This window comes from Oncorhynchus gorbuscha, linkage group LG20, assembly GCF_021184085.1.
Source record: "Oncorhynchus gorbuscha isolate QuinsamMale2020 ecotype Even-year linkage group LG20, OgorEven_v1.0, whole genome shotgun sequence".
Taxonomy (NCBI): Eukaryota; Metazoa; Chordata; class Actinopteri; order Salmoniformes; family Salmonidae; genus Oncorhynchus; species Oncorhynchus gorbuscha.
Window position 1 is genome coordinate 32,041,812 of NC_060192.1, and position 68,020 is coordinate 32,109,831.

General features: G+C 43.3%; 1 protein-coding gene and 1 pseudogene across 1 annotated transcript; one reads left to right on the top strand and one right to left on the bottom strand.

Moving 5' to 3' along the window:
- Positions 1 to 15,372: 15,372 nt before the first annotated feature.
- LOC124007501 (alpha-2Db adrenergic receptor-like) lies at positions 15,373 to 17,516 on the bottom strand. Its single transcript, XM_046318128.1, has one exon. It carries the CDS (start codon positions 17,245 to 17,247, stop codon positions 15,892 to 15,894), a length of 1,356 nt encoding a protein of 451 aa, XP_046174084.1. The 5' UTR covers positions 17,248 to 17,516; the 3' UTR covers positions 15,373 to 15,891.
- A 23,987-nt stretch (positions 17,517 to 41,503) lies between these two features.
- On the top strand, positions 41,504 to 60,707 carry LOC124006892 (annotated as a pseudogene).
- Positions 60,708 to 68,020: the final 7,313 nt, after the last annotated feature.

Consider the following 68,020-nt stretch of genomic DNA (forward strand, 5'->3'; position numbering starts at 1 on the left):
AAAATGCAGACATTGAATATCCCTTTGAGCATGGTGAAGTTAATTATACTTTGAATGCTGTATCAATACACTCAGTCACTACATAGATACAGGTTGAGATGTCATCAAGGCAAAGGGTGGCTACATTGAAGAATCTCAAATATGTTTTGATTTGTTTAACACTTTTTTGGTTACTACATGATTCTTTGTGTGTCATTTCATAGTTTTGATAAATAAAAAGAACAAGCACATTATTTTACATTTACTACATTTTTGGCTATGTTTTGTTTAGGCCAAGAATGTTTTATTTTCTTATGTTAACACTGACCAAGGATAATATTTAGCTATTTGATTTATAATTTCAGAACCCCTTTATGCATATAAAAAATATATAATTAAATGAAACATTGAATTTGGCCTGACTGCATTAGCCCATAGAAATGAATTGAATAACAGATTCATGCATGGAAAAACAGTCAAAAAATCAAAGGAAGTTTGCTTCCAAGTGTCTGTCCTATCCACCTAATTTTCGAATGTTGCTGTGGGCACATCCAAAGCCAATAACTATAGCGATACGTAGGCTTGCCACGGAACTATAAAATGTTGGTGAGCTTCCACACTAGAGGAAAGTCATTTATCTTTCTGTAGTCCTACACCTGTCAATAAGCTGATGAATACATCGTACTGCACGCTGCCTGTTAAAGGCGCTGCATGTCAATACGGTGTCTGCATTGGCCAGAGCCACACATCTTGCACTTCATTGTAATCAGAGGGCTAATATTAACTCTATGCTGCCAGTCTCTTTTGGCTGAGAGTTGAGGAAAAGACTGACTGCATCCCTTCTTGTTTTTATAAGAAACATTCATGTGTTGGAAATTCTAAATGGTTTGCATAGTTAACTTACACACAGCACTGACAAACACACTTACCCCACCAGACATGACACCAGGGGTGTTTTCACAGTCCCCAGATTCAGAACAAATCCAAGGAAACGTACAGTATTATCCAGAGTCATGAGTGCATGGAACTCCCTTACATCTAATACAGCGCAAGTGTACAGCAAACCTGGTTCCAAAAAACAAATAAAGCAACACTTCACGCCACAACGCCTCTCCCCGTGTCAAATCAAAATGTATGTCACGTGCCGAATACAACAGAGAAATGCTTACTCAAGCCCTTAAACAACAATGCAGTTAAGAAAAATACAAAAAAATAAGAACTAAAGTAACAAATAATTAAAGAGCAGCAGTAAAATAAAAATTATCCAGGCTATATACAGGGGGTACCAGTACAGTACCGGCTAGTCGAGGTAATATATACATGTGGGTAGAGTTATTAGAGTGACTTGTGCATAGATAATAACAGAGAGTAGCAGCAGCCTAAAGGGGGGGGGGGCAATGCAAGTAGTCTGGGTAACCATTTGATTAGATGTTATTGAAGGAATTTTATTCCTCTGTTTTAATTCCCAATTAAAATTAAACACTCTGTCAATTCATAAGAATTTGTAAGACCCTTATTTTATAGGAATGGACAGAGCCTGGTCTTAAAGTCAAATAGCAGCCTTTATTCAAGAGAGTACTGAGTACTTACACATTTTACCACAGGTTATAAACTGAAAATGACGTCAGCGTTTTCTAAATGTTCCGTCTCTTCACTCATTATCGTAACAGAAGCCCGCACCTCGATATTGAGTCAGCAGGAGCAGCGACCACTCCTCTTCCCACTATGGAGGAGAGAGTCCATCATCACACATCCATCCTCCATCGCCCAGGATCAGCGATGGATCAGATGATGGAGAGGATGGATCGTTGGGAGAGGAATGGTTTCCCTACTACCCCACCGACCCTCCCACCAGCAACTCTACCATCTCCCCCATCTGGATCCGGTTCCAGCGCTCTGCACATGACGCCTCCGAGGAATTACGATGGAGCAGCGACAGGGTGCCAGGGATTCCTGCTGCAATTATACCTCTACCTGGCCACCGTTTGACCGGCCCCCTCGGAGGAGGAGAGAGTAGGGGTCCTCATCACCTGCCTGACCGGTAGAGCCCTGGAGTGGGCTAATGCCGTCTGGAACGGGCCCGACTCGGCGAAAGACAACTACCCAGAGTTCATCCGCCGTTTCAGGGCCGTGTTCGATCACCCTCCAGAGGGTCGTGCGGCGGGTGAGAGATTGTTCCATCTGAGACAGGGGACGAGGAGCGCGCAGGACTTCGCGCTGGAGTTCCGGACCTTGGCTGCGGGAGCAGGGTGGAACGACAGGGCCCTGATAGACCATTACAGGTGTAGCCTGAGAGAGGACGTCCGTAGGGAGCTGGCCTGTCGGGATACTACACTTGGCCTGGATGGACTGATAGACCTGTCGATCCGGTTGGACCATCTGCTAGCTGCTCGTGGATGTTCTGAAAGGGTCCTGTCAGTTCTACCTCCTGATCCTCCTGCCCCTATCCCGATGGAGCTAGGAGGTACCGCGTCAAGGGAGATCGGAGGAGGAAGCTCCTCCTGTACCAGTTGTGGCCGGAGAGGGCACACGTCTGGTCGGTGCTGGAGGAATTCATCTGGGAATCATGAGGGCAGGCAGAACACTCATCGTTCACCCAAGGTGAGTAAGCACCACACTCTCCCAGAGTTTCCTGTTGGTCACATGTTCCTATTAATTTGTTTCCTAAATTATTCTCCTTCTCTCCAGCATAAGGCACTGGTAGATTCAGGCGCAGCTGGAAACTTTATAGATTGCGGACTCGCTCAGAGGTTGAGGATTCCGTTAGTAAAAGTAAACCCCCCTTTTCCCGTGCACTCTTTAGATAGTCGACCATTAGGGTCAGGGCTGGTGAAGAAGGCCACAATTTCGTTGGAGATGATTACGCAGGGGAATCACAAGGAGCAAATTAGTTTGTTCCTTATCGATTCACCTGCGTTTCCAGTTGTTCTGGGGATTCCCTGGCTGGCTATTCATAATCCTACGATTTCGTGGAAACAGGGAACTCTACAGGGGTGGTCTGATGAGTGTTCAGGCAGGTGTGTAGGGGTTTCCATCGGTGCTACAACGGTGGAGAGTCCAGACCAGGTTTCCACCGTGCGCATTCCAGCTGAGTATGACGATTTGGCTATCGTTTTCAGTAAAAAGAAAGCGACCCAATTACCACCCCATAGGCAGGGGGATTGCGTGATAAATTTCCAGGTTAACGCTGCGCTCCCCAGGAGTCATGTGTATCCTTTGTCCCAGGAGGAGAAGGTGGCTATGGAAAATTATATCACCGAGGCTCTGGGACAGGGGTACATTCAGCCCTCCATGTCACCTGTCTCTTCGAGTTTCTTTTTTTGTGAAGAAAAAAGATGGTGGTTTGCGTCCATGTATTGATTATAGAGGTCTAAATTCCATCACAGTGAGTTTTAGTTACCCACTACCTCTCATTGCTACGGTAGTGGAATCATTTCACGGAGCGCAGTTCTTCACTAAACTGGATCTCAGGAGTGCTTATAATTTGGTGCGTATTCGGGAGGGAGATGAGTGGAAAACTGCATTTAGCACTACGTCGGGCCATTATGAGTACCTCGTTATGCCATACGGTTTAAAGAATGCTCCAGCTATATTTCAATCCTTTGTGGATGAAATACTCAGAGACCTGCACGGACAGGGTGTAGTGGTTTATATTGACGATATTTTGATCTACTCCGCTACACGCTCTGCGCATGTATCTCTTGTGCACAAGGTTCTTAGACGACTGCTGGAGCATGACCTGTATGTGAAGGCGGAGAAATGTGAGTTTTCCAAACAATCAGTTTCCTTCCTGGGTTATCGCATTTCCAGCTCTGGTTTGGTAATGGAGGGTGACCGCGTTAAGGCCGTGCGTAATTGGCCGACTACGACCACGGTAAAGGAGGTGCAGCGGTTCTTGGGATTTGCCAATTACTACCGGAGGTTTTTCCGGGGTTTTGGTCAGGTAGCTGCCCCTATTACCTCACTGCTGAAGGGGGGGCCGGTGCGTTTACAGTGGTCAGCAGAGGCGAACGGAGCTTTTCATAAGTTGAAGGCGATGTTTACTAAGGCGCCGGTGTTAGCACATCCGGACCCTTCTTTGGCGTTTATAGTAGAGGTGGACACATCCGAGGCTGGGGTTGGAGCGGTGCTCTCACAGCGTTCGGGTGTGCCACCGAAGCTCCGCCCCTGTGCCTTTTTTTCTAAGAAACTCGGGCCAGCGGAGCAGAATTATGATGTGGGGGATAGGGAGTTGTTGGCTATGGTTAAGGCCCTGAAGGTGTGGAGACACTGGCTTGAGGGGGCTAAGCACCCTTTCCTTATCTGGACTGACCATCGTAACCTGGAGTATATCCGATCAGCTAGGAGACTGAATCCTCGTCAGGCAAGGTGGGCCATGTTTTTCACCAGATTTCGTTTCACTGTCTCATATAGACCAGGTTCCCTCAACACTAAGGCTGACGCGCTGTCAAGACTCTATGACACTGAGGACAGGTCCATCGATCCTACTCCCATCATTCCGGCAGCTAAGCTGGTGGCACCGGTAGTATGGGATGTGGACGCGGACATCGAGCGGGCGCTAAGGGGGGAACCTACGCCTCCACAGTGTCCGGAGGGTCGTAGGTACGTGCCGCTGGCTGTTCGTGATCAATTGATTCGATGGGCTCATTGTCTACCCTCTTCGGGTCACCCAGGTGTTTATAGGACAGTGAGAGGTCTTGAGAGGAAGTACTGGTAGCCCACTTTGAGGAGGGATGTGCGATTCTATGTTTCCTCCTGTTCGGTGTGCGCCCAGAGTAAGGCTCCTAGACACCTGCCAAGAGGTAAATTACAACCTCTTCCCGTTCCACAACGGCCGTGGACCCATCTTTCGGTGGATTTTCTTACTGACCCCCCCCCCCCCTCTCAGGGTAACACTACTATCCTGGTCGTTGTGGATCGGTTCTCTAAGTCCTTCCGTCTTATCCCATTGCCCGGTCTCCCTACGGCCCTACAGACTGCGGAAGCTCTTTTCACCCATGTCCTCCGGCACTACGGGGTGCCCGAGGATATAGTTTCTGATCGGGGCCCCCAATTTATCACCCGTGTTTGGAGGGCATTTATGGAACGTCTGGGGGTCTCAGTCAGCCTTACCTCAGGGTATCACCCGGAGAGTAATGGTCAGGTGGAGAGAGTTAACCAGGAGGTGGGTAGGTTTCTGCGGTCGGACCGGCCAGGCGAGTGGGCGAGATATATTCCCTGGGCAGAAATAGCCCAGAATTCACTAAGCCTTCGCTAGCCTTCCACAAGCTTCCCACAATAAGTCAGGTGAATTTGGCCCATTCCTCCTGACTGAGCTTGTGTAACTGAGTCAGGTTTGTAGGCCTCCTTCCTCGCACACGCTTTTTCAGTTCCTCCCACAAATATTCTATGTGATTGAGGTCAGTGCTTTGTGATTAACCACTCCAATACCTTTACTTTGTTGTCCTTAAGCCATTTTGCCACAACTTTGGAGGTATGTTTGGGGTCATTGTCCATTTCGAAGTACCATTTGCGACCAAGCTTTAACTTCCTGACTGATCTTTTGAGATGTTGCTTCAATATATCCACATAATTTTCCTCCTTCAAGATGCCATCTAGTTTGTGAAGTGCAGCAGTTCCTCCTGCAGCAAAGCACCCCCACAACATGATGCTGCCACCCCCCGTGCTTCTCGGTTGGGATGGTGTTCTTCGGCTTGCAAGCCTCCCCTTTTTCCTGCAAACATAACGATGGTCATTATGGCCAAACAGTTCCATTTCGGTTTCATAATACTAGGGGGGGGGGGGGCAGTGGCTTCTTCCTTGCTGAGCGGCCCTTCAGGTTGTATCGATATAGGACTTGTTTTACTGTGGATATAGATATTGTTGTACCTGTTTCCTCCAGCATCTTCACAAGGTCCTTTGCTGTTGTTCTGGGATTGATTTGCACTTTTCGCACCAAAGTACGTTCATCAGATGAATGTGTTACCTTGTTAAAGGAATTAAATTCATATATGTTTATTACCCAATTCAATTAATACACTCAGCCCATTTCTAAGGATTTGTAAGAAACTTATTTGCATAAAATGGGTGGAGACCAGTCTCAAAATCAAGCACTAGCGTTTATTCTCGAGAGTACTGAATATGATACAATTTAAAACAGGTTATAAACTGAAAATGACATCATTAGGTTTCAAACTGTCCCGTCCCTCCTCCACTCCGGTACAATGGCAGTATAGTTCTCAAGCCTTCCTTCATCAACCCCCCACTAGTATAGATCATTTCTGACCAGGCCAAGGTCTTCCTGTGTAGATAAGCATTCTAGCCAGTCTGACGATAAGTTCATTCGTTTCTACCAAGGAACAGACAGTCATTGTTCTAATTCTTGATTATAATTACACACATTATATTCAGTACTAGGATTAAAATCAAATTCATACATCTATACAGTAACATAATAGTATTCTGATTAGTCAGTACTGATTGAAATGTATACATAAGTAGTCATTTTTTATTTTAAAAATCCCTTAACATACCTTCAGGCATTTGGAAATTGCTCCCAAGGATGAACCAGACTTGTGGAGGTCTACATTTTTTTTGTCAGAGGTCTTGGCTGATTTCTTTTGATTTTACCATGATGTCAAGCAAAGAGGCACTAAGTTTGAAGGTAGGCCTTGAAATACATCCACAGGTACACCTCCAATTGATTTAAATTATGTCAATTAGCCTATCAGAAGCATCTAAAGCCATGACATCATTTTCTGGAATTTTGCAAGCTGTTTAAAGGCACAGTCAACTTAGTGCATGTTAACTTCTGACCCACTGGAATTGTGATACAGTGAATTATAAGTGAAATAGTCTGTCTGTAAGCAATTGTTGGAAAAATTACTTGTGTCATGCACAAAGTTAATGTCCTAACCGACTTACCAGAACTATAGTTTGTTAACAAGAAATTTGTGGAGTGGTTGAAGAACAAGTTTTATTGACTCCAACCTAAGTGTATTTAAACTTCCGACTTCGCCTGTAAGTGTTCATTTTGTCCAGGTGTGAAAGGGCAGCATGGAGTGCAATAGAGATTGCATCATCTGTGGATCTGTTTGGACGGTATGCAAATTGGTGTGGGTCTTAAGTTTCTGCGATACTGGTGTTGATGTGGATCATGACCACCCTTTCAAAAGCACTTCATGGATACAGATGTGAGTGCTACGGATCGGTAGTTATTTAGGCAGGATACCTTAGTGTTCTTAGGCACAGGGACTATTGTGGTCTGCTTGAAACATGTTGGTATTACAGACTGAGACAGGGGGAGATTGAAAATGTCAGTGAAGACACTTGCCAGTTTGTCATCGCATCCTTGGAGTACTCATCCTGGTAATCCGTCTGGCCCTGCGGCCTTGTGAATGTTGACCTGTTTAAAGGTCTTACTCACATTGGCGGCATAGAGGTTAAGCAAGCTCGCGTTTATGTGAAGCAGTATGGTGTGATCTTTACTTGCCTTGTGAGTCGAGCTGTCCATCTAGAAGTTGCTAGTTATCTGGATACTGATTCCTGCATCAATGCCCTGCGCAGGTTCATCTGTCGAAGGGGCCCAGTAACAAGTATCAGAACAGACAATGGAACCAACTTTGTTGGAACACACAGAGAACTAGGAGAAGCTCTGAAAGAGCTGGTTCACAACAAGATTCAAAATGAATTACTGAAGGAAGGAGTGACATGGTCATTCAACCCTCCCTCTTGAGCCCACCATGGGGGGGGGGGGGTATGGGAGAGCTTGATCCGACTGGTGAAAAAGATCCTCTATTCAGTCCTTAAAGAGAAAGTACTGGATGATGAGGCTTTGCAGACAGCCTTGTGTGAAGTTGAGGCGATTATGAACGACAGACCAATCACAACTGTAACAAATGACCCTAATGATCTAGAACCCCTGACTCCGAACCATCTGCTTCATCTGAAAGCTAAGCCAGTCCTGCCACCAGGACTATTCCAGAGAAGCGACCTATACTCACGAAGGAGATGGAAGCAAGTACAATATATCACTGACCTCGTCTGGAAGAGATGGATCAGGAAGTATCTTCCACTTACGCAGGAGCGGAACAAGTGGAACAAAACTAAGAGAAACTTCAGTCCTGGTGACCTAGTGGTCATCGTCGATGACAGCGCCCCAAGGACCTCTTGGCTAATGGGGCATGTGGCGGAGGCGTTGCCAGGGGCCAAAGGTCTTGTCCGGAGCGACTAAGACCAATATCTTACAGAGACCTATCAATAAACTCTGTCTGCTCCTTGAGGCGATGGAGTGACACACACACACACACACAGTGCTCCATCTTAGAATCATGTGCACCTCTGATTCGTTGATGTCATATTCTTACATTCTTTGATGTCATACATTTTTGGACGTCAAACTCTTGACATTTTTGGAAGTTGAACACCTTTAAACTTCAACTGACCCACTTCTTCCAAGATGGCGTAGCAGTAAGTCGTCCTGTCGTATCGTGTCCCCTGTATATATCGTTTCTTTTTCGTTTTACATATTTTTCTTCGCATATCTTTAAAAACATTTTGCTAAACCTAAGCTTCCAAATACTCTCCTGCAACCCGCCTCACCCAATGTAGCTACTTTTTCCTAAAGTATTTATATTTACTTCGGAACCGGAACCCCTCAACTGAAGCTAGCCAGCTAACCACCAGCTATGCTAGCGGTCTTCAGCTAACCGGTCATCAGCTAACCTTTAGCTCGGAAAGCTCTCGCCAGTTCAAACAACGCGACGCTAACCAGAGCATAACGGATCTATTTATTTTTTATCCCCGGATTCCCACCGCAACCGGGACATTTTTCAGCTGGATCTTCACAACTAGCTATCGAGCTAAACCGCAACCCCGGATGATTACTCCTGGCTAGCGTTTCCACCGACTTAGCTTGAAGCTAGCCCGGCCAGAGCACCTGTGCTTACCTCCGTAGCATACTCCTGGGCTACAATACCCGGGCCGACGACCGGTCTATCGATGTCACCGCATGAAGAGGAATAAACAGACTCACCCCATCGCGACGTCCACCAAAGGCTAACTCTCTAGCCCTTGCTATCTCCTTGCTTGCTAACTGCTAGCTTGTCCGGCCTGCTAACTGCTAGCTTGTTTAGCCCAGGTCCGCTAACTGCTACCTTGTTTACCCCGGCCTGCTAACTGTTAGCTTGTTAGCACAGGCCTGCTAACCGTCTGCATCAGCGGTCCCATACACTCACTGGACCCATATGTACTTTCTATCGCTTTCCGATTTTTTAAATTTGTTTATACCTTCCGGAAACCTGCCTCACCCAATGTGATACGGAATCGCTATTATTTTTAATTTTTAGAACACACTCAAGAACCTCCAGAAGCTAACCAGTTAACTAGCTACTAGCTATTTAGTCATTGTTAGTTTTTTAACCTGGATAACACTCGCCAATCCAGCTTCCCTGCCCCATCCACCGCTGCCCCCTGGACACTGATCACTTGGCTACATAGCTGATGCACGCTGGACTGTCCATTAATCACGGTACTCCATTCTGCTTGTTTGTTTTGTCTGTCGGCCCCATTGCCTAGTCAACACCATTTTACCTGCTGTGCTAGCTGATTAGCTGTTGCTCACCTACTGTTTTAGCTAGCTTTCCCAATTCAACACCTGTGATTACTGTATGCCTCGCTGTATGTCTCTCTCAAATGTCAATATGCCTTGTATACTGTTGCTCAGGTTAGTTATCATTGTTTTAGTTCACAATGGAGCCCCTAGTCCCACTCCTCATACCCCTGATACCTCCTTTGTCCCACCTCCCACACATGCGGTGACCTCACCCATTACAACCAGCATGTCCAGAGATACAACCTCTCTCATCATCACCCAGTGCCTGGGCTTACCTCCGCTGTACCCGCACCCCACCATACCCCTGTCTGCGCATTATGCCCTGAATATATTCTACCATGCCCAGAAACCTGCTCCTCTTATTCTCTGTCCCCAACGCTCTAGGCGACCAGTTTTGATAGCCTTTAGCCGCACCCTCATACTACTCCTTCTCTGTTCCGTGGGTGATGTGGAGGTAAACCCAGGCCCTGCATGTCCCCAGGCACCCTCATTGGTTTCATGCATGTCAACATCAGAAGCCTCCTCCCTAAGTTTGTTTTACTCACTGCTTTAGCACACTCTGCTAACCCTGATGTCCTTGCCGTGTCTGAATCCTGGCTCAGGAAGGCCACCAAAAATTCAGAGATTTCCATACCCAACTATAACATCTTCCGTCAAGATAGAACTGCCAAAGGGGGAGGAGTTGCAGTCCACTGCAGAGATGGCCTGCAAAGTAATCTCATACTTTCCAGGTCCATACCCAAACAGTTCGAACTACTAATTTTGAAAATGACTCTTTCCAGAAATAAGTCTCTCACTGTTGTCACCTGCTACCGACCCCCCTCAGCTCCCAGCTGTGCCCCGGACACCATTTGTGAATTGATTGCCCCCCATCTAGCTTCAGAGTTTGTTCTGTTAGGTGACCTAAACTGGGATATGCTTAACACCACGGCAGTCCTACAATCTAAACTAGATGCCCTCAATCTCACACAAATCATCAAGGAACCCACCAGGTACAACCATAACTCTGTAAGCAAGGGCACCCTCATAGATGTCATCCTGACCAACTGGCCCTCCAAATACACCTCCGCTGTCTTCAACCAGGATCTCAGACATCACTGCCTCATTGCCTGTATCCGCTACGGAGCCGCAGTCAAACGACCACACTTCATCACTGTCAAACGCTCCCTAAAACACTTCTGTGAGCAGGCCTTTCTAATCGACCTGGCCCGGGTATGCTGGAAGGACATTGACCTCATCTCGTCAGTTGAGGATGCCTGGTCATTCTTTAAAAGTAACTTCCTCACCATTTTAGATAAGCATGCTCCGTTCAAAAAATGCAGAACTAAGAACAGATACAGCCCTTGGTTCACTCCAGACCTGACTGCCCTTGACCAGCACAAAAACATCCTGTGGCGGACTGCAATAGCATCCAATAGTCCCCGCGATATGCAACTGTTCAGGGAAGTCAGGAACCAATACACTCAAGGTAAGGCCAAGCTTCTTCAGGCAGAAGTTTGCATCCTGTAGCTCCAACTCCCAAAAGTTCTGGGACACTGTGAAGTCCATGGAGAACAAGAGCACCTCCTTCCAGCTGCCCACTGCACTGAGGCCAGGTAACACGGTCACCACCGATAAATCCATGATTATCGAAAACTTCAACAAGCATTTCTCAACGGCTGGCCATGCCTTCCGCCTAGCTACTCCTACCTCGGCCAACAGCTCCCCCCCGCAGCTCCTCGCCCAAGCCTCTCCAGGTTCCCCTTTACCCAAATACAGATAGCAGATGTTCTGAAAGAGCTGCAAAACCTGGAGCCGTATAAATCAGCTGGGCTTGACAATCTGGACCCTCTATTTCTGAAAGTATCCGCCGCCATTGTCGCAACCCCTATTACCAGCCTGTTCAACCTCTCTTTCATATCGTCTGAGATCCCCAAGGATTGGAAAGCTGCCGCAGTCATCCCCCTCTTCAAAGGGGGAGACACCCTGGACCCAAACTGTTACAGACCTATATCCATTCTGCCCTGCCTATCTAAGGTCTTCGAAAGCCAAGTCAACAAACAGGTCACTGACCATCTCGAATCCCACCGTACCTTCTCTGCTGTGCAATCTGGTTTCCGAGCCGGTCACAGGTGCACCTCAGCCACACTCAAGGTACTAAACGATATCATAACCGCCATCGATAAAAGACAGTACTGTGCAGCTGTCTTCATCGACCGTGCCAAGGCTTTCGACTCTGTCAATCACCATATTCTTATCGGCAGACTCAGTAGCCTCGGTTTTTCGGATGACTGCCTTGCCTGGTTCACCAATTACTTTGCAGACAGAGTTCAGTGTGTCAAATCGGAGGGCATGCTGTCCGGTCCTCTGGCAGTCTCTATGGGGGTGCCACAGGGTTCAATTCTCGGGCAGACTCTTTTCTCTGTATATATCAATGATGTTGCTCTTGCTGCGGGCGATTCCCTGATCCACCTCTACGCAGACGACACCATTCTAAATACTTTCGGCCCGTCATTGGACACTGTGCTATCTAACCTCCAAACGAGCTTCAATGCCATACAACACTCCTTCCGTGGCCTCCAACTGCTCTTAAACGCTAGTAAAACCAAATGCATGCTTTTCAACCGATCACTGCCTGCACCCGCATGCCCGACTAGCATCACCACCCTGGATGGTTCCGACCTTGAATATGTGGACATCTATAAGTACCTAGGTGTCTGGCTAGACTGCAAACTCTCCTTCCAGACTCATATCAAACATCTCCAATCGAAAATCAAATCAAGAGTCGGCTTCCTATTCCGCAACAAAGCCTCCTTCACTCACGCCGCCAAACTTACCCTAGTAAAACTGACTATCCTACCGATCCTCGACTTTGGCGATGTCATCTACTAAATTGCTTCCAACACTCTACTCAGCAAACTGGATGCAGTTTATCACAGTGCCATCCGTTTTGTCACTAAAGCACCTTATACCACCCACCACTGCGACTTGTATGCTCTTGTCGGCTGGCCCTCGCTACATATTCGTCGCCAGACCCACTGGCTTCAGGTCATCTACAAGGCAATGCTAGTTAAAGCTCCGCCTTATCTCAGTTCACTGGTCACGATGGCAACACCCATCCGTAGCACACGCTCCAGCAGGTGTATCTCACTGATCATCCCTAAAGCCAACACCTCATTCGGCCGCCTTTCGTTCCAGTACTCTGCTGCCTGTGACTGGAACGAATTGCAAAAATCGCTGAAGTTGGAGACTTTTATCTCCCTCACCAACTTCAAACATCAGCTATCTGAGCAGCTAACTGATCGCTGCAGCTGTACATAGTCTATTGGTAAATAGCCCACCCATTTTCACCTACCTCATCCCCACAGTTTTTATTTATTTACTTTTCTGCTCTTTTGCACACCAATATCTCTTCCTGTACATGACCATCTGATCATTTATCACTCCAGTGTTAATCTGCAAAATTGTAATTATTCGCCTACCTCCTCATGCCTTTTGCACACATTATATATAGACTCCCCTTTTTTTCTACTGTGTTATTGACTTGTTAATTGTTTACTCCATGTGTAACTCTGTGTTGTCTGTTCACACTGCTATGCTTTAGCTTGGCCAGGTCGCAGTTGCAAATGAGAACTTGTTCTCAACTAGCCTACCTGGTTAAATAAAGGTGAAATAAATACAAAAAACTCAGTCTAAGATCTATGGACTGTTTTCCTATATGGTACCTTGTATATTTGTATATAGCTATGAACTGTAATAGTGCTCTGGTATAGAATGTTTTGTGTATTGGCTCTACGTTTGAATATTAAGTAATTGTTGTGCATTCAGTGCAGTCAACAATTAGGGGCTGGTATGTTAGAGCCGATTTGGACATATTTGTATAAAAGACTGAACATACTGAGCTCCATGTACATTTCTGTAAATATATTAAATATTCACGTACATGATGAAATATTAGGTACGTACCTTTATGATTTATATTTACCTGATTGAGTTATATTAATTTGTTAGTGTAACTCAGTTTTTGGCCCCCCCTCTAGCCCATTCATTGTATTGTGGTAAGTGTGTTAGGATAAAGGCAGGAAGTTGGGCCTCCGGGGGAGGGAGTCCTTGCTAGATGCGGGAGCGGTATAGTTTTTTGACCATACATACATACATACAGGGTTGCCTACCCCTGCTTGTTGCGCACGGGGGACAGTTGGAAGAAAGAGGCTAGTGATGTGTAGCTGAAGTAAGAAGCTAAATATTAAGCTTAGCTGAATTATCATTAGCTGAATATTAAGCCATTCATTAGCTGAATATTAGGCCTTAGGCTAAACATTTACCAGTCAAAGTGCAAGAAAAAAAATTGATGAAATGGCCGATCTGTAGTGCGGTCTTCGGGCACACAAACCTCCACTATTGATTAGGCCTCTGTTTTTTAGACAAGACAATTATTATACATGGGTTACAACAGTGCAGTGAGGAATTTATTTGTAGTATCAAGTGAGTACACAAGTATTGTTCATAGGCTGTCAACTGCAGTGATATAGGCTCATTTGAATAACCGCTCAAACTTCCTGTTCTGTTTCAGGCTGAAACAACTGCATAGTCCTACAGCCTAGGCCTGATTATGCAACCATTTGGATCAGTCTGGGTCTATTCTTGACAGTCCTGAAGGTCCAGAAAGGTACATTAGCAGACCACTCATATGGGGTATTATGTCAGGATATAACCCAGTGTTAAGATTGGCCCACAGGAAAATGTGGGCTTCTCCCTTCCAACTCCCCGAACGTTCTTAATGATGTAGCCTATTTCACATTCAGAAAGCAATAGTAAGCATGCATAATTCATCCAATAGGCTAAAGAAAATAAGTTGAAATATGTGTCCAACAAGCTTTTGTAGTCTGGCTTTTCCTGGGACTCCACAAGAGTGTGCAAAGCTGTCATCAAGGCAAAGGGTGGCTACTTTGAAGAATCTCAAATATATATATTTTTTGATTTGCTTAACACTTTTTTTGGTTACTTCATGATTCCGTTTGTTATTACATTGTTGATGTCTTCACTATTATTGTACAATGTAGAAAATATTACGAATAAAGAAAAACCCTTGAATGAGTAGGTCTTTCCAAACGTTTGACCAGTACTGTATACTTCCATAACTGATACCAGGCTACCTTCAGATTAGTCTTGAGGCTTGTGGGCGTCCTAGAGCAAAACAACCGACATGAGTCTCATGTTTCCATAGAGGGGTCATATTAGTCTGTAGCTCAAATTGTCTGGAAGTTACAGACAGAAGTTGGCAGAAGAGGCTGTCAAATCAAAGTTATAAATATAATATAAATATAATATATAAACAATATAAAGTTGTTGTTTTTTTACGAAAATGAAAAACACATCAGTTTGTCTCTTTCACAAGAGTAATAACATGTTCAGCTACTTAAGACATTGTCTCTAGTACAGAGTTTCCAAACTTAGAGGCGCAACGTCGCAAGACTTCTGGGAACACTATAGCGAAACAGACCAATCCGACCAGGCCTGGGTTTGGGGTTTGAGAAGTCAATGAGAGAATTGAAAAATGATTACTTAGTAGTTCATTTTCTCAAAATCTAAAGGCACAACCTAGATTCGATTGTGTGATCGGGGATTTATTTTGGAGAAGCAGTTTCTGCCTATCTTCTTACTGTACTGTCTTTGTCTCTAGCATCTGCTGGGTCCAACAATTTGGATGTTCCGCTTCAGGAGAAATGGAACGAGAGCCTTTGACATGACTTCTGCTTTTGGACCTTAATACGGCGACACGCCATCTTAACTCATCCTCCACATTTACTGGATTGGTTGAACAACGCAGAAGAGAACCGCCGCTGACGGGTTGGTTGTTCTTCTCGTCAAGACCAGTATGTAGGGGATCTAATCGCAGATATCTTGTCTATGCCTGCTACATTAGGTTAGATGTCTCAGACAGTAACAAGTCATTAATTGCCTCTTTACATCAAAAGCCCTTTAATGTATTAATAACAGAACACTGCTAAATGTGATTAACAACATGGAGAAACATAACAGTGTTGTCTGACTCATGCTTCTCGAATATGTAGATTGGATACATAATTCTTTGTTTTTAAATAAATGATGCAGGTTTGCAACCTGATGCACTCAAGTCCACAGAAACACCATCTGACGGTTACAAACTCACTCATTTTGAAGTCAATTTTTTACATGACATTAAATTATTATTATTTAAAATCTTATCACAGTATTCTACAAACACTTTTTTTACACGTCTCATAAGTACAGATACTAAACGCAACAGAGCTTACCCACACTCACACACATATAGAGAGAGATACATTTTTTTTGTAAACCTATGTGTGTGATGTCTGGCATATGATCTTCTTGAAAGATCTCCGAAAATCGCGATTAAATATTGTATAAATGATAGGGTTCACTGAACTGTTACAGTAACCAATCCAGAAAAACAGATTAAAGAGAGCATCGGGAATTGGGCAACAATCTCTGCATATTGCGTGCAGACTGTAAGTAAAAAAGAATGGGAACCAGCAGAGTACAAACACCCCCATCACCACTGCAAGGACAAACGTAAAGCGCTTTTCACGCATCTGCGCCAGTTTGGTCTTTGACAGTGACATCTGTCTAATCTTTTGCTCCTGAGAGAGCTTCGCGTTGCGGTTTGAAGCCCATGACACGCGACAACTCTGTTTTGGGAAAGTGTTTGCCCCCTCCACTTTCACTCTCTTGGAGAAGAGACAGTTCTTGGGTTTGCTGTCGGCGACGCAGCTCTCCTCCAGGTCAATATCATCGAGCTCTCCTTTCCGCATGTGGCCACCTAAACTGGGGCTGCTGGGGCTCTCCACCTCAAACTTCCTCCTGGGCACGAAGCACGTCTCCGACTGCGAGGGCTGTCTCTCCGTCCCGTTCTTTGCTGCAAACACGGTTGATGCGCGCTGCTTGGCCACTTTATATATTTTACAATACACCAGAATCATGATTAGACCCGGGGCGAAAAATGATACCAGACAAGACGAGAGAATATACCATGTTTCGTTGTTGAGCAAGCACTCATGCTCGTCGTGTTTGGTCATAATTAACGGTGGAAAAGAGATGACTGCTGATATGACCCAGACCACGGTGATCATACACTTAATACGCCTGGGCGTCCTCTTCCGATTGTAGCTAACAGCTTTGGTTACAGACCAGTACCTGTCCAGACTTATGGCACATAGGTGCACTATGGAGGACGTGCAGAAGAGAACGTCAAGGGCCAAGTAGAAGGCGCACCAGGTGCTCCCAAAGTACCAGTAACCCATGATCTCGTTGGCGAGGGAGAAAGGGATGACCAAGGTGGCCACTAATATATCTGCCGATGCCAAAGATACAAGGAAGAGATTCTGCGGCGCACGGAGCGCGCGGCTGGTGAAAACGGCCACCACAACAAGTACATTCCCTACGATTGTCACCAGAATGATAACGGTGACCAGGAACACGATGAAGACTGCCACGCTCTGGGAGTGAGGCAGAGGTATTTGGGCACTCGTGCCATTAGTATCCTCTGATGAGTTCGATGCGGCAAAAGCTGTTGGGGTTATATCCATTCTGGATAGACACGTCTGTTCCTCCCCATTCTCCTCATGCATTCCAAGCAGAGATACACAAGGCGAGGGTCGCAAATTGCGCAATTTGATCAAAGTAGTAATTTTCATCTAATCAGTTGACCCATTATGTGGAAACATCACTGTTCAATCTAAATCACAGACGGAATGACCAGGAGAAGTAGCATCCTGCAGTGTTTTGTTTTCAGTGCGTACGCACAAGGTTGCCCGCGACTCCAACAATGCCTGGCCACGCTCTACAGTTTGTATTTGTGCAAGGAAAGAAAAATGTTTTGAATGTATGGTTCCCTCGCGTACGACGGCAGTCCAAGAAACCAGGGTCAGATGGTAGCCTGAAGTTCCTACTTTAATCTGGTCGTTGCGCATTGGCCGCGTTCATGCTAGAGTGGAGAGGATTGTTAGTTCGGAGAGAGGGAGAGGGGGAGAGAGAGATGGAGGGGGGTGGGGCGTTTACTGCGCAATTACGCACATGATTAAACCATGGGAATAGGGTAGTAATGGCAGTAAAGACAGGTGAATGTATTGTCAAATGAACACAACATCACCGTTTGGAAATCTGTGCAAATGTTCTATGTGGTCCTTCTGTAGCTCAGTTGGTAGAGCATGGCGCTTGTAGCGCCAGGGTAGTGGGTTCGATCCCCGGGACCACCCATACGTAGAATGTATGCACACATGACTGTAAGTCGCTTTGGATAAAAGCGTCTGCTAAATGGCATATATTATTATTATTATTATTATTATATATTATTCTAGTTATCTTTAGAAGCGTAACATAACGTTAATTGTCAAACGTGGCGCATTCAGTTAATTCGATCAATAAAAAAATACACATTTAATTAGAGCGGCATTATCTGAAGCCTGGAGGCTCAAAGAATTTGAAAGTCTGCCCCACAGCCAATAGTTTGTTGTGTCACACACACTTTAACTATGACACTTGTATTCACTGTGAAACAAGACGAGGATCAAGCCACCTGATATTTTGATATGTCGATACATATGCGGTGAGCTACAGAAGTATTGGGATAATGACACATTTTGTTGTTGTTTTGTCTCTACTCCAGCACTTATAACATGACTATGAGGTTAAAGTGCAGATTGTCAGCTTTAATTTGAGGGCATTTTCATCCATGTCCGTTTGAACCATTTAGAAATTACAGCACTTTTTGTACACAGTCCCCCCATTATATGGGACCAAAAGTATTGGGACAAATTCACTTATGTGTATTAAAGTAGTCAAACGTTTAGTATTTGGACCCATATTCCTATAATTGTGAAACTTAGACACTTTTTCTGTTTGTTTTTGGTTGTGTGTCCGATATTTTGTGTCCAATAGAAATTAATGGTAAATAATGCATTGTGTCATTTGAGTTATATTAATTTTAAATAAGAATAGAATTTGTTTCCAAAAACGACTACATTAATGTGGAATCTACCATGATTACGGATAGTCCTGAATAAAGTGAGAAAGTTAGATATGCAAATGTCAATACATAAGCTCTCACCATTACAATAACAGGGGAGGTTCGCATCACTTTCTCACTCACCATTATTAATGATTTATTCAGGACTATCTGTAATCATGGTAGGATCCACATTAACGTAGACGTGTTTAGAAACAGTCTTATTTACAAGTGAATCCAAAATGACACAACACATTTTTTTTACCATTCATTTCTATTGGGCACAAAATAATCTGAAACACAACCATCACAAACAGTAAATGCATCCAACAAGTTTGGAGAGTCACAAGCTTGATGTAATCATTATGTGCTAGGAATATGGGTCCAGATACTAAACTTTGACTACTTTAATACACATAAGTGAATTTGTCCCAAATCTTTTGGTCCCCTAAAATGGGAGGACTATGTTCAAAAAGTGTTGTAACTTCTAAACGGTTCACCCGATATGGATGAAAATATGACATTACTGTAATTACCACGTGGGAATCCAGTACCTGACTTTTGTCATCTGTTCAATGTCAACCTACAGGAAAGTGTGCCCTCAGGCCTGGAGGGAAGCAAAAGTCATTCTGCTACCCAAGAATAGCAAAGCACCTTTAACTGGCTGAAACAGCCGGCCAATCAACCTGCTACCACCAGATACAAAGCTATTTCACAGTAAACAAATTAACAACTAACTTTCAGCATGCTGTTGTGGACATTTCCTCTATTACCAAATCATGAGAGCAAACCACACACAAATCGGAGTTATCATAAAGTCAATTTTTAATTATATGAGCTTCACCCATAGCCCTGTGACTCTCAGATCAATTCAGTGTCATAAATGAATTCTCTGAGAGTGCTTACAAAACAGTCCTTGGTATCATTTATAGCCAAGACACACCCATCAAAACTCACATGACGAATAACAGATCTTAGGAACATTATACAAATAACCTTTTACCAGAAAAAGGAGTATCCCATATTTTATAGCATTAGCTATAAATTATTATTATTCAGTTTGGTCTCCTAAACCAAAGCTCTCATCTCGTTCTTGGTACCACTTAGAACCAAAAACATTACCTCATCCAATGGCATATATCAAATACACCCTATCCTGGACAAGCTTACAGAGAGACGTGACTGGCACACAGACATTGTGGAGCCACCTAACTGGTTCCCCATTCATCACACCATCCCCTCACATGGTTTAGGAATAATTTACAGACACATTCACAGATAAGACTAACCCGACCTCTCCCCTCTCTGGGCCCAAGTAACTTTTTCCACATAAGCATGCTTATGAAAATTAATAAAACATCTTATTTATAAATGTTACCTAAAGTGATTCTGATTCTGCTACGACATTCCCCTCTCAGGGACATTGCCCCTTCTAAAGAATCAGAACATTAATTACATACTCAATATTTAAAAAATAAAATCCCTTCAATGTCAAATACCTTAGCTTACATATAAGCTTTCTCCCTTCTGAAACTAAGTTTACAACCTTTATTCTACAAGACAAACTTGCACATGTTTAATAAAACAGAATAATCCATTTGAGGAAGATAAAAACATAACATAGAAATGCTCCCTAAGTTACATGAGAACCAGTATCTAAACACAGGCCTCCTCACAACATATAGGACAGGCATCCCTCTAAGTCCTCATGCTCAGAGATGTAGTCAGGAATAGAGAATAGGTCAGGGAAATCATTCATATTCCAAATCATAATTAACCCAACTATTTATCCAACCAAAATTTAGAATGACATTCTTCAGTGATTCAAATTGGTCTTATCACTCAAAGTAAAAACATCAATTTAACACACATCAATATTAGCAGATTTTACATTCATTCAGTATAATTATCCCATAATTCCACTATTAACTTTTTTAATCATGATTATAATACAGATCAGTATCTCAATGCATTCTTAATCTAAATTACTATAATTTTACATGGTGTAGACCTCTACAATCAACCTAATACCACAAAAGTATAAAACAATTTTATTGGCACAGTTGATCCCCTCTCAAGCACTGATTCTTCTGGCGTCTTTTTCGTTCTTCTTCAGATAGCTTTACAGTTCAAAGTGGACGGCCCATGATAATGTCCCAATTTCAATGTCTCATCTTTACCACTCATTACTTGTCCATTCGTCAAGCAATATACCAGCATCATAAGAAAAGGTTACAACAGATCTCTCTCCATGATCACTCCATGTGGACTCTTCTCTCACATGCCAAAGAGAAGCATGAAAGAAAAGCTGTTGATAGCTTAGATCTGATACTGTACACCAAATTCTGGCTTGGTTCCTTTCTCTCGGTAGAAGTGGTTCAGAAGGCCTTCTTCAACACCTTTGTCACTCTTCTTCAGCCAGTTAGAGAGGTACGCACACTATTCGGTCCAATGATCTCTTCCATGCATTAAGATACCACCTGATGTCACTTTTCATGATCACCTCCAAAGAACAGATCAGAACAACAGTTTAGTTCAGTTCATTAACTACATGATAAATTAGAACTTTTACCAATTATTCTTAATACACATATCTGAACATATTTCAAAGAAAATATCAACACATTATATTGAAACTATTCTTTCAAATTGACTTATACTCCCCATCTCACTGTCAACTCCATCGTAGAGCCAAGGATCAAGAAGTTAGACCTGTACCCCTCGGGAATAGAACAAAACAAACACAACAATACAATACACTCCTTCACATATCACTCAAGGTGTATAACTTTAATTCAAAACCTCAAAAAACTGAACCCCCCCATGTTTTACACATATCTCTCTATGTGAGTAATGTAAAAAAAAAAAAAAAAAAAAAAACTGGAAAAAATATATTTAAAAAAATTCTAATAACCTAATCAAATTAAAATCACTAAACTGTAAAAACTCCACAAAGAAAAATTATTCAACCCATGTGGTCATAGGAAAATAGACTTAAAGCAGCATACCCTTAGTTAAAAGCAATGCCCTCTCATTCTTCACAGTGGTCCAAATTACAAATATGGCTAAGAACAATAAACTCAAACATATTTACCAATTACACAAATGATCTTGAAAGCAGTATTACAAATGACCATAAATTCATTATCCAAAGTGCTTTCCAATGTGGTTGATCAAGCCACAACGGAAGGTCATCAGAGGTCATAGGTCATACAAAACCCTTCAAAGAAGTGTTTTTTTTACTATATTAGACAAATTATAAAAATAGTTCATTATTTCCTACTTGCTTGTCCCAGGTTCCCCAGAACATTCCTTTATCAAAATAATTAATGTTTAATTAAAACTCAGAAAATAAAAACTCCAAGTGCGTTTAAAAACACCAACAAATAGTCATAACAAATGTTTTATGTGTGTGTATTTGCAAACCTTAAGGTAAAAACAAAAACTTCCAGGCCCTTTTCAATTTGGTAGTTTATGGCCTCAATCTCACTCACTCTCCCCACGATTATAGTCCCAGGAAACACTCACTCTCCCCAAGATTATAGTCCCAGGAAACACTCACTCTCCCCACGATTATAGTCCCAGGAAACACTCACTCTCCCCAAGATTATAGTCCCAGGAAACACTCACTCTCCCCAAGATTATAGTCCCAGGAAACACTCACTCTCCCCCAAGATTATAGTCCCAGGAAACACTCACTCTCCCCAAGATTATAGTCCCAGGAAACACTCACTCTCCCCAAGATTATAGTCCCAGGAAACACTCACTCTCCCCACGATTATAGTCCCAGGAAACACTCACTCTCCCCACAATTATAGTCCCAGGAAACACTCACTCTCCCCACGATTATAGTCCCAGGAAACACTCACTCTCCCCACAATTATAGTCCCAGGAAACACTCACTCTCCCCAAGATTATAGTCCCAGGAAACACTCACTCTCCCCCAAGATTATAGTCCCAGGAAACATTTCAAAGAGAGACAATGAAACACCCATTTTCCCAGAAAAACACAAAACACTTTGTTAGTATTCATTACACTACATCGATTCAGAGACTCAAAAGTGAACTATAAACCAAACCTAATGATAATTCAACTGTACCTCAAATCATTAATCGTAAATTATAATCAACATCAATGTATATGTATGCTTAATTAGTAATGATATCAGGATAAATGTATCTAAATGTTATACTTTTTCCTCTGTCGCAAATGTAGTACATTTCTCAGCGTAAGAAATCAGTCATTTAATCCCAGGCATTTAATAAAAATGTAAACGCGTTCTCCCATGGCTCCTTCAAATGACATATTTTACATAACTTCCCTCCATCCTGGAAGAAAGAATCCTACTCAAACACATCAGAATACAATGTTTGATTCAGTTAAATCAACATCTCTCAATCAAAATTGTACTGCCAGAAGTACAGAAAAGAGTGTAACTGAACAACGGTCAAAACAATTTGAGTAATGTTATTGTATATCCAACGGAATGACGCAGTTTTATGTTATTCCACAACAATCTACCTGCCTCTAGCAATTTACCCTGAAAATTAGTAGTCAACACAGCAACTAACTCTTCCTTACTTTCAGCTCATATCCTATTCCTTTTTTCCCAGTGGGCAAAAATATATAACCCCTCTCATTTCAACGTTTTTCCTTACCTCTTATCGTAAGATTAAAACCAAACTTTATAACTTCCTCTTCTCTTTGCTCTTCACACTTATGAAATGTCCAAGACTTTAAAAAGTAACACACACAGCGCCAAAATTATAACATGTGTCAGTCAATCTATAAGAATGAAAAACATTTCGGAAATCACTTTCTATCGCCATTATCTCTCCGCTATGGTTTAGAATTTCTTTAATTTCAACTGTGTTAGTTACTCACCTGGTCTCATCAGCTCCTTATTGAGTTCAGTTTATTCTGTTTGTGCCTTTGTGAGGTATTCTGTAATGAATACTCAGGGAGAAAAGGTGTAGATTCACACGCAAAGCACAGCAGGTGTTTATCTCGCTATCACAGAAGGCAGGAATAGTGGTCACAGGTAGGCAAATAGGCAGGTGAATCAAAACTAGGACTGAAGGCTATAACTGGTTCTCACAAACAAGCTAGGAAAAGGTTTAGTAGAGTCAAAACAAAAAATACCTCACAAAGGTACAAACAGAATGAGCTGAACTAAATAAGGAGCTGATGAGACCAGGTGAGTAACTAACACAGGTGAAATCAATGAACAAAAATGAAAGACAGGGCTACATTCAAGAACACAACGAAACAGAACACAAGGTTGACTAAGAAAATAAATACAGAACCTTACAGTAGCCACCCTTTGCCTTAATGACAGCTTTGTACACTTCACATTCTCTCAACCAGCTTAATGAGGTACTGTTCCAAGATCTTGGAATGAACAATGTGGAAATTGAGCACATTGATGAGACTAATGCTGCTTGTTGTGTAACCCTGGATTGTAAACTGTAATGGTCAGAACATATTGATGCAACGGTAGCTAAGATGGGGAGAGGTCTGTCCGTAATAAAGCGCTGCTCTGCTTTCTTGACATTGCTATTAACAAAACAACTCCTACAGGCCCTGGTTTTGTCGCACCTGGACTAGTGCCCAGTCATATGGTCAAGTGCCACAAAGAGGGATATAGGCAAGTTACAGTTGGCCCAGAACAGAGCAGCACGACTGTCCCTTAAATGTACACAGAGAGCTACGTGACATCATTGACATGCATGTCAATCTCTCCTGGCTCAAAGTAGAGGCGAGATTGACTGCATCACTACCTGTCTTTGTGAGAGGTGTTGACATGTTGAATGCACCGAGCTGTCTTTTCATACGACTAGCACACAGCTCAGACACTCATGCATACCCTAGTTCCCCTGTGCCACCCATTAGTCCCCTGTGCCACCCATAAAAACAGGCTGACTGTGGAGAGGCACGGATGGTGGAGCTGGGAGTTCTAAGTCCCCTGTGCCACCCATAAAAACAGGCTGACGGTGGAGAGGCTGGAAGGGATGTTAATGCCCTTTGTGCTTGTGAAGCACTGCTGGGGGAGGCAAGCTATCCCTGCTGGTGTTGTGTGCTTGTAATTACTATTTTAATGTGGGTGATCAAACAGCCAGAGAAGGAGAGAGCTGGAGGGGATGTTGTGTGTGCGGGGGACAATCTTCCCAATGACTGGATTACTCTCATCCGACTCCTCTCTTCTCATCATCTCTTTGCTCCTTCTAAACCTGCTCCTCCTTGTGCCATATGCCTCCTTTTACACTTAAAAGAGAGCATGCCCTGTACTTAAGCAATAAGGCTCAAGGGGGTGGGGTGCAGTGCCTTGCGGAAGTATTCATCCCCCTTGGCGTTTTTCCTATTTTGTTGCATTACAACTTGTAATTTACATTTATTTGGATTTCATGTAATGGACATACACAAAATAGTACAAATTGGTGAAGTGAAAGGAAAAAAATGGTTGTTTCAAAAAAACAAAAACAAAAAAAAAACGGAAATAGTGGTGCGTGCATATGTATATCCCTCCTTTGCTATGAAACTCCTAAATAAAATCTGGACACAGGTGGACTTTATTTAAGTGTCACGTGATCTCAGTATATATACACCTGTTCTGAAAGTCCCCAGAGTCTGCAACACCACTAAGCTATCACTAAGCTACCAAAACCTGCAGGCTCTCCTTCACTGGAGCTGACGTGAGTAGAACATTTAAACGTGTTAATCCTCGCAAGGCTGCAGGCCCAGACTGCATCCCCAGCCGCGTCCTGTGTTTACGGACATTTTCAATCAATCCTTATCCCAGTCTGATGTTCCAACATGCTTCAAGAGGGCCACCATTGTTCCTGTTCCCAAGAAAGCTAAGGTAACTGAGCTAAACGACTACCGCCCCGAAGCACTCACTTCTGTCATCATGAAGTGCTTTGAGAGACTAGTCAAGGACCATATCACCTCCACCCTACCTGACACCATAGACCCACTCCAATTTGCTTACCGCCCCAATAGGTCCACAGACGACGCAATCGCAACCACACTGCACACTGCCCTAACCCATCTGGACAAGAGGAATACCTATGTGAGAATGCTGTTCATCGACTACAGCTCAGCATTTAACACCACAGTACCCTCCAAACTCGTCATCAAGAGACCCTGGGTCTCGACCCCGCCCTGTGCAACTGGGTACTGGACGTCCTGACGGGCCACCCCCAGGTGGTGAGGGTAGGTGACAATATCTCCACCCCACTGATCCTCAACACTGGGGCCCCACAAGGGTGCGTTCTGAGCCCTCTCCTGTACTCCCTGGTCACCCACGACTGCGTGGCCAAGCACGCCTCCAACTCAATCATCAAGTTTGCGGACGACACTACAGTGTTAGGCTTGATTACCAACAACGACGAGACGGCCTACAGGGAGGAGGTGAGGGCCCTAGCCTCTTCAACCTCAGGAGGCTGAAGAAATTCTGCTTGTCACCAAAAGCACTGACAAACTTCTACAGATGCACAATCCTGTCGGCTGTATCACCGCCTGGTACGGCAACTGCTCTGCCCACAACCGTGAGGCTCTCCAGAGGGTAGTGAGGTCTGCACAATGCATCACCGGGGGCAAACTACCTGCCCTCCAGGACACCTTCACCACCCAATGTCACAGGAAGGCCATAAAGATCATCAAGAACAACAACCACCCGAGCCACTGCCTGTTCAACCCGCTATCATTCAGAAGGCGAGGTCAGTACAGGTGCATCAAAGCAGGGACCGAGAGACTGAAAAACAGATTCTCAAGGCCATCAGACTGTTAAACAGCCACCACTAACATTGAGTGGCTGCTGCCAACATACTGACTCAACTCCAGCCACTTTAATCATGGAAATGGATGGAAATTGATGTAAAAAATGTATCACTAGCCACTTTAACAATGCCACTTAATATAATTTTTACATACCCTGCATTACTCATCTAATATGTATATGTACAGTTGGGCAAAAAAAGTATTTAGTCAGCCACCCATTGTGCAAGTTCTCCCACTTAAAAAGATGAGAGGCCTGTAATTTTCATCATAGGTACACTTCAATTATGACAGACAAAATTAGGAAAAAAAATCCTGTTTCAGTATTCCAGAGAGACTGGGATGGAGGTTCACATTCCAGCAGGACAATGACCCTAAGCATACTGCTAAAGCAACACTCGAGTGGTTTAAGGGGAAACATTTAAAAGTCTTGGAATGGCCTAGTCAAAGCCCTAACCTCAATCCAATTGAGAGTCTGTGGTATGACTTAAAAATGGCAAAACCCATCCAACTTGAAGGAGCTGGAGCAGTTTTGCCTTGAAGAATGGGCAAAAATCCCAGTGGCTAGATGAGACATACCCCAAGAGACTTACAGCTGTAATTGTTGCAAAAGGTGTCTCTACAAAGTATTGAGGGGGGGGGGGCGTAGTTATACACACTCAAGTTCTGTTTTTTTGTTGTCTTATTTCTTGTTTCACCCCCTCCAAATATTTTGCATCTTCAAAGTGGTATGCATGTTGTGTAAATCAAATGAACAAACCCCCCAAACATCTATTTTAATTACAGGTTGTAAGGCAACAAAATAGGAAAAGTGCAAAGGGGGTGAAAACTTTCACAAGCCACTGTATATGGCCAATATACCTTACCTTCTTAGGCACGACACAAAGCGGAGTGCCTGGATGCAGCCCTTAGGCGTGGTATATTAGCAATATACCACAAACCCACAAGGTGCCTTATTGCTATTTTAAAGTGGTTACCAACATAATTAGAACAGTACAAATACATGTTTTGTCATACCCATGGAATACGGTCTGATTTTCGACAGCTGGCTGTCAGCCAATCAGCCCTCTGGGCTCAAACCACCCAGTTTATAATTTTGAATAATGCACATCTCCAGTGGACACAACAGAACCCAAATAACAGAGAATGGAAACCCACAGAGGTAGTCCAGAACGGATGACTGTAGGTACACAATTGCCGAGGAGTGTCAGTCCCTCTGTAATGAAGAGAGGATCATATGGCACCACTCTTCAACCTGCTTCAGATGTTATCCATGGCATGAGTGGTTCACCGGGCCAGATGGATGAGTAGCAGGCCACATTAGTGATGGATTTTTCCATGAGCCTGATCTTTTAACTCCACTCACCTAAATGAGCTGTTCGTTTGGCTCCTCTGTGTTCAGTAGTGCTGAAATTTCATACAAAAACATTTCATGTTTAACATTTCTAATGTTAAGCCTAAGAAGTTGCCTATCATTTTTCTCAGATCGTGAAATGTGAGTTCAAAAACATTTCTTTACCAGATGAAATTAAATTGCTTGCAAAAATTAACGTGGACCAGAATGAGTCTCTCTCCTCCCTACCTATTGTTCCTAGAGAGAGATAACGTTAACAGATAACAGATAAAGTTTTATAATTAATCTACAGATAATGTTTTATGACTTACAATGGTGGTCTAGAGCTCATCAAGCAGCAGTGGTAGCAGTGTGTAAATCAGGGAGCCAAATAAATGTCTCTTTCACAGATGCGATTTGCTTCCTGACGTTCACCAAAAACATCTGTTCAAAAAAAGCGGCTTGTATTCGAAAGACCCATCACTACATCACGTGTCATAAACACTGGCTATGGTGACATTGCTGTTTGTAGTCAGGGCCTTTTGGGGGCCCTAAGCAACATGTTTACGACAAGTTTAGATAGCTGGCTAGACTAACCAATCTAAAAGATGTTAGCTGACATGGGCTGATTGAGTCACTGTCAGTGACTGGCATAAATAACAAGAGAAAACCTACTGATGCACAACCAAATGTCAAACAATTGCACCTTGTGTATTCTACTAATCTAACTCTCAACAGTAAGTTGAGACCCCGATTGATTTCCTAAAAAATGGAATAAATAAAGCTGAATAAAACAAACAACATTTGCTTTACTCTGTTTTCAAATCATCTCTGCTTTGAACCATCCATACTGTCATCACCCCTCTATAAGGAGAACGAAGGTTAATGTCGTGTGTGTGTGTGTGTGTGTGTGTGTGTGTGTGTGTGTGTGTGTGTGTGTGTGTGTGTGTGTGTGTGTGTGTGTGTGTGTGTGTGTGTGTGTGTGTGTGTGTGTGTGTGTGTGTGTGTGTGTGTGTGTGTGTGTGTGTGTGTGTGTGTGTGTGCGTGTGCGTGTGCGTGTGTTTGAGAGACAGAGATATGGGGGCAGAGTTTAATCAATCCCAAGCAATTAAGATTGTATGACCACATAAAGTAGAAACGGCTAACACTCAGCCTTCAGAACTGATTTAGTTAACTGCAAGCTTATCGGTCTGACAGTTAAGACTTGAAATAGTAAATGAGATGACAATGAGCTGGAATATTAATATTTTGACAATCAGTTATCTTTTCCTGCAGACAGGCCACGTTTTACAGGAGACCCGTTTCTTATCAGTCTCATAAAGTCTAACAAACAATTTAAGCAAATTCACCACTTTCACAAGACAGTTAGATGTTGAATACGGTAGGGTACTACACAGGTATTCATAAAGTATTCAAACTGAACTATGGTGATAAGAGTAATAGGAATGAACAGAACTGATCTCAATATTCCCTTTCTCTGTCACCTACGAACAACATGTCTGCCCTCTCACAGACCCAACAACGTTAGTCTCTCAACCCTCAACGTTAGTCTCTCAACCCCAATCCCCCCCATGTGCATTAAAGACTGCTTTGGCAGTGTCTCCTGCGAGGATATTTCAGGATTCTCTTTGTACGCTTTTCACATCCATAAGCTGTTTTTGTTCTGTTGGCAATGCTGAATCCTGCTTGTGATTTCATTCACTGTCTCAGCAGCTACAGACAGAGCCAGGCTGAAGAATCCATTGAGTCCCTTTGATCTGAGAAGCAGCAGGGCGAGGAAAGCACAGACAGAGAGACCAAGAGGCAGGCTGAAAAGAGAGACACGGATGGAGGATGAAAATAATAGCAGAGGCTGTACAGTTGCATTCTCGTGAAGTGTTTGTCTTTCCTGTACAAGCCTAGCAGCATATGTGAAGTACCCACTGGGCACAATTCTGGTGAAATAACATTTGTTTCAACGTCATTTGTCAATGCATTGTGACGTGCGATCTATGTGGAAAATACATTGGATTTGAAAGAAGTAATCTGTTGTTTTTAGGCTACAGTTTTAACCACATTATTGTGGTATTGCCCAGCCTAGCTTTGATGTTTGTCACTGACTATAAACAATGTGCTATTGTGAGAATGATAATTGAGAAATCTACTTAATAGGTTCACTGTTGCTATCAATGTTATTCTAAAGTGTAGAATCAACGGAGCAAATGAAATGTAAACATATTTGATCAATCATATAACATTGATGCTTTTTAGGCCTATATACTGTAGCATTTGGGAAGTCATCAAAAGCTATTGTTTAAATCCAGCCCAGGATTCAACTAAAACTAGACAGTACATATACTGTAGCATTTGGGAAGTCATCAACAGCTATTGTTTAAATCCAGCCCAGGATTCAACTAAAACTAGACAGTACATATACTGTAGCATTTGGGAAGTCATCAACAGCTATTGTTTAAATCCAGCCCAGGATCTAACTAAAACTAGACAGTACATATACTGTAGCATTTGGGAAGTCATCAACAGCTATGGTTTAAATCCAGCCCAGGATCTAACTAAAACTAGACAGTACATATACTGTAGGCCTGGGGTTTCAAGCTTCAGTTGATTTCTAAATGGCATCTACAAGTCAATAATAAATATGTTGGATTCACGTCTCCATCTCAAACAAAAATCAAAGTGAAATAATAGGATTAAATCAAATAAAACTGAATTTATAGTGCATTTAAAGTGTGATTTGACTTAGTCCTATTATTTAACGTGAATCCAACATATAAATGATTAATTTGTCGACAAACTGGAATTAAAGCCAGCGTCAGTGGTGCAGATGGAGCTATGCAAGCAGAAGAAACATCTCCTTCAAATGTTGATATTTGGTTGCGTTAACAACCAAACACAATTCAAGATCACTTTTGCAATACGGAAAATAGTCTATTAACTTGTCTACAAGTGAACAAATGATAGGTTGGATTCGTGTCTCGGTCTCAAGCAGAAATAAAATAAAAGGATTGAGCCAGTGGCTCAGATCTAAATATCCAAGCAGTAGATACATCTCCTTATCAACAAAACACAATTCAATAGTACTATTGTGAAACAGTAAATAGCCTAATGTTAAGGCCATCTGACAAACTAATGTAACAGTATTTATTCAACCGTAACATGAGTAACACATCCATGGCCACAGTTACTGTGTAATGTCCGGGGTGTAGTGGAGGAAGGAGTCAGACGCAGAGAGTTCAGAGTAGGCACGTCTTTAATACACCGAGCAGGTGAAAAAGCAGACGCCACTCAACACAAATACCCCAAACCACGGGGGAACTAAACCATATACAAAAACAGCTCACGTACAAGAAACAGCCTTGACAGACATGCGCGCACAACAAGTACACATAGAACAATCCCGCACACCCAGCAGGCGGGCCGGCTGGCTAATAAAGCCCAACTAATAACCTAATTCACAACAGATGTAACCAATAAACAGACAAGGAGGGGGAGGAAAAAAATCAGTGGCAGCTAGTAGGCCGGTGACGACGAACGCCAAGCGCCACCCGAACGGGAAGGGGAGCCACCTTCGGTAGGAGTCGTGACATACTGTAACAGTAAATGTCTTCTTATGTAATGATAGAAAGCATGTATGTTCAGGGTCGTGGGTCTATGGAAATCTTTACAATTGCTGTAATAATCTGCACCGAGTCTCAAACAGCATTGATCACTTGCACCATGTACTATAATGTAATCTCAACTACAATCCAGAACATTTGGTTCTGCTATTAGATGAAGCACAGTGATAACACATTAAGTTAAGTTAAATAAATAAACACAATATCTGGCATTGTATTTCCATTTGAATTTTGTTGTGCTTTTAGATGGTTGAAAGCATAGTAATAACACGTTGGGAATTCAACAAACTATTGTCTGTATTTTTGTGTGGGTGAAAATAGGTTGGAATCTCATTGATCAACATCTCAAACAAATATTACCCAACTGTCCACATTGACATGACATGGTGTGCCCAGTGGGCATTTTGTTTTAGTCATGATTACATATTGTCATATCAAAGAGATATTGTATAAGATAAGACATTTGGACTTTGTTCAAATATATTATTTTTTTCATTTGACCTTTATTTAACTAGTCAAGTCAGTTAAGAACAAATTCTTATTTTCTATGACGGCCTAGGAACAGTGGGTTAACTGCCTGTTCAGGGGCAGAACGACAGATTTGTACCTTGTCAGCTCGGGGATTTGAACTTGCAACCTTTCGGTTACTAGTCCAACACTCTAACCCTGCCGCCTCGACAGGGTAGCCTGATGGGTAACGGTTCAATTAAAGAAAGTGAATAAGTTGTAGTTGAATAAACAAGGGTCATATTTGCGTTACATGGTTTATTTTTAAAGCATATCATTCCATTCACTCATTCCTGCAGTCATGACATGAATATGCATTGCACAAAGAAGGAGAATATGATGGAGGAATGGTTTGGAAATGTCACTGAATAAAAAAGAAGCTACAATGTTAAACTTATCCTGAATCATCAGATGGCTGTGAGCTGCTGAGACAGAGGGAAGACAATACGAACTTTTTCCTCTTTCGCTCTGTACATTTTTGACTCTGTTCCTATTAAAACAGGGGACACTCATCTTTCCACCTGAACTGCTTAAAAACGTCTTTGGGATCAGTGTCCCTTCCACGGCTTATATTATACAAGCTTAAATTGTAGGTTCTGATAAGGGTAAGACAATGGAATTAAGCTAATAAGGCATTTATAAGTTATATTCTTCAATTGGAAAGGAAATACCTAGTCAGTTGCACAGCTGAATCAGAGAGGAGCGGGGGTTTGCCTTAAATCGACATCAATGGAACCCGGAGAAAGTTGTTGTTGGGGTTAACTGCCTTGCTCAAGGGCAGAACGGCAGATTTTTACACCTTGCTGGCTCAGGGATTCGAACCATCAACCTTTCAGTTACTGGCCCAATGCTTTTAACCACTAGGCTACCTGATTAAAATGTAAAAGTCCAAAAAGGAATGTAGCAATTGCAGAAGGCCCCTTTAAAGGATTTAAAACCTCCACCTGGATCTCATGCAATCACATGAAATACTGGGATCAATCAAATGTATTTATAAAGCTCTTTTACATCACACAAAGTGCTATACAGAAATCCAGCCTAAAACTCCAAACAGCAAGCAATGCAGCTGTAGAAACACGGTGGTTAGGAAAAACTCCCTAGAAAGGCTGGAAACAACAAAGAAACCTAGAGAAGAACCAGTCTCTGAGGAGTGGCCAGTCCTCTTCTAGCTGTGCCTGGTGGAGATTATAACAGTAAATGGCCAAGATGTTCAAACATTCATAAATGACCAGCAGGGTCAAATAATAATCATAGTGGTTGTAGAGGGTTCAACAGATCAGTACCTCAGGAGTAAATGTCAGTTGGCTTTTCATATCCGACCATTTAGTTAGAGACAGCAGGTGCGGTAGAGAGAGGTAGTGACAAACAGTAGGTCTGGGACAAGGTAGCACGTCTGGTGAACAGGTCAGTGTTTCATAGCCGCAGGCAGAACAGTTGAAACTGGACTAGCAACACGACTAGGTGGACTGAGGACAGCAAGGAGTCATCAGGCCAGGTAGTCCTGAGGCATGGTCCTAGGGTTCAGGTCCTCCGGTGGGGTGGGAGAGGGAGAAAGAATTAGAGGAAGCATACTTAAATTCACACAGGACACCGGATAAGACAGGATAATTACACCAGATATAACAGACTGACCCTAGCCCCCCGACACATAAACTATTGCAGCATAGATACTGGAGGCTGAGACAGGAGGGGTCAGGAGATACTGTGGTCCTGTCCGACGATACCCCCGGACAGGGCTGAGTATAGCCCACAAAGCTCTCAAAGAATCCCAGTGGAGAGAGGGGAACTGGCCAGGCAGAGACAGCAAGGGTGGTTCATCACTCCAGTACCTTTCCGTTCAACTTCGCACCCCTGGACCAGACTACACTCAATCATAGGGCATACTGAAGAGATGAGTCTTTAATAAAGACTTAAAGGTCGAGACCAAGTCTGCGTCTCTCACATGGATAAGCAGACCATTCCATAAAAATTGAGCTCTATAGGAGAAAGCCCTGCCTCCAGCTGTTTGCTTAGAAATTCTAGGGACAATAAGGAGGCCTGCATCTTGTGACCGTAGCGTACATGTAGGTATGTATGGCAGGACAAAATCGGAGAGATAGGTAGGAGCAAGCCCATGTAATGTTTGTCGGTTAGCAGTAAAACCTTGAAATCAGTCCTAGCCTTAACAGGAAGCCAGTGCAGAGGCTAGCACTGGAGTAATATGACCACATTTTAGGTTCTAGTCAAGATTCTAGCAGCCGTGTTTAGCTTTAACTGAAGTTTATTTAGTGCTTTATCCAGGTAGCCGGAAGGTAGAGCATTGCAGAAGTCTAAACTATAAATGACAAAAGCATGGATTAGCTTTTCTGCATCATTTTTGGACAAAAATATTCTGGTTTTTGCAACGTTACGAAGATGGAAAAAAGCTGCCCTTGAAATATGATTGATATGTACATCAAAATAGAGATCAGGGTCCAGAGTAACAGTTTTATTTGAGACGACTGTACAACCATCAAGATTAATTGTCAGATTCAACAGAAGTTCTCTTTGTTTCTTGGGACCTAGAACAAGCATCTCTATTTTGTCAGTTCAAAAGTGAAAATTCCACTTCCTTATGTCTGAACACAGGCCTCCACAGAGGGCAATTTTGGTGCTTTACCATGTTTCATGGAAATGTACAGCTGTGCATCGTCCACGTAGCAGTGAAAGTTACAACTATGTTTCCGAATGACATCACCAAGAGGTAAAATATGTAGTGAAAACTATAGTGATCCTAAACCTGAACCTTGAGGAACACAGAAACTTACAATTGATTTGTCAGAGGACAAAACATCCACAGAGACGAACTGATATCTTTACGACAGATAAGATCTAAACCTGGCCAGAACTTGTCCATGTAGACTAATTAGGGTTTCCAGTCTCTCCAAAAGAAAGTGGTGATCGATGGTGTCAAAAGGTCTAGGAGCACGAGGACAGATGCAGAGCCTCAGTCTGATGCCATTAAAAGGTCATTTACCACCTTCACAAGTGCAGTCTCAGTGCTATGATGTGGTCTAAAACCAGAATGAAGCGTTTTGTATACATTATTTGTCTTTAGGAGCTTGGTACACATCCGGTGGATAGGGAGCCATTTGTTATGTTCAACATAGGAAAGCCAAGCACAGGAAGCAGCTCTTTCAGTAGTTTAGTTGGAACAGCTTGAAGGTTTAGATGCCATGACTTTTTTCATGAATGTGTCAAGAGATATAGGATTTAAAAACTTGAGTGTCTCCATTGATCTTAGGTCCTGGCAGTGTTGTGCAGACTCAGGACAACTGAGCTTTGAAGAAATACGCAGAATCAAAGAGCATTCCATAATTTGCTTTCTAATGATCGGGATCGTTTTGTCGAAGAAGTTCATTGTTTTTATTCTCCTTAATAATTAAGTTGGAAAAATAGGATGATCAAGCAGCAGTGAGGGCTCTTCGATGGTACTGTCTTTCCAGTACTGGGAGAAAAACTGACTTGCCTCTGATTCAAGATTCTGTTGTTATATGTCTGATTTTCATGTTTTTTAACTAGGCAAGTCAGTTAAGAACAAATTCTTATTTACAATGAAGGCCTACCCCAGACAAACCCAGACGACACTAGGCCAATTGTGCACCGCCCTATGGGACTCTCAATCAAGGACGGTTGTGATAAAGCCTGGAATCGAACCAGGGTCTGTAGTGATGCTTCTAGCACTGAGATGCAGTGCCTTAGACCGCTGCACCACTCAGGAGCCCATGTGATGGTTATTATTGCAGACATCATTATCCACAATCTAACTTCATTGTTTTTAGAGGGCTGTGGATTAGTCCTTTCGTAAAAATCACCAAGTCACAGACTAAATGTAATGAAAAAGGTGACTATTTTCTCAAAAACTTTAGCAACTCTAAAAAGTACTTAATCCCAAACTCACAACGGATCCATGAGTAACCTCGTTTATTAGTGAAAGGCTGAGTAAAGCCTGAGTCGAGAGGGAGGAGAGAAGCCCTAATATTATGACTTTTTTATCCGCATCTAACAGAAGAATTTGTGGAGGATCAGAGGCTTAGGGTGGTGCCTAGAGATGAGCAAACTGGAAAATAGATGCTGTTCTACAGTCAGTCTGGATGAATTTGAGGCTTTTGTGTCCTGCTCTACTGGCAATGTGTGCTGCTGTAGGATGATATGACAGACAGCACTGAGAGAGAGAGAGAGAGAGAGAGAGAGAGAGAGAGAGAGAGAGAGAGAGAGAGAGAGAGAGAGAGAGAGAGAGAGAGAGAGAGATGCCTGAGGAATTAAAATAGCACTTGAGTAGGCTCAAAAGTCCCACCCACACATGCGGCGTTGCACCTTACCGAAATCCCAGAGTCAAAACATATCAAAACATATCACATGTCATGTATCAGATGTCATGTGTCAGATGGCTATGAAACATTCCTGTGTAACTCACTACCCTTGCAATTAGGAATTATGAGTTAGACATCACAGACTGTGCTGAGCATGTATCAGACATTATGTAAAAGGTGTATGTGCGCATGGGCTTGTAACTTGACAGGGCTTGTAATTAACTCATCATTATGTTGCAGTTAAAAATGCAGAATATACATAGTCGTACATCACTTATGTTTTTCTCTTGATGGTAGCTCTTGGATATTGCACAGCAGTGCCAATTCAAACATCTGCTATTCTCTGCTGCCCCCCACTGGAGCCAGAAAATATTGCACTGCTCATGAGAATTAGGAATTGTACATTTGCACTGATTTGGTAGACTAGCCAACGATGGTGGATAAATGAAGGCAACTCACTCAGGCTGTTAACCATTGGAGGCATGAGGACTGCAGATGTGGCCAGGGCAAAAAATTGCAATGTCCTTACTGTGAGAAGCCTAAGACAGCACTACAGGGAGACAGGATGGACAGCTGATCATCCTCGCAGTGGCAGACCACGTGTAACAACACCTGCACAGGATCGGTACATCCGAACATCACACCTGCGGGACAGGTATAGGATGTCAACAACAACTGCCCGAGTTACACCAGGAACGCACAATGCCTCCATCATTGCTCAGACTGTCCGCAATGGGCTGAGAGAGGCTGGACTGAGGGGTTGTAGGCCTGTTGTAAGGCAGGTCCTCACCAGACATCACCAGCAACAACTGGACCAGGCAGGACTGGCAAAAAGTGCTCTTCACTGACGAGTCGCGGTTTTGGACTGAGCTTGTTGTCATTGCAGGCAATCTCAATGCTGTGCGTTACATGGAAGACATCCTCCTCCCTCATGTGTTACCTGTTCTGCAGGCTCATCCTGACATGACCCTCCAGCATGACAATGTCACCAGCCATACTGCTCATTCTGTGTGTGATTTCCTGCAAGACAGGAATGTCAGTGTTCTGCCATGGCCAGAGAAGAGCCCGGATCTCAATTCTATTGAGCACGTCTGGGACCTGTTGAATCGGAGGCTGAGGGCTAAGGCCCTCACCCTTTTACACTACATACACAATTCATACATCAAACTCCTGCAGATCTGGATGCTGATGTGACATGCTGTGACTTCTTGGGGGGTCATGTCTTCTACATCATCCTGAAATATATATATATTTCTTTTGTTATTATTTACTATTATCATTGTTATCATAACTGTAAAACGAACAACCTACTCTTTCTTAACTTACAGTACGCTCTGTACATTTCAATGAAAGCACAGTGTGATTTCACTGAGGTATGTATAAATTATGTTGTAAGGCAGGTCCTCACCAGACATCACCGGCAACAACTGGACCAGGCAGGACTGGCAAAAAGTGCTCTTCACTGTTGAGTCGCGGTTTTGGACTGAGCTTGTTGTCATTGAGCTGAGCTTGTTGTCAGGCAATCTCAATGCTGTGCGTTACAGGGAAGACATTCTCCTCCCTCATGTGGGGTGTTTGTTTTGATGGTAAGATGCTGGCTATTCTTTATATTATATTAGTCCTATTTTCTGTGGTTATAACATATGAAAAGTTATTATTTCTGTGCTTGTAGCAAAGCAATATTGGTTATTGCTCATACTTTTCTAGTTTATTTATCTTGTTCTACAGTTTTTACACAACATACACAATTCATACATCAAACTCCTGCAGATCTGGATGCTGATGTGACATGCTGTGACTTCTTGGGGGGTCACGTCTTCTACATCATCCTGAAATATACATATTATTTGTTATTATTTACTATTATCATTGTTATCATAACTGTAAAATTAACAACCTACTATTTCTTAACTGACAGCACACTCTGTACATTTCAATGGAAGCACAGTGTGATTTCACTGAGATATGTATACATTCTGAAATTCTCATCACTAGTGGATATAAGTTTTTTGGGGATACCCGTCCGATTGTGTGATTTTCTTTCACAAAGGAAAACATGCAGCATATTAGGCGACGGTGGTGCCATGTTCTCCTGCAGAACTTTCCCAATGCCGCCAGTCTAGAACATTATAAAAACCTTTCATTTGCATCCTTAAAATCACTTGTTTCACTGTAGCCAGACTGTACTGAATATATGTCCAGTTGAAGCTCGCATCCGCTACAAGACCATGGTGCTTGCCTACAGAGCTGTGAGGGGAACGGCACCTCAGTACCTCCAGGCTCTGATCAGGCCCTACACCCAAACAAGGGCACTGCGTTCATCCACCTCTGGCCTGCTCGCGTCCCTACCACTGAGGAAGTACAGTTCCCGCTCAGCCCAGTCAAAACTGTTCGCTGCTCTGGCCCCCCAATGGTGGAACAAACTCCCTCACGACGCCAGGACAGCGGAGTCAATCACCACCTTCCGGAGACACCTGAAACCCCACCTCTTTAAGGAATACCTAGGATAGGATAAGTAATCCCTCTCACCCCCCCTTTAAGATTTAGATGCACTATTGTAAAGTGACTGTTCCACTGGATGTCATAAGGTGAATGCACCAATTTGTAAGTCGCTCTGGATAAGAGCGTCTGCTAAATGACTTAAATGTAAATGTAAATGTAATGTCCATATTTAATGTCTGTCATTCACTCACTACGGTCTGAAGAAGAGAGGTTGAAAGATAGAAAAAGGTGGAGAAAACAAAACACACTACAGGTAGGAGGTGTCATGTGATGAGTGGTATAGTCATAAACCAATGTTTAAAGACTTAACCCCCCCTCCCTCCAATATATTTCAGGATGATGTAGAAGACGTGCCGCCCCCAAGAAGTCACAGCATGACACATCAGCATCCAGCTCTGCAGGATCAGGTACTGTATAGGCTATTAGCTAAAGTAAAGTGCATTCTTGTACACATATCCCTAGAGGTTCCCTGACATTACTTAATGACCACAATCTGTTTTCTTTCTAGACAATACTGAAAACAAAATGCATGGCGAACTGGGAGCTGTGAACTGCATATGTAGTCTATTGTGTGTAATGCTGAAGGCTTGATGCATGGCAAGATATAATAGTTGAGATGACTTGTTGAGTAGTTGTAGACCCCTCTAGTAATAGTGGCTTTTGTTTGCATGGTGGTATTGTGATAGTTGGGTTTAATTTGTCTTGATCACCCAATAAGACACAAGTCTTAATATGTATTCTTCCTTTTTCTTCAAGGAAGCAGATGTTCTTCTAAGGGACACCCTAGAGGCAGCAAGGTGGTGCGAACGCCAAACATTTAAAGGCACCGTTTACCTCCCAGGTGTAATTGGGATGGACGGGGAAGACTGCATTACAACACTTAAAGAACTACAGTTGTATGATGGCCTGGATGAAGAGGACATTATTCTCCTCAAGGAACCGTTTATGTTTCAGTTACAGAGAGATGATGAGATGTGCTATGTGTTGACAACAAGAAAATGACTATCTTTGCCTCTTTTGAAGAGCAGGGTTGAAGCGGTTGGTCAAACCTTGTTTTTGTCTGCTGTGTTAATCGTTTCAATTGTTAATTGTGTTTATGTTGTTTAGTAAAGATGACGTAGAAGTCACCCGAGTCTCTTTTTCAACCAGCTCAGGCATCACACAATCACAAATAGCGATAAAATAAATCACTTACCTTTGAAGATCTTCCTCTGTTTGCAATCCCAAGGGTCCCAACTACACAATGAATGGTAGTTTTGTTCGATAAAGTCCTTCTTTGTATCCAAAAAAGTTTGTTTAGTTGGCATCATTGATCTCAGTAATCCACTTGTTCAACATGCATATAAACAAATCCAAAAAGTTACCATTAAAGTTTGTCCAAACATGTCAAGCGATGTTTCTAATGATTCCTCAGGTACTCTAATATATAAATAAATGATCATATTTAAGATGGAAAATAGTATGTTCAACAGGGAAGATAAATAACGAAGAGCGCACACCTCATTCACGCGCGCAACAAGACTAGTTTTCTAATGAGAGACACCTTGGAAAAATACAACTATTTGTTCATTTTTCAAGAAACAAGCCTGAAACCCTGTCTAAAGACTGTTGACATCTAGTGGAAGCCATAGGAACTACAATATGGGTCATATTTATTTGTAAATCCCATAGGCTAGCAATGAAATGGCCCTGTGACCTCAAAAAAACAAATTCCAGATGGATTTTCCTCTGGTTTTTGCCTGCCATATCAGTTCTGTCATACTCACAAACATTATTTTAACAGTTCTAGAAACTTCAGAGTGTTTTCTATCCAATGCTACCAATTATATGCATATCCTAGCTTCTGGGCCTGAGTAAAAGGCAGTTTACTTTGTGCACGTCAGTCATCCGAACTTTCGAACACTGCCCCCTACCCTTAAGAAGTGTACAAAGCACATTCAGCGTGTCAGTATGTCTATATCACAGACAAACTGAAATGGTCCACCCACGCAGACAGTGTGGTGAAGAAGGCGCAACAGCGCCTCTTCAACCTCAGGAGGCTGAAGAAATTTGGCTTGTCACCCAAAACCCTGACAAAGTTTTACAAATGCACAATCGAGAGCATCCTGTCGGGCTGTATCACAGCCTGGTACGGCAACTGCACCGCCCTCAACAGCAAGGCTCTCCAGAGGGTGGTGCGGTCTGCACAACACATCACCAGGGGCAAAATATTTGCCCTCCGTGACACCTACAGCACCTGATGTCACAGGAAGGACAAAAAGATAATCAAGGACAACAACCACCCGAGCCACTGTCTGTTCACACTGCTATCATCCATTATTCATATCACATGTATATACTGTATTTTATACCATCTACTGGACCTTGCCTATGTCGCTTGGCCATCGCTCATCCATATACTTACATGTACATATTCTCATTCCCCCTTTAGATTTGTGTGCATTAGGTAGTTGTTGGGGAATTGTTAGATTTGAGTGTATTAGGTAGTTGTTGGGAATTGTTAGATTATTTGTTAGATATTACTGCACTGTTGGAACTAGAAGCATACACGCAAGTACCGATTTATATAACATTTCTTACGATCTTCAAAAATGAAATATGTTTGTATTCAACGTGTGCCTTGCACAATCGTGTGTGTTTTTGTATTCAGTGTGTCAAACCTCAGATGGACCAACAACAACAAAAACGGTGGGCGGGGTCAAAGGAGCCCAGCCCCTAACTGCACACTACAAGTCAGCGGAACTGTGTTTGATGCGAACTACATATTGTTTTGCACCAGCAGACACAGTTAGGAGGCGTTGTAAATGGCCCAATGGCCTTGGTCGTGTCAGCAACGGCCAATTACGACGCGCGTTATCACACGCCAACATTCTGACGGACGCCGTGATTCTTGTTTTCCTTCAGTGGGTAACAGCTGACCCAAAGTGAATCAGAAAAACAAAGGAAACGTAACGTACTCGCCATCGCTGATTGGTATGCTCATACAGGTAGCTGAACCCATCATATTCCCAGTCGTAGATACGCATTTGTTTGTGTACGAAAACGTTACTTTTACGAGACGTATTAGCTAGATAGCTAATACCAGTCGGCTAACCAACACGAATGCTAACTCAGTTAGTTAACAATAAAAATGGGCAGCTAGCTAGAACCCTAACTCTAGTTGTCAAACTATATAAGCTAGTTATCCAGCTATATAGGAAAACGTGCTAATCCATGAGGGATAGCCACATTTCCTCGTTGCTACTTTAACTATTGGTTTCTGTTTTGCTAACTAACGTTAGCTAGCTAACCAGACTCTGAAGTCAATCTAGAAGTCGAGGGAGGCTGAAGTATTTGATATCTGATATATGTAAACATACTCGAAAGGCTAGCTAACTAAACTAGCTATCTCTGAAGCGCCTACGGCTCAATGTAATTAAGCCAATGTATATAAACTTTACCCAGTATGCAAATCAAGCCGAATGGCAAAGATAGTTGAACTAACCAAGTTAGATGGATCAGTTAACTAGCATGTTATTTTGTTGTTGTTGTTGTTATTAACGTTAGGTAGCATATGCTACGACATTAGTTAACATTAACTTACCAGCTAACGTTAGCTACAAACTTGCTCAGCTAGCTAATGATGTCAAGTATCCAGGTCTGTACCCAAACAATTTGAACATATACTTTTAAAAATCCACCTCTCTAAAAACAAGTCTCTCACCGTTGCCGCCTGCTATAGACCACCCTCTGCCCCCAGCTGTGCTCTGGGCACCATATGTGAACTGATTGCCCCCCATCTATCTTCAGAGCTCGTGCTGCTAGGTGACCTAAACTGGGACATGCTGAACACCCCAGCCATCCTACAATCTAAACTTGATGCCCTCAAGCTCACACAAATGATCAATGAACCTACCAGGTACCCCCCCCCCCCCCCCCCAAAGCCTTAAACACGGGCACCCTCATAGATATCATCCAAACCAACTTCCCCTCTAAATACACCTCTGCTGTCTTCAACCAAGATCTCAGCGATCACTGCCCTATTGCCTGCATCCGTAATCCGTAAACGCTCCCTGAAACACTTCAGCGAGCAGGCCTTTCTAATAGACCTGGCCGGGGTATCCTGGAAGGATATTGATCTCATCCCGTCAGTAGAGGATGCCTGGATATTTTTTTTAAATGCCTTCCTAACCATCTTACATAAACATGCCCCATTCAAGAAATTTAGAACCAGGAACAGATATAGCCCTTGGTTCTCCCCAGACCTGACTGCCCTTAACCAACACAAAAACATCCTATGGCGTTCTGCATTAGCATCGAACAGCCCCTGTGATATGCAGCTGTTCAGGGAAGCTAGAAACCGTTATACACAGGCAGTTAGAAAAGAGAAGGCTAGCTTTTTCAAGCAGAAATTTGCTTCCAGTAAAAATACTAACTCAAAAAAGTTCTGGGACACTGTAAAGTCCATGGAGAATAAGAACACCTCCTCCCAGCTGCCCACTGCACTGAAGATAGGAAACACTGTCACCACTGATACATCCACCATAATTGAGAATTTCAATAAGCATTTTTCTACGGCTGGCCATGCTTTCCACCTGGCTACTCCTACCCCGGTCAACAGCACTGCACCCCCAACAGCAACTCGCCCAAGCCAAATCAAATCAAATCAAATCAATTTTATTTGTCACATACACATGGTTAGCAGATGTTAATGCGAGTGTAGCGAAATGCTTGTGCTTCTAGTTCCGACAATGCAGTGATAACCAACAAGTAATCTAACTAACAATTCCAAAAAAAAAACTACTGTCTTATACACAGTGTAAGGGGATAAGGAACATGTACATAAGGATATATGAATGAGTGATGGTACAGAGCAGCATACAGTAGATGGTATCGAGTACAGTATATACATATGAGATGAGTGTGTAGACAAAGTAAACAAAGTGGCATAGTTAAAGTGGCTAGTGATACATGTGTTACATAAGGATGCAGTCGATGTTGTAGAGTACAGTATATACATATGCATATGAGATGAATAATGTAGGGTAAGTAACATTATATAAGGTAGCATTGTTTAAAGTGGCTAGTGATATATATATATATATATATATATATTTACATCATTTCCATCAATTCCCATTATTAAAATGGCTGGAGTTGGGTCAGTGTCAATGACAGTGTGTTGGCAGCAGCCACTCAATGTTAGTGGTGGCTATTTAACAGTCTGATGGCCTTGAGATAGAAGCTGTTTTTCAGTCTCTCGGTCCCAGCTTTGATGCACCTGTACTGACCTCGCCTTCTGGATGATAGCGGGGTGAACAGGCAGTGGTTCGGGTGGTTGATGTCCTTGATGATCTTTATGGCCTTTCTGTAACAACGGGTGGTGTAGGTGTCCTGGAGGGCAGGTAGTTTGCCCCCGGTGATGCGTTGTGCAGTCCTCACTACCCTCTGGAGAGCCTTACGGTTGAGGGCGGAGCAGTTGCCGTACCAGGCGGTGATACAGCCCGCCAGGATGCTCTCGATTGTGCATCTGTAGAAGTTTGTGAGTGCTTTTGGTGACAAGCCGAATTTCTTCAGCCTCCTGAGGTTGAAGAGGCGCTGCTGTGCCTTCTTCACGATGCTGTCTGTGTGAGTAGACCAATTCAGTTTGTCTGTGATGTGTATGCCGAGGAACTTAAAACTTGCTACCCTCTCCACTACTGTTCCATCGATGTGGATAGGGGGGTGTTCCCTCTGCTGTTTCCTGAAGTCCACAATCATCTCCTTAGTTTTGTTGACGTTGAGTGTGAGGTTATTTTCCTGACACCACACTCCAAGGGCCCTCACCTCCTCCCTGTAGGCCGTCTCGTCGTTGTTGGTAATCAAGCCTACCACTGTTGTGTCGTCCGCAAACTTGATGATTGAGTTGGAGGCGTGCGTGGCCACGCAGTCGTGGGTGAACAGGGAGTACAGGAGAGGGCTCAGAACGCACCCTTGTGGGGCCCCGTGTTGAGGATCAGCGGGGAGGAGATGTTGTTGCCTACCCTCACCACCTGGGGGCGGCCCGTCAGGAAGTCCAGTACCCAGTTGCACAGGGCGGGGTCGAGACCCAGGGTCTCGAGCTTGATGACGAGCTTGGAGGGTACTATGGTGTTGAATGCCGAGCTGTAGTCGATGAACAGCATTCTCACATAGGTATTCCTCTTGTCCAGGTGGGTTAGGGCAGTGTGCAGTGTGGTTGAGATTGCATCGTCTGTGGACCTATTTGGGCGGTAAGCAAATTGGAGTGGGTCTAGGGTGTCAGGTAGGGTGGAGGTGATATGGTCCTTGACTAGTCTCTCAAAGCACTTCATGATGACGGAAGTGAGTGCTACGGGCGGTAGTCGTTTAGCTCAGTTACCTTAGCTTTCTTGGGAACAGGAACAATGGTGGCCCTCTTGAAGCATGTGGGAACAGCAGACTGGTATAGGGATTGATTGAATATGTCCGTAAACACACCGGCCAGCTGGTCTGCGCATGCTCGGAGGGCGCGGCTGGGGATGCCGTCTGGGCCTGCAGCCTTGCGAGGGTTAACACGTTTAAATGTCTTACTCACCTCGGCTGCAGTGAAGGAGAGACCGCATGTTTCCGTTGCAGGCCGTGTCAGTGGCACTGTATTGTCCTCAAAGCGGGCAAAAAGTTATTTAGTCTGCCTGGGAGCAAGACATCCTGGTCCGTGACTGGGCTGGATTTCATCTTGTAGTCCGTGATTGACTGTAGACCCTGCCACATGCCTCTTGTGTCTGAGCCATTGAATTGAGATTCCACTTTGTCTCTGTACTGACGCTTAGCTTGTTTAATAGCCTTACGGAGGGAATAGCTGCACTGTTTGTATTCAGTCATGTTGCCAGACACCTTGCCCTGATTAAAAGCAGTGGTTCGCGCTTTCAGTTTCACGCGAATGCTGCCATCAATCCACGGTTTCTGGTTAGGGAATGTTTTTATCGTTGCTATGGGAACGACATCTTCGACGCACGTTCTAATGAACTCGCACACCGAATCAGCGTATTCGTCAATATTTCCATCTGACGCAATACGAAACATGTCCCAGTCCACGTGATGGAAGCAGTCTTGGAGTGTAGAGTCAGCTTGTTCTGACCAGCGTTGGACAGACCTCAGCGTGGGAGCCTCTTGTTTTAATTTCTGTCTGTAGGCAGGGATCAGCAAAATGGAGTCGTGGTCAGCTTTTCCGAAAGGGGCGGGGCAGGGCCTTATATGCGTCGCGGAAGTTAGAGTAACAATGATCCAAGGTTTTACCACCCCTGGTTGCGCAATCGATATGCTGATAAAATTTAGGGAGTCTTGTTTTCAGATTGGCTTTGTTAAAATCCCCAGCTACAATGAATGCAGCCTCCGGATAAATGTTTTCCAGTTTGCAAAGAGTTAAATAAAGTTCGTTCAGAGCCATCGATGTGTCTGCTTGGGGGGGATATATACGGCTGTGATTATAATCGAAGAGAATTCTCTTGGAAGATAATGCGGTCTACATTTGATTGTGAGGAATTCTAAATCAGGTGAACAGAAGGATTTGAGTTCCTGTATGTTTTCTTCATCACACCATGTCCCGTTAGTCATGAGGCATACGCCCCCTCCACTCTTCTTACCAGAGAGATGTTTGTTTCTGTCGGCGCGATGCGTGGAGAAACCCGTTGGCTGCACCGCCCTGGATAGCGTCTTCCCAGTAAGCCATGTCTCCGTAAAGCAGAGAACGTTGCAGTCTCTGATGTCCCTCTGGAATGCCACCCTTGCTCGGATTTCATCAACCTTGTTGTCGAGAGACTGGACATTGGCAAGAAGAATACTGGGAAGTGGTGCGCGATGTGCCCTTTTCGGAGTCTGACCAGAACACCGCCGCGTTTCCCTCTTTTTCGGAGTCGTTTCCTTGGGTCGCTGCATGCGATCCATTCCGTTGTCCTGTTTGTAAGGCAGAACACAGGATCCGCGTCGCGGAAAACATATTCTTGGTCGTACTGATGGTGAGTTGACGCTGATCTTATATTCAGTAGTTCTTCTCGACTGTATGTAATGAAACCTAAGATGACCTGGGGTACTAATGTAAGAAATAACACGTAAAAAAAACAAAAAACTGCATAGTTTCCTAGGAACGCGAAGCGAGGCGGCCATCTCAGTCGGCGCCGGAAGTCCATTTCTCCTTCTCCCAAATCCATCCAGCTGATGTTCTGAAAGAGCTGAAAAATCTGGACCCCTACAAATCAGCCGGGCTAGACAATCTGGACCCTTTCTTTCTGAAATTATCTGCCGAAATTGTTGCCACCCCTATTACTAGCCTGTTCAACCTCTCTTTCGTGTCGTCTGAGATTCCCAAAGATTGGAAAGCAGCTGTGGTCATCCCCCTCGTCAAAGGGGGGGACACTCTTGACCCAAACTGCTACAGACCTATATCTATCCTACCATGCCTTTCTAAGGTCTTCGAAAGCCAAGTCAACAAACAGATTACCGACCATTTCGAATCTCACCATACCTTCTCTGCTATGCAATCTGGTTTCAGAGCTGGTCATGGGTGCACCTCAGCCACGCTCAAGGTCCGAAACGATATCTTAACCGCCATCGATAAGAAACATTACTGTGCAGCCGTATTCATTGATCTGGCCAATGCTTTCGACTCTGTCAATCACCACATCCTCATCGGCAGACTCGACAGCCTTGGTTTCTCAAATGATTGCCTCGCCTGGTTCACCAACTACTTCTCTGATAGAGTTCAGTGTGTCAAATCGGAGGGTCTGCTGTCCGGACCTCTGGCAGTCTCTATGGGGGTGCCACAGGGTTCAATTCTTGGACCGACTCTCTTCTCTGTATACATCAATGAGGTCGCTCTTGCTGCTGGTGAGTCTCTGATCCACCTCTACGCAGACGACACCATTCTGTATACTTCCGGCCCTTCTTTGGACACTGTGTTAACAACCCTCCAGGCAAGCTTCAATGCCATACAACTCTCCTTCCGTGGCCCCAATTGCTCTTAAATACAAGTAAAACTAAATGCATGCTCTTCAACCGATCGCTACCTGCACCTACCCGCCTGTCCAACATCACTACTCTGGACGGCTCTGAATAGAATACGTGGATAACTACAAATACTTAGGTGTCTGGTTAGACTGCAAACTCGCCTTCCAGACCCATATCAAACATCTCCAATCCAAAGTTAAATCTAGAATTGGCTTCCTATTTCGCAACAAAGCATCCTTCACTCATGCTGCCAAACATACCCTTGTAAAACTGACCATCCTACCAATCCTCGACTTTGGCGATGTCATTTACAAAATAGCCTCCAATACCCTACTCAACAAATTGGATGCAGTCTATCACAGTGCAATCCGTTTTGTCACCAAAGCCCCATATACTACCCACCATTGCGACCTGTACGCTCTCGTTGGCTGGCCCTCACTTCATACTCGTCGCCAAACCCACTGGCTCCATGTCATCTACAAGACCCTGCTAGGTAAAGTTCCCCCTTATCCCAGCTCGCTGGTCACCATAGCATCTCCCACCTGTAGCACACGCTCCAGCAGGTATATCTCTCTAGTCACCCCCAAAACCAATTATTTCTTTGGCCGCCTCTCCTTCCAGTTCTCTGCTGCCAATGACTGGAACGAACTACAAAAATCTCGGGGAAACTGGAAACACTTATCTCCCTCACTAGCTTTAAGCACCAACTGTCAGAGCATCTTACAGATTACTACACCTGTACATAGTCCACCTATAATTTAGCCCAAACAACTACCTCTTTCCCAACTGTATTTAATTTATTTATTTATTTTGCTCCTTTGCACCCCATTATTTTTATTTCTACTTTGCACATTCTTCCATTGCAAAACTACCATTCCAGTGTTTTACTTGCTATATTGTATTTACTTTGCCACCATGGCCTTTTTTGCCTTTACCTCCCTTCTCACCTCATTTGCTCACATTATATGTAGACTTGTTTATACTGTATTATTGACTGTATGTTTGTTTTACTCCATGTGTAACTCTGTGTCGTTGTATCTGTCGAACTGCTTTGCTTTATCTTGGCCAGGTCGCAATTGTAAATGAGAACTTGTTCTCAACTTGCCTACCTGGTTAAATAAAGGTGAAATAACTAAATAAATAAATAAAAGTGTTTACTTAGTAGTTTAGCTAAACCAGTAACCAATGCCAAAAATGAACTATTATGGAAATTAGCTAGCTTGCTAACAACTTGCAAGATGCAATCCGCTAGTCTTTGACCTCAATTTGTCAGAACAAAGGTTTGTGAACGTGTTAGCCACGCTGTCAACGTGAAGTTATTTTATGTATCAGAAATCATTAATAATTAAGGTATGTGTGTTTATGTTTACTGGCAGCACAGCACAGCCCCCTCCTAAACTTGCTCGAAGTTAAAATGTGATTTACAGGAAGGTCTTGTTTTTGTCATTATTAAGAAAGCTAGGCTAGCTATTTTATCAAGTCTTTGCTTTTGTTGTGTTTTTGTGGTAGCTCCTAAACTCAACACGTGGATCTTGCAGTTTGTACCATCTTGACACATGTCCCTTACAGAGTCAATCTGTTTTTCTGATTGTGTTAAGATGTCTTGATTTTAGAATTGAAGCAAAATAATTTGTGTATACGTGTTTTTCTTACTCTCTTATGAAGAGTGTTCATTCATCAGCCTCTTGTTTGTTTGTTTTTTGGCACTGTTTCCGCTAGTTACCACAGCCATAAAGTAAAAATGGGCTATATCGTAAAATATATATATAAAATAAAGTTTGCTTTTTGATCTTAATTTAAGGTTAGTATTTAGCCATAAGTTTAGCAGTGTGGTTAAGGTTAGGATGAGATTTAATCAGATTTTAAGAGAAATTGTAGATAGGGTTCATGACTTTGGCTGTGGTAACTACTGATGACCATTTGGCACAGGGTCTGAATCTGTGGCGCTGAATGAATGGCAGGTTGAATCAGCTGCTAACGGAGTGGTTTTTACTAGAGGTGTACTTTTCGTTTCCGGAAAAACAAACTGTTGTCTACTGCTTTGCATGTTTTGGAGATGGCCCCGTGGAATAAGTGGTGAATTGTAATTACTTTAGGCTAGAGAAAAATAGTTGTAACGGAGAGGCATGTTATATCCATGTTAAAAACAACGAACTTAAAGAATATTTCAGTGAGTGCTGGTTTTTCCTTTCTTCAAATAACTTTAGTCTAAACAGACTTGCAAAGTACTGTATTGAAGTTGCATTATATTAGACTCATGTTTTTTTTTTCCCTCACAGTTTTGTAAATATGAGGTTTTCTAGGAATTCATGTGTTAGGCTATTTGCATATGAGTCAAAATCTATAGGATAGCTCTTTGAGGGTATGGTTTCAAATGGATCGTGCAATGTATTTTTGTTGTTGTTGTGTGTTACAGGGATGACCAAGGAAAAATATGATCCGCCCTACCCGAGGCGGATGTACACGATAATGTCCACTGAGGAGGCAGCCAATGGGAAGAAGTCATACTGGGCTGAGCTCGAAATCAGTGGTGAGGACCGGTTGAGGCGGCATTACATGCTACAGCATCAAATACAGATGAAACTGTTTGGCTTAGCGCATGTCAAAAAGCTCATTGTGGTGACGGCGTTAGTATGTATTAGTCACTTCACCCCTAACTACATGTACAAATGACCTCGACTAACCTCTACCCCCTGTATATAGCCTCATAATTGTTTATTGTGTTACTATTTTTTTTTAAAGTAAATGTTTTCTTAAGAAAATAGTTAACTGCATTGTTGGTTAAGGGCTTGAAAGTAAGCATTTCACGGGAAAGTCTACACCTGTTGTATTCGGTGCATGTGACAAAATGATTTGATTTGAAGGCTTCCAACACGTAAGCCTATGCACTGGAGGTTGGTGGCAGCTTAATTGGGGAGAATGGGCTCAGGGTAATGACTGGAGTCATAGCAAACACATGGTTTCCAGGTGTTTGATGCCATTCCCTTTGCTCTGTTCACTATGTGCCGTTCTCCCCTCAGCAACCTCCCGTGGCCTAGTAGGTGTGTTCTTTATTTCTATTTAAATTACTGTATTTCTGTGCTCCTGTTTTCACTGCCTCTCTTGTCCCCTCATTCCCCCACTCGCCTGGGCAGGTAAAGTGAGGACTCTGAGCACCTCGTTATGGACGTTGACTCACCTCACTGCTCTTCATGACCGGCGATAACTCCCTCTGTCGTATCCCGCCTGATATTGCGAAACTTCAAAACCTGGTGTACCTGGACCTCTCATCCAACAAGTTCAGGAGCCTGCCTGCCGAGTTTGGCGACATAGTGTCTCTCAGGTCTGTCAGTCTTCAGTGGCGACATAGTGTCTCTCAGGTCTGTCAGTCTACAGTGGTGACATAGTGTCTCTCAGGTCTGTCAGTCTTCAGTGGCGACATAGTGTCTCTCAGGTCTGTCAGTCTTCAGTGGCGACATAGTGTCTCTCAGGTCTGTCAGTCTTCAGTGGCGACATAGTGTCTCTCAGGTCTGTCAGTCTACAGTGGCGACATAGTGTCTCTCAGGTCTGTCAGTCTACAGTGGCGACATAGTGTCTCTCAGGTCTGTCAGTCTACAGTGGCGACATAGTGTCTCTCAGGTCTGTCAGTCTTCAGTGGCGACATAGTGTCTCTCAGATCTGTCAGTCTTCAGTGGCGACATAGTGTCTCTCAGGTCTGTCAGTCTTCAGTGGCGACATAGTGTCTCTCAGGTCTGTCAGTCTACAGTGGCGACATAGTGTCTCTCAGGTCTGTCAGTCTACAGTGGCGACATAGTGTCTCTCAGGTCTGTCAGTCTACAGTGGCGACATAGTGTCTCTCAGGTCTGTCAGTCTTCAGTGGCGACATAGTGTCTCTCAGGTCTGTCAGTCTACAGTGGCGACATAGTGTCTCTCAGGTCTGTCAGTCTTCAGTGGCGACATAGTGTCTCTCAGGTCTGTCAGTCTACAGTGGCGACATAGTGTCTCTCAGGTCTGTCAGTCTTCAGTGGCGACATAGTGTCTCTCAGGTCTGTCAGTCTTCAGTGGCGACATAGTGTCTCTCAGGTCTGTCAGTCTACAGTGGCGACATAGTGTCTCTCAGGTCTGTCAGTCTTCAGTGGCGACATAGTGTCTCTCAGGTCTGTCAGTCTTCAGTGGCGACATAGTGTCTCTCAGATCTGTCAGTCTTCAGTGGCGACATAGTGTCTCTCAGGTCTGTCAGTCTTCAGTGGCGACATAGTGTCTCTCAGGTCTGTCAGTCTACAGTGGCGACATAGTGTCTCTCAGGTCTGTCAGTCTTCAGTGGCGACATAGTGTCTCTCAGGTCTGTCAGTCTACAGTGGCGACATAGTGTCTCTCAGGTCTGTCAGTCTACAGTGGCGACATAGTGTCTCTCAGGTCTGTCAGTCTTCAGTGGCGACATAGTGTCTCTCAGGTCTGTCAGTCTACAGTGGCGACATAGTGTCTCTCAGGTCTGTCAGTCTTCAGTGGCGACATAGTGTCTCTCAGGTCTGTCAGTCTACAGTGGCGACATAGTGTCTCTCAGGTCTGTCAGTCTTCAGTGGCGACATAGTGTCTCTCAGGTCTGTCAGTCTTCAGTGGCGACATAGTGTCTCTCAGGTCTGTCAGTCTACAGTGGCGACATAGTGTCTCTCAGGTCTGTCAGTCTACAGTGGCGACATAGTGTCTCTCAGGTCTGTCAGTCTACAGTGGCGACATAGTGTCTCTCAGGTCTGTCAGTCTTCAGTGGCGACATAGTGTCTCTCAGATCTGTCAGTCTTCAGTGGCGACATAGTGTCTCTCAGGTCTGTCAGTCTTCAGTGGCGACATAGTGTCTCTCAGGTCTGTCAGTCTACAGTGGCGACATAGTGTCTCTCAGGTCTGTCAGTCTACAGTGGCGACATAGTGTCTCTCAGGTCTGTCAGTCTACAGTGGCGACATAGTGTCTCTCAGGTCTGTCAGTCTTCAGTGGCGACATAGTGTCTCTCAGATCTGTCAGTCTTCAGTGGCGACATAGTGTCTCTCAGGTCTGTCAGTCTACAGTGGCGACATAGTGTCTCTCAGGTCTGTCAGTCTACAGTGGTGACATAGTGTCTCTCAGGTCTGTCAGTCTTCAGTGGCGACATAGTGTCTCTCAGGTCTGTCAGTCTACAGTGGCGACATAGTGTCTCAGGTCTGTCAGTCTTCAGTGGCGACATAGTGTCTCAGGTCTGTCAGTCTTCAGTGGCGACATAGTGTCTCTCAGGTCTGTCAGTCTACAGTGGCGACATAGTGTCTCTCAGATCTGTCAGTCTTCAGTGGCGACAATTCAATGTGCACTAAGTGATGCTAGTTTGGAGAACTAAAATCCACATTACTGTTACTGTCTTCCACATGAGAAGTGATCTGCGCTAACAGCTATTGATATGGCCTGTTACAGAGAAGAGTTTGATGCTCCTTTTTTACAAAATAGCATTGGAATTAACCTGCTTTCTGTTTCATTTAACCCCTTTCTACAATTCTCATGCTTCAACCCCTGTTGTTCTGAGTTGTTTCCATTATAATTTGAAATGATAAGTGTGTTTGTTCATTCAGTCAACATTGCCATTTCAGAGTCTAGGGCATTTAGACTGAGAGCACATTCTTTAAAGGAGATGGATGAAGAGACATTTCAGGCTCCCATGTGTGGTATTGCATATCCTTATTCCTCATTATTATTGAAATTGGTAATAGCTAGTTCCTCTGTTTCAAGGAAATGTTTATTTTTGTTTGTATCGCTCCTGTGTATTCGCTCTTCTGCACCTGACCCTCAATGAAACATTGCTCAGTAACTGGCTGAGCACACATGGAAATGACCTGAACAGATACTTATTGATTGACAGATGTTCGTTATGTGTTACTTCAGAGGGATTTCTACAGCTCTGGTGACTCGACAAAAGCCTTCACTTCTTTGATTACTTTCTGAATCTTATTCTGTCCCGAGCATCCTAAAACGTGTCTGTCTTTACCTCTTCTACAGGGAAATTATTTTAAACAACAACCAGTTGAGGGTTCTACCTTTTTGAGCTTGGAAAACTGTTTCAGTTACAAACACTGGGATTAAAAGGTAAGCTTCGCTTCATACTCATTTAAGTTTTGGTTGTTTGGGTTATCTAAATTCATAGGGATTTGAAATCTTGCATGGGTTTTCTCTAAAGATTCCCTTGTGTAGTTTTAGCTCTAATAATAATATGTGTATGCCTATTTGGTTGCTCAGCCAAGTGATTTCCAGAGTAGAGGTCACAGAATGAGAGATGTGGCATTGTTTTCATTCTGCATCCTTGAACCTGTGTAATATATTCTGTGTAGTGTCTTCATTTTCTTTCTGTTTCCTCCGCAGGAAACCCACTTGCACAAGAAATATTGAACCTCTACCAGGAGCATGATGGCACAAGGAAACTGCTCAACTACCTTCTGGGCAATCTGTCAGGGATTAAACAAGGTGAGTCCAAATACAAGAAATGGATGTTGTTGTTCCTGTGTTGTGTTGAATTGTGGGTGTGTTAGTTAGCAGGTATTAAATAGGTTTTCTCTGACATTGGGTGAATGGAATGACTTGGCAGTTGTTAGTTGATCTTGATGATCCTATTCAAGTGGTCACTCCTCCTTGAGGAGCAGTGTCAGGATGACTCATGTTCCCCCTATCTGTCTCCGTCAGCTCAGAGCAGCCCCCACCCAGATTATGGATTGTTCAGGCCGAGCCGGACCGGGCAAGAACAGCAGGTAACAAACTCATCCACCCTTACAAATCACTTGCAATGCCTATTGAAAGCCACATATCAACACACACATTGTTGTGTGTGTTGATCATATTCAGAGCCATAATGAGACTTGGATAATCTCCTGTTTACGTCCCTATGTCCTTTGCTAGCCCTGTTCTCAGTGATGTGCTACAACGTGCTGTGTGATAAGTACGCCACTCGCCAGCTGTACAGCTACTGCCCCTCTTGGGCCCTCAACCGGGAGTTCAGGAAGAAGTCCATCATGCAGGAGATCCTGAACTGCAGTGCTGACATCATCAGCCTACAGGTGGGCAGACGGACACACTGGGATTTAATACTGACCGCTGCAATGAATTATGACACGTGCGTGGTACAATCGGTCTAGCATCAGATGACAGGACAATCGTGTCACGCTAGAATGACATCTGTTGGAAGAGAATGGGGGTTCGATTTCCATAGTTTACAGGTCCTATACTTTGAATAATGCACCTTCAAAATGTACACTAACTGGAATTGTCCTGGTTTTTCCTTAACAGGAAGTGGAAACAGTTCAGTACTACAGCTATTTCCTGCCAGAGCTGAAGGAGCAAGGTTACGAGGGCTTCTTTAGCCCTAAGTCCCATGTACAGAACCGAAAAGTGAGTTGACACCACACTGCCAACTGTCAGTCCTAATTAGATTGTGAGCTCACATATGTATTAAGGATGTTAACGGTTAATCGGTTAGCCGCCAAAAAATAGGTTTGACCGGTCATGCTTATCGGTCCATAGTTTAATCTGCATAATTTAGTGGTATTAAATTGTCACTTGTGTATTTTCTTTCGTCATCATGTATCTTATTTATCACACACTCACAGCATACAAGACTCTGTTTGAGGAGAGGAATGTCCTATCAGCTTTTTACTGGAGTGAAACATTCATTGCGCAACAAATAACAATTCTAAATGCAATCGTGTGTAAAAAATACAAATACATTTTGATAGCCACAATTTCAAAAGGAGCTTTTTTCATTTGTCAATCTCAACTTGTAAATCAAGCCCGCCTCCCTCTTGCCATTCGAGTGCGTAGGCTATAGTCAACGGTAGGGAGGCTATCAGCGCGCCTCCCTCTTGCCATTCGAGTGCGTAGGCTATAGTCAACGGTAGGGAGGCTATCAGCGTGTCACCATTCGAGTGCGTAGGCTATAGTCAACGGTAGGGAGGCTATCAGCGTGTCACCATTCGAGTGCGTAGGCTATAGTCAACGGTAGGGAGGCTATCAGCGTGTCACCATTCGAGTGCGTAGGCTATAGTCAACGGTAGGGAGGCTATCAGCGTGCCTCCCTCTTGCCATTCGAGTGCGTAGGCTATAGTCAACAGTAGGGAGGCTATCAGCGCGCCTCCCTCTTGCCATTCGAGTGCGTAGGCTATAGTCAACGGTAGGGAGGCTATCAGCGTGCCTCCCTCTTGCCATTCGAGTGCGTAGGCTATAGTCAACGGTAGGGAGGCTATCAGCGTGTCACCATTCGAGTGCGTAGGCTATAGTCAACGGTAGGGAGGCTATCAGCGTGCCTCCCTCTTGCCATTCGAGTGCGTAGGCTATAGTCAACGGTAGGGAGGCTATCAGCGTGTCACCATTCGAGTGCGTAGGCTATAGTCAACGGTAGGGAGACTATCAGCGCGTCACCCACCACTTTGCAATGTGAGCTTGAGGCAGTAATTGTCTGAAAGCTGAACGTTTTACTTCATATAATGAGGCATGTCTTAAAATGTTTCCATAGAAACATGTAGGCAAATATCTTATAAAGACTTCTTGATGCCATTAACCAGCATTTCTCTCCTGTTCCATTGGTTTCCACATCAACTGTCTTTTGTTGTGCTGGAGCCGAAGGCACAATCCTGGTCATATTAGCAACACATCCTAGTTGTTGTAGAAGTTTATAGTGGAGAGTTTCATCTCTGTTCACATTTTGGTCTGCTGTTTCATTTTTGGTAAATGTTTGAAAATGACTTAGCTGCTTCATTACATTACAGCAGTTGCATGTTCAATAATAGGCTATAGCTTTTTGACTAAGACGACAGGCTTGCTATTGTTGCATGGTTCCATTTTTAAGCTCTTAATTAAAAATGTCCGGTCCTTATAGGCATGCATAGTATAAGAGAGGAAGTGTGAGGTTTCACTCCCGCCAAAATCTGTCCAAAACAAGCCCGATGTGTTTCTGTCGCCTGCCTTCCAGCCTTGGGACGACTACCATTTATTAGGGGGCAGAAATAAACATCTCTTCATTATATACAGATCTCTGAAAGTATTTTCTGTTGGTCATGTCATTTTACTGTTTGATAAAAATGTAACCTTAACTGGTTGAGGGTCAGTTAGTCGGCAGGAAAATGTACTGAAATGTGTATCCTTAGTGTGTGTGGGCACTGTATGTATGACATTTACCCTGTGTGTGTGTTTCAGAGGTGTAATGATTCCAAGTTCAGCCATTGCAGAATAGCCTTTTTAAGCTGTCCCAGAGGCAGCACATTGCACTCACCTTTCTGTTCTGCCTCTCCTCTCACCGGTCTCTGTTCTTCCTCTCCTCCTCTCACCGGTCTGTTCTGACTCTCCTCCTCTCTACTGTATAGATTCAGCCTGGTACAGAAACACACAGTGGAATTTAACCAGCTGGCCATGGCCAACTCTGAGGCCATGCTCAACAGAGTCATGACTAAGGACAACATTGGTGTGGCTGCTCTTCTAGAGCTGCGCAAGGAGATGATGGAGCAGTCTGGTAGGTCTCACCACACGCGAAAGAAGTGGGAATTCCATAGGGCTTAAATGTTTCCCATGTAGAAACGCTGCTGTTATGCTGTGTGTTTGTCCAGCGGGGAAGTCTCTGCACGCCGTGGAGAAACAGCTCCTCCTGGTGGCCAACGCCCACATGCACTGGGACCCAGCGTACTCAGACGTCAAGGTGTTCCAGACCGTCATGTTCATGTCTGAGGTGAAGAACATCGTAGACAAGGCCACACGCAGCCTCAAGCACTCCTCCATCACCGGGGAGACCAACGCCGTCCCACTCGTCCTGTGTGCTGACCTCAACTCACTGCCTGACTCTGGTGAGTGGATGACAGGACTGGCTCAGTTGAATAAGTGAGCGTGCTCTACTGTAGTGACGTTTGTAATGCCTAGTGGTATGTGTGTGTTTGCGGGCTTGCAGGTGTGGTGGAGTTCCTGAGCTCGGGTGGAGTGGACAGCACCCACAAAGACTTTCAGGAGCTGCGCTACATCGACAGCTTGACGAACTTCAACTGCAACGGAAAGAAGGACACGTCCAACGGCAGGATCACCCACGACTTCAAGCTGAAGAGTGCCTATGAAAACGGCCTGATGCCTTACACCAACTATACTTTCCACTTCAAGCTGAAGAGTGCCTATGAAAACGGCCTGATGCCTTACACCAACTATACTTTCCACTTCAAGGTGAGACTGTCACGGTCACGTCTTCCGTCTTCTGTGTAGCACGTTCTTTTTTTGCGTTGGTGTAAATTTAGCGTCAGGCTGTCTGGAATGTTCTAAAAGCCTGGGCTATTATGAAGGCTTGGGTCACACTGATTAATCTTCTCCAGCCCGGGTGATGTGAATGTATTGCCATCTAACGTGCTTTTCCTCTCTGTGCAGGGCATCATTGACTACATCTTCTACTCTCAGCCTACGCTCAATGTGTTGGGGGTTCTGAGTCCTCTGGATCCTCACTGGCTCCATGAGAACGATATCAGCGGCTGTCCCCACCCCCACATCCCCTCCGATCACTTCTCCCTGTTTGCACAACTGGAGCTGCTCTTTCCCGACCCGTCGTCAGTCAACGGAATCCACCTGCCAGGGCGCAGGTAGTTGTCAGAGCCACGAGGGAGCTGACGCTCTAATCTTGTTCTATTTTTCCTGCAAAGTTGATTATATTCTGGATAAATCTATGTACAATCAGAGGGGGGGGGGTGTACGGCCATCATTCCCCCCAGGGATTTAAACGGAACCAAAAGCTCACGGCAAGTCTTTACCTCCTTTCCTGGGCACAATTTGATGTTGTATTTTTGTTTTCCGCGACATATCACACTTTGCAGTCCTTGGTGTTATACAGTCTTTACATCACCTACGGATAAGTTGTTGAATTATTGTGTGGCAAATGGTCAAATCTAAACGTGAGATATTTTGATAGGGAAGTATATAGTGTGTATATAGTGATAGTGTCACCACACTCCAGCCCGAGCGAACAGGTACATCTCAAGTTGCCACCGATCAACTAGATAAACCCACGAGGCCGATACACCTGTTTTTAACCAGAGTCTGTCTCAGCCTCTACGACTCCAAATCCATTCCCATGCATTGCTGTATCTTGCCATAAAGGTGTGTTGAACAGTGTAGCAGGTTTGGAGGTGCTGGAGAGAGCAGGCCAAATGTTGTTTTTCCACCCGCTGATGCGGAGACCAACTCTCCAGGTGCTAAAATCCTGTCCTCTAACTCAGCGGCTCCATTTTATACTGTGTGGCGCAATCGCTCTGTGCAGCTAAGGCACAACAGCATTTCGAAACCTCTTTGAAATACTGCTGTAAAATGTCTATTACAAGTGGAATGGTGCCGTAACAGTGATGATACATGTACACATTCCGGCTTGTAGCGTATCGAGACACACAGGATTAACACCTCACTCCTGCTCTGTTTTTATAGCCTAATATGAACAGAGCAAAATTAAGGGACCACCTTTTTAATATTTCAAAGCATTTTTTACTTCTAATCACACATCAAGTGCCATACAGAGCCATCATTTGAATCTAGCGTCAGATATTCAAATATTACGACAACCACCTGTTATTCACTCAGTGACCATTAGTGGTTCTTAGTGACGGGGCTTAGGGATTTAGAAAAGGGAAAATGGTCAGTCTGACTTGACAGCTTCCCAACATGTTGTCCTAGGCCAGAGAGCCCATCTCTGACCGCATAGCTGTGTAGCCATTTGGAATTGGTCAGGGGCCAAGTTGTGGTAAGTTGCATTATGGTTTAAAGCTGGGTGGACAGCCCCCTTAAAACATGCCGTAACAGACAGAGCTGTAAGCAAATGTCAATTGTAAAGACATCCACGCTCTAAACAGGGTTATTCCTTTCCATTACTAATAGTTATTTGTTTGATACAGAAACTTGGACTCAACTTGATTGTATATGAACTGCAGAAGTCATAATACGCTGTGTTATTTTGTACCTGTATGGCCAGTTTTTGCAAAAATGATTGTATTGTAAATTTTAAGGCAACATTTGTCTCCATTTTAAAGTTAAAGAAATGTAAAAGTCCAGCTTGTACAATCGTTGTTTTTCTTTCAGGTTTCCAGTGTTGAAATTTGCACTCGGCCAGGTTCCATTTCCCCGATGAACCACTTGTTTTTCTTTTTACAAATATATATTGAATGCAATTCACAGAGGCAGGTTTATTGCATTGTTGCCACATCTCTTTTGGCATTTGGGGTAAAACCTGAAACCTTTAGCCTCACTGATTCTGTTCTCAAAATGGCACTGCTGTCAGTGAACATCTGAACTGTCTCCTATTTCTCTCTGAAGTGTTTTAACATTGTTAGTCGTTGGTTTATTAGATATCAGACTTTAGTCGTTTTTTCCCCCCTTGTCTTAGTTATTGTTATTTAGAGTTATTGGGATGTTTTTTTTGTTGTTGTTTTTTTGCAGATGACACTATAAACCACTTGTCTCTAAGTACTACACCACTTGTCTCTAACTACTACACCACTTGTCTCTAACTACTACACCACTTGTCTCTAACTACTACACCACTTGTCTCTAACTACTACACCACTTGTCTCTAACTACTACACCACTTGTCTCTAACTACTACACCACTTGTCTCTAACTACTACACCACTTGTCTCTAACTACTACACCACTTGTCTCTAACGTATTTAGGTCTGTTTTTTATCATGTCCTCTTTATTGTTTTTGGAGGAAACCGATCATGAAGAAGTCTTGTGTAAAATGGTTCTATCTGACTCCTCAACTCAGGCCATTCTCTTTAAGTTTTGTTTCATGTTATGGTTTTTTATGTCCACTAGACCTACAGCGTTGATGCATTCTACTTCAAGGCCATGTGTGAAGTCCACTTACATACAGTACAAAAAATACCAAGGTAAAAATGGGGGCAGAATGTGTTATTCCGAAATATTGCTCTGGGTCTGTTGTGACCAAGAACGGTGGTGTGACCCAGTCCGTTGTGACCCAGAATAGTGGCGTGGTCCAGCTTTTTTGCAAATCACAGTGGATATACAGTTGAAGTCGGGAGTTTACATACACTTAGGTTGGAGTCATTAACTCGTTTTTCAACCACTCCACAAATTTCTTGTTAACAAACTATAGTTTTGACAAGTCGGTTAGGACATCTACTTTGTGCATGACACAAGTAATTTTTCCTACAATTGTTTACAGACAGATTATTTCACTTATAATTCACGGTATCACAATTTCAGTGGGTCAGAAGTTTACATACACAAAGTTGACTGTGCCTTTAAACAGCTTGGAAAATTCCAGAAAATGATGTCATGGCTTTAGAAGCTTCTGATAGGCTAATTGACATAATTTGAGTCAATTGGAGGTGTACCTGTGGATGTATTTCAAGGCCTACCTTCAAACTCTGTGCCTCTTTGCTTGACATCATGGGAAAATCAAAAGAAATCAGCCCAAGACCTCAGAAAAAAAGACCTCCACAAGTCTGGTTCATCCTTGGGAGCAATTTCCAAACGGCACGTTTATCTGTACAAACAATAGTACGCAAGTATATACACCATGGGACCATGCAGCCGCCATACCGCTCGAGAAGGAGATGTGTTCTGTCTCCTAGAGATGAAGGTACTTTGGTGCAAAAAGTGCAAATCAATTCCAGAACAACAGCAAGGGACCTTGTGAAGATGCTTGAGGAAACCGGTACAAAAGTATCTATATCCACAGTAAAACGAGTCTTATATCGACCTGAAAAGCCACTCGGCAAGGAAGAAGCCACTGCTCCAAAACCGCCATAAAAAAGCCAGACTACAGTTTGCAACTGCACATGGAGACAAAGATTGTACTTTTTGGAGAAATGTCCTCTGCTCTGATGAAACAGAAATAGAACTGTTTGGCCATAATTACCATTGTTATGTTTGGAGGAAAAAGGGGGAGGCTTGCAAGCTGAAGACACCATCCCAACCATGAAGCATGGTGGTGGCATCATGTTGTGGGGGTGCTTTGCTGCAGGAGGGACTGGTGCGCTTCACAAGATAGATGGCATCATGAGGAAGGGAAATGTTGCTTCAATATATCCACATCATCTCAAGACATCATTCAGGAAGTTAAAGCTTTGTTGCATATGGGTCTTCCAAATGGACAATGTTGTGGCAAAATGGCTTAAGGACAACACAGTCAAGGTATTGGAATGGCCATCACAAAGCCCTGACCTCAATCCTATAGAAAATGTGTGGGCAGAACTGAAAAGGTGTGTGTGTGAGCAAGGAGGCCTACAAACCTGACTCCGTTACAATAGCTCTATCAGGAGGAATGGGCCAAAATTCACCCAACTTATTGTGGGAAGCTTGTGGAAGGCGACCTGAAGCGTTTGACCCAAGTTAAACTATTTAAAGGCAATTCTACCAAATACTAATTGAGTGTATGTAAACTTCTGACCCACTGGGAATGTGATAAAATAAATCAAATCTGAAATAAATCACACTCTGCTATTATTCTGACATTTCACATTCTTAAAATAAAGTGGTGATCCTAACTGATCTTAGACGTGATTTTTACTCGTTTTAAATGTCAGGGATTGTGAAACTGAGTTTAAATGTATTTGGCGAAGGTGTATGTAAACTTCAACTGTCTAACATATGATCTGTTTATGGATATTTTCTCACAAGGCAAATTTTCTTGTTTGTTTTGTTCTGCTCTCCTGAAGTTTATTTTATTTGAAGGATTGATGAGCACTTTATTCTTGATCACTAGCGTAGCTACTCGTATGGCTTTTTTAAATGACGCTTTTGCCTTTTTGCAAAAGCATATTTTTTTAATGAATTTTACCAAGCAGGAGAACTGATGGAGAGGGTACGGTCTTGGTCCTTTTCTGTTGTCCCTTGAAAAACAGATTTATTTTATTTATTTATTTTTAACCAAAGCAATGTATCTGTTTAATTATATTGGATTGCTAATGGTGTTGTCACTAAGATTGTTTTGTGTTTGAAATTGTCATAATCCATCACGTTTCCTTTCTTTGACATGAAGTAAGTGTGTGTTACGTAGGTGGAGTATGATTGGTTTCTTTGACATGAAGTAAGTGTGTGTTACATAGGTGGAGTATGATTGGTTTCTTTGACATGAAGTAAGTGTGTGTTACATAGGTGGAGTATGATTGGTTTCTTTGACATGAAGTAAGTGTGTGTTAAATAGGTGTAGTATGATTGGTTTCTTTGACATGAAGTAAGTGTGTGTTACATAGGTGGAGTATGATTGGTTTCTTTGGCATGAAGTAAGTGTGTGTTACATAGGTGGAGTATGATTGGTTTCTTTGGCATGAAGTAAGTGTGTGTTACATAGGTGGAGTATGATTGGTTTCTTTGTCATGAAGTAAGTGTGTGTTACATAGGTGGAGTATGATTGGTTTCTTTGACATGAAGTAAGTGTGTGTTACATAGGTGGAGTATGATTGGTTTCTTTGACATGAAGTAAGTGTGTGTTACATAGGTGGAGTATGATTGGTTTCTTTGACATGAAGTAAGTGTGTGTTAAATAGGTGTAGTATGATTGGTTTCTTTGACATGAAGTAAGTGTGTGTTACATAGGTGGAGTATGATTGGTTTCTTTGGCATGAAGTAAGTGTGTGTTACATAGGTGGAGTATGATTGGTTTCTTTGACATGACGTAAGTGTGTGTTACATAGGTGTAGTATGATTGGTTTCTTTGACATGACGTAAGTGTGTACATAGGTGTAGTATGATTGGTTTCTTTGACATGACGTAAGTGTGTGTTACATAGGTGTAGTATGATTGGTTTCTTTGACATGACGTAAGTGTGTGTTACATAGGTGTAGTATGATTGGTTTCTTTGCTCATTGTTTTACTTTTGTGTCATTCTTAAACCAAATGTTGTTTTGTTAAAAATGTTGGCACACCAAATTCTAGATTTTTATGGAGGATTTAAACCGTATTTTTATAAAGAACAAAACAATTGGCAAATATCTAGAGAAAATAATCATCGATAAATAAAGATTTGTCATCGTCACGAAATGAGATTCTCCAACTTTTAGCTTTGTAAAATCTTATCTGGTACTGGGTAGGGGATGTCTGCTAGTAGCTGAAGAGATGGCTGGCGTAAAAAGTCTATTTGTTGGAGATGTGCAGCATTTTGAGGTTCCACTGATTTTAGGCAACATTTATCAGACAATTTGTCCCTTACACTGTTTCCCTGGCAGACCCTAGAGCAGGGTTCTCCAACCCTGTTCCTGGAGAGCTACCCTCCTGTAGATTTTCACTCTAACCCTGTTACTGGAGAGCCAGCTACCTTCCTGTAGGTTTCCACTCCAACCCTGTTACTGGAGAGCCAGCTACCTTCCTGTAGGTTTCCACTCCAACCCTTTTCCTGGAGAGCTACCCTCCTGTAGATTTTCACTCCAACCCTGTTACTGGAGAGCCAGCTACCTTCCTGTAGGTTTCCACTCCAACCCTTTTCCTGGAGAGCTACCCTCCTGTAGATTTTCACTCCAACCCTGTTCCCGGAGAGCTACCCTCCTGTAGATTTTCACTCCAACCCTGTTCCTGGAGAGCTACCCTCCTGTAGATTTCCACTCCAACCCCAGTTGTGACTAACCTGATTCAGCTTATGGACCATCTAATTAGTCAGGCGTGCTAGGCGTGCTAGATAACCTTCAGGACGGTAGCTCTCCAGGAACAGAATTGGAGAGCCCTGCTCTAGAGGGACTGGAGATGTTGAGCAGGTGCTACTGTTAGCACAGCCTAGTTGACAACATTGAGCTACTCCCTGGCACTACTTCAGGTGTCTTGACTTCATCTCTAGCCATTTCTCTTACGTTTGTTAACCGGTGCATGTTTGGCCACCACCGTCATTGGCAAAATATGAATTTGATGTGACTGACAGATTTGTGGCGTGTCTCACCCGTCCTTATGAATAATTGACCAGAACTTGCCAATAATAAAAAATAATAAGGCTTTAAACTCAACTTTTTGTGAGAGTTTCCAGTTTGTAATGCTTTTGCAGAAGTATTTGGCAGAAATGACAACTTTTCCGTTTTGTGGTCTTTTCCATGCTATTTCCCAATCCATTTCCCTTTTCTTTCTGAAAGTAGAGGAAGAAATGCAGTGGTTATTCTTGTGGCCAGCTGAAATGAAGAACTGTATAGGGGTAATGCACTGGATCAACTCTTGTTGACCATTTTTATGGAATACCAGCAACAAACTTGCACAATGTTTAAAAAAAAATATATATATATATGTATGTATGTATGTATGTATGTATGTATGTATGTATGTATGTATGTATGTATGTATGTATGTATGTATGTATGTATGTATGTATGTATGTATGTATGTATGTATGTATGTATGTATGTATGTATGTATGTATGTATGTATGTATGTATGTATGCATGTATGTATGCATGTATGTATGTATGTATGTATGTATGTGTATATATATACACACACACACACACACACACACACACACACACACACACACACACACACACACACACACACACACACACACACACACACACACACACACACACACACACACACACACACACACACACACACACACACACACACAACATAATGGCAGCTGTTTTTAATTAAACAATTAAATACATATTATGTAAAGTGAAAAACACCTTGATTACCATGTCATCCTCCAGTCTTCTTGGTTCGCTTCACTAGTTGTTTGTAACTGGGTCAGTTTCTATCACTAGTTGTTTATAACTGGGTCAGTTTGCTTCATTTACACCTCCGTATTTTTCCTACTTCTGGTTGAAAATAAACTCTATCTGTTTTTAAATCCGTGTGTATTGTATTTGTGTGTTGTAGTACTTGAGTCCAGGACTTGGACTCAAGTCACGATTTTCATGACTCGTGACTTGACTGGTATGACTGTCAGAAAATCTCCCTCCCTTGCATAATTCAACATGCTAGCTACAACAGCAGATGTTTGGATAGCTGCTGTATTAGCAGTCTAACGTTGCTTAGCTGTATACATATTGACATATACTGTAGCTTCAAAGATCGTTGGACTGCAGCTTTTAGCGCTACCAAGGGACTCGTGACTCCAAACACTTGGACTTGAGTGACTTGAATGCTAGGGACTTGGACTTGAGTTCAGTGACTTGAATGCTAGGGACTTGGACTTGAGTTCAGTGACTTGAATGCTAGGGACTTGGACTTGAGTTCAGTGACTTGACTACAACACTTGTGTGTTGTTGTACACCGGAGTGAATCTGTGACTGGTAATGTGAGTTATGTCTTGTTCTAGTTGCAGATCCCTATGGGGACAGGCGTGACATTGGGTGACTATTTCAAGGTACATCTCAACTGATATTTAACAACATTCCCTTCAGGAACATGCAGTGCAACAGTCTGGATAAATAAGCAGGGAAATGTTTCTCCTATTAGGTCCCACAGAGGGGATTTGGTCCCACAGAGGGGATTTCGCCAATCAGAAAATCGTGACTGTGACAGTCAGCCAGCAGATGGTGTCTATGTACCATCGGTTAGAAAGCTCAATCTGATTTGAGGTGGTTTATGAATGGTTTGATTTCCAATAATTCAGCATGTTAGGGAAAAGATCAAAGACCGTTTTCTCTGGACACGGTTGAATACATAGATCGAGGTTCTGTCTTGTGAATGTGAAACTCAACTGGATCCCAGATTAAACTCTATTGACTGTTGTTTCTTCTCACAGATGGCCGCTGTATCTCCCTGAGTCTGGCTAGAGAGACTACTGATTGTAGCTGCTGCATCGGCATGGTCTTCTGTCTGGGCAGCATCTGTTGCCGTGGGGTTAGGAGGCAAGCTGGGAGGAGGGGCCAAGAAATGTAAAGAGACATCTACATTTCTTGGGAGGGGCATGCGAGTATGAACTTGATATCAGCTCTAGACCCAGACCCTTCTCCATGCTAGGAGAGAGGGGGTTATTTCCTATACGCAGGGGAACATTCACAGCAGATGTTACTAATGGCTGCTGTAAACTCTGTGAAATCAATCCATTAGCAGGTCCTCACAATTGGCACGCTCTCAACACTCTCTCTTGCCTTGTCTCTGGCATGTCATTCTGTCACCAGAACAGTTAGTATTGTCAGTACTCGAGCTGGGAAACTGCCACTTTGATCTACTTGCCAGATTGGTATGAGGAGAGGCTCAGAGAGTGAGTTTAGAGCTGCTAGCATTAATCCCTTCAGCACAGAGCAACAGTTTGACTCCAGCTCTGTGTAGTTCATCAACACTGCCATTAGTCTTGATAAGGACAGATTCCGCTCAGCAAACTGTTCTCGCTGGAGCACGCCGTTGGCCCACAGAAGCACTGATTGCCTCTGGTGGAGCTGTACATGGCTGGTGAAGGAGTGCTTTGCTAAAATTAGATTTTTTTCTAACATTCCCAGGAGATAAAATGGTTTTATTATAAAACATTTAGAAAACAACTTTTGTAAATCTATAAAGTAGAAAATCAAGCTTGCATCTCAAGGCCAATAGTGGCATGGTTTGATACAAATGTTATTGTTGCACAGTGCTCTACAAGAGCTGTCCGTGGGAGCACTGACACCTAATCTGCCTCTCTGGCCTGTACTGAGGTTCATTCACCTTGAAACACCATGAGCCAAAGTTAGTGGATTGCACATTTATCTTTTCCCCAGAAAGCACTCTCCCTATGTTAGTAATGTCACTGTTCAGCTTTTCCTCAAATTACATTGCTTCAGATTATTGGGAGATTATGGTCCACGGTTGGTCTGGGTCAAGAAGGCCAACGCAGACAAATCAAATCAAAGTTTATTGGTTGCGTGCACAGATTTGCAGGTGCAGCGAAATGCTTGTGTTTCTACCTCCAACAGTGCAGTAATACCTAGCAGTAAAAAACAATACACACATAATCCAGAAAAAAATCTAATTAAGAAATATCAGAACAAGCAATGTCAGAGGCCGGAATATATATATATATATATATATATATATATATATATATATATATAGTACCAGTCAAAAGTTTGGACACACCTACTCACTCAAGGGTTTTTCTTTATTTGACTATTTTCTACATCAAAACTATGAAATAACACATGTGGAATCATGTAGTAACCAAATGAGTGTTAAAACAAATCAAAATATATTTTATATTTGAGTTCCTTCAAAGTATCCACCCTTTGCCTTGACAGCTTTTTCACACTTGCCATTCTCTCAACCAGCTTCATGAGCAATGCTTTTCCAACAGTCTTGGAGTTTACACATATGCTGAGCACTTGTTGGTTGCTTTTCCTTCACTCTGCAGTCCAACTCATCCCAAACCATCTCAATTGGGTTGAGGTCAGGTGATTGTGGAGGCCAGGTCATCTGATGCATCACTCAATCCCTCTCCTTCTTGGTCAAATAAATAGCCATTACGCAGCCTGGAGGTGTTTTGGGTCATTGTCCTGTTGAAAAACAGATGATAGTCCCACTAAGCAC

Excerpts from the sequence above, each read along its gene's own strand:
- LOC124007501 (XM_046318128.1), bottom strand. The coding sequence starts at position 17,247 with ATGAAAATTACTACTTTGATCAAATTGCGCAATTTGCGACCCTCGCCT.